Below are 72,089 nucleotides of genomic sequence, written 5' to 3'. Positions count from 1 at the left end.
CCAGGGATTGGACTTGGGTCCTTGCACTTGCAAGGCAAGCCACAAAACCACTGAACTAAATCCCCTGCCTCCAAGTTTTAGCTACTACAAACTGTGTTGCTATAAACATGGTTGTGCATATATCATTGTGGTATAATTCTTATAATTGTGTGGGAATATACCCAGCAGAGGAATAGCTGGATCTCGAAATCCTAGTTGTTTCAGGTATTTCCAAATTGATTTCCACAGTGGTTGCCGCAGACTCCACACCCACCAATTGAGAAGGGTTTCTTTCTACCCATAACCCTGCCAGCATTTCTTATTTATTGATTTCTTGATAAAAGCCATTATTTCTGGGGTGAGGTTGAACTCAGTATTGTTTTCATCTGCATGTCATCCATGACAAGTGATGTTGAAAATTTTTCCATATATTTATTTGCAGTTTTTGCTTCTTTTTCTGAGAAACATCTATTCATTTCAGATGCCAATTTCTGAATTGGCTGTTCATATTTGAGGATTCTGATATTTGAGTTCTTTATAATTCTAGATAGTGGAATTATGTGTGGAGAAAAGCTGGTAATTTTTTCCCCACATTATGGGTTGTTTCATAGCTCTGCTGGTGATTTCCTTTGCAGTGAAGAAGATTTTTAAAAAGATGAGATCCCAGTAGCTGATTCTTTGTGCTAGTTCCTGTGCTACTCAGGATTTGTTCATAAAGTTTTTTCCTGTGCCAATATCTTGAAGAGGTCTTCCTTACTTATCTTCCAGCAAGTTTAGTGTGTCTGTTTTAATATTTATGTCCTTAAAACACTTGGGTTTTAGATTATTGCCTGGTGAAAGATACAGGTCTAGTTTTAATATTTGGCAAGTGGAAATCCAGTTTTTCCAACACGATTTATTATAGAAGCTATTTTTCCTCCAGTGAGGATGGTTGGCTCCTTTGTAAAAGGTGAGGTAGCTGAACATGCCTAGAGTAGTTTATGTATCTTCTAATTTAGGCCAATGATCCTCAGGTCTGTTTCTTTGCCAGTACCATGCTATTATTACAGTGGCTTTCTAGTTTTAAATTAGGGATTGTGATGCCCCCCTCCATGTCTCTGTTGCCTAGAATTGCTTTTGCTATTCTAGGCATCTTCTGATTACAAATGAACTACTGTCTCTACTGGGTTTTTTTCTTTTTTTCAGCTTTAATTGAGTTTACTAGTGCATTTTAGGGATACAATACAGTTACATTCATTGTTGGGATCTTGTACCTCTACATGACAAGTCTTGATTCTCATTTTTTCCACTTACCTCTGCCCTCCCTTCACCCCCTCCTCCCCTCCCCATCTAAAAAAACTTTATTTTCATCTTTTCCTTATCTCACATTTTTTTCTTTTCCCTTTTTACACTTCCCCTACCCGTCCCACCTTCCCTACACCTTTAGCTCCTTTCATCCCATTTCTAAATGTCAGTAATCTTATAAGGATCTTATGTATTATTGCAGATTATTCACACCAGGGAAACTATTTGGTATTTACACATGTGGGACTTATTTATTTCACTTAGAAGTATATCTTCAATATGTATCCATTTTCCTATGAATGAATCTATTTTCTCATTCTTTATGGCTGAGTAATATTCCATTTTATAGAAAAACCACATCTTCCTTATCCAGTTTCCAACGGATGGGCAAATGGGCTGTTTCCAAGATTTAGCTATTACAAACTGCGTTGCTATAAACATGGGTGCACTTCTCTGTGATATGATTCTTTTAGTTCTCTTGGAAAGATACCCAGCAGAGGGATGGCTGGGTCAAATGGAACTTCCAGTCCAAGCTCTTTGAGGTGTCTCCATATTGATTTCCATAGTGGTTGCACCAGTCTGCACTCCCACCAACAATGGAGAAGGGTTCCTTTCTCCCCCACAAACCCGCCAACATTTGTTATTGTGTGATTTCTTGATAGCAGCCATTCTTTGTGGGGTGAGGTGGAATCTCAGTGTTGTTTTCATCTATGTCTCTCTAATGACCAGTGATGTGGAACATTTTTTCAAATATTTTCTTGCTGCTTTTACTTCTCTGTCTGAGAAATGTCTGTTCATTTCAGATGCCCATTTTTGAATCGGGTCTTTATATTTGGGGGGACTGACTGTTTTGAGTTCTTTATATATCCTTGATAATAGTCCTTTGTCTGAGGAACAGCTGGTAAAAATTTTTTCCCACATTGTAGATTGTCTCTTAGTTCTGCTGATGTTTTCTTTTGAAGTACAGAAGCTTTTTAGTAAGATGAGATCCCAGTTGTTGATTCTATCTGCTAGTTCCCGTGCTACTGAGGATTTGTTCATAAAGTCTTTTCCTATACCAATGTCTTCCAGAGTTCTGCCTAACTTACCTTCCAGCAAGTTTAATGTTTCTGTTTTAATATTTAGATCTTTAATCCATTTGGATTTTAATTTAGTGCATGGTGAAAGATAAGGGTCTAATTTTAATCTGTGGCAGGTTGACATCCAGTTTTTCCAGCACCATTTATAAAAGAGGCTATCTTTCCTCCACTGAGGATGGTCAGCTCCTTTGTCAAAGATGAGGTAGCTGAGTACATCTGCATTTGTTTTTGTGTCTTCCAGTCTGTTCCACTGATCCTCAGGCCTATTTCTTTGCCAGTACCATGCTGTTTTTCTCACAGTGGCTTTGTAGTATAGTTTCAAATTGGGAATTGTTACACCTGGTGCCATGTGTCTGTTGCCTAAAATGGCTTTTGCTATTCTAGGTCTCTTATGGTTCCAGATGAATTTTTGGATTCTTTTTTCTAGTTCTGTGAAATATAGTGTTGGAATTTGAATTGGCATCGCATTGAATGTATATAGCAGTTTTGGTAGTATGGCCATTTTCACTATGTTGATTCTTCCTACCCAGGAGCAGGGGATATCTTTCCATTTTTTTTATATCCTCTTCAAATTCTTTTTTCAGAGTGCTGTAGTTTTCAGTGTAGAGATCTTTTGCTTCTTTTGTTAGATTGATTCCTAGATACTCCATTTTTTTGGATGCTATTCTAAAAGGAATTTTTTCTCTTATTTCTCTCTCCGTGTGTCTGTTATTTGTGTACAAGAAGGGTATTGATTTTTGGGTATTCACCTTGTATCCAGATACTCTACTGAATCTGTCAATTAAGTCTAGAAGTTTTTTGGTGGAGTTTTTTGTATCTTCAATGTAGAGTATCATATCATCAGCAAATAATGACAGTTTAACTTCTTCCTTTCCTATCTTTATTGCTTTAATTTCTTTCTCTTGTCTAATTGCTGTAGCTAATGTTTCCAGAACTACATTGAAGAGAAGTGGTGGTCGTGGGTATCCTTGTCTTGCTCCTGATTTTAACATGAAGGTTTTCAGTTTTTGGCCATTCAATATGATGTTGGCTGATGGCTTTTCATAGATAGCGTTTATTGAATTGAAGTATAGACCATCTATTCCATTTTTTGCAGGGTTTTTATCATGAATCGGTGTTGAATTTTATCAAATGCTTTTTTGCATCTATTGAGAGGATCATATTGTTTTTGTCCTTGACTTTGTTAATATAATGTATTACATTTATTGACTTTCATATGTTGAACCACCCTTGCATCTCTGGAATAAATCCGACTTGGTCAGGATGGATGATCTTCTTAATAATCCTCTGTATTCTGTTTGCTAGTTTCTTGTTAAGGATTTTTCCATCTATATTCATTAAGGAGATTGGTCTGTAGTTCTCCTTTTTAGTTGTATCTTTCCCTGGTTTGGGAATCAAAGTGATACTTGCTTCCAGGAATGAATTTGGAAGTATAGCTTCCCTTTCAATTTCATTGAAAAGTTTGAAGAGTAATGGTAGTAGTTCTTCTCTAAATGTCCTGTAAAATTCAGCAGTGAATCCATCAGGGCCTGGGCTTTTCTTTGTTGGTAAGTTTTTAATTACATTTTCAATTTCACTGATTGTGATTGGGGTGTTTAAAATGTTTTTATCTTCTTCGTTCAACTTTGGCAATTCATAAGTATCTAGAAATCTGTCCATTTCTTCTGTGTTTTCCATTTTATTAGAGTACAGGTTCTCAAAGTAGGTGTTCATGATCCTCTGGATTTCTTTTGGATCTGTTGTGACTTTGCCTTTTTCATTCCTGATTGCATGGATCTGAGCCTTTTCTTTCCTTTTTTTGATAAGATTAGCTAAGGGTTTGTCAATTTTATTTATTCTTTCAAAAAACCAGCTCTTTGTTTCATTTATTTTTTGTATCGTTTTCTTAATTTCAATTGCATTGATTTCTGCTCGGATCTTTATAATTTCCTCTCTTGTTCGAGCTTTGGGTTTTTCTTGCTCTTGTTTTTCTAGGAGTCTAAGTTTCATCGTTAAGTTGTTTATTTGAGCCCGCTCTGTTTTCCTAGTGTGGGCATTCAATGTTATGAATTTTCCACGTAGAACTGCTTTCATTGTGTCCCAAAGATTCCTGTATGTTGTATTGGCATTCTCATTTATTTGTAAAAACTGTCTAATTTCTTCTTTAATTTCCTCTGTAATCCATTGATTGTTTAGGAGAGTGTTGTTCAGTTTCCATGTGCTTGTGAAGTTTCTATAGTTTCTTGTGCTATTGATGTCTAGTTTGATTGCACTATGATCTGATAATAAACAGGGGATGACTTCAATTTTTTTGCATTTATTTAGACCTGTTTTGTGAGCCAGTATGTGGTCTATTTTGGAGAATGATCCATGTGCAGCCGAAAAGAATGTATATTCTGGTTTTTGGGGGTGGAATACTCTATAAACATCTATTAAGTCCATGTGTTCCAAAGCTTGGTTCAGTTCTATTATTTCATTGTTGATTTTCTGCCTAGTAGATCTGTCAATTTGTGATAGTGGGGTATTTAAATCCCCCACTACAATTGTATTAGTGCTTATTTGGTTTTTCATGTTACTTAATATTTGTTTTATATAGTTGGGGGCATTTATATTTGGTGCATATATGTTTATGATTGTCAGCTCTTCCTCTTGAATTGTTCCCTTTACAAGGATGTAGTGTCCTTCTTTGTCTCTCTTAATGAGTTTTGGTTTGAAATTTACTTTATCTGAGAATAAGATTGCTACCCCTGCTTTTTTCTGGACTCCTGACGCATGGAGAATTGTTTTCCATCCTTTCACTTTCAGTCTATGGACTTCCTTTTGCACTAGGTGTGTTTCTTGTATACAACATATTGTTGGATTTTGCTTCTTAATCCATTCTGCCAATCTGTTTCTCTTGATTGGTGAATTGAGGCCATTAACATTGATGGTTATAACTGATATATTCTGACTTATTCTTGTCTTGTTATTGTCCTTTTGTTGATTCTTTTTACTTTTTCTCCCATTTCCTTTTAGTTTCTTGCCTTGCCTATTTGATTTGGTCTGTTGGGCCTCATGTTATTGTGAACTTCATTGTCCTTTTCTAGCATATTGTTTAGAATTCCTTGCAGCGCTGGTTTGGTGTTCATGAAATTTCTCAGGTGCTCTTCATCGTGGAAGTATCTTATTTCCCCATCTATTTTGAAAGAGAGTTTTGCAGGATACATCAGTCTAGGTTGGAGATTCTTTTCTTTTAGTACTTGGAATACCTCACTCCAGGCTCTCCTTGACCTAAGGGTTTGTGTTGAAAAGCCTGCTGTGATTCTAATGGGCTTTCCTTTGCATGTGATTTGTTTCTTTTCTCTTACTGCTTGTAGTATTTTGTTTTTCTGTTGGATTTCTGGGATCTTGATTATTATATGTCTAGGTGTAGATTTTTTTTGATCGTGGCTAGTTGGAGTTCTATATGCCTCATTTATCTGTATGTCTAATTCTTCCCTTCTGTTTGGGAAGTTTTCTGTCATTAATTCTGTGAACAGCTTTTTTATGTCATTTGCGTTTTCTCCTGTTTTTTCATGAATTCCTATCAGTCTTATGTTATTTTTCTTTGTATCGTCTAGGAGTTGTTGGATTGATTTCTCATGATCCCTTACTGTTTTTAATAGACCTCTTTTTTCACGGTCACTGACTGCTATCCTATCTTCTATATCTGAAATTCTATCTTCGCAATCTTTTATTCTGTTTCGTACACTTTCAATAGAGTTTTTAATCTCCTGGATATCTGTTTGAATCTGTTTTATGGATTCCATTTCTTTCCTCTGTTGGGCATTCATTGTTTCCATGTCTTTCTTATGCTGAGTCTTCATGGCTTCTATCACAGTCTTGAGCTCATCTATTTTTTTCTCAGTTTCTGCTCTAGAGTCTCGAATCATGACTTCTATTTTGCTCATCATCTCTCTGGCTAGCTGGGAAATTATTTCTGATTTGAATTTTTCTAGAGCCTGATTGATCAATTTTGTTACCTCCTGTGCTATGGGTCCAGGGAGTCCTGTTGGTTCACTATCAGACTTTTCATCCTCATTTGTCCTACTATTTGCTATTGGTGAACTGGAAATCTGTTTTTGTGTCTTGCTTAAGTGTTTTCTCATTTTTATTTTTATTGTTGGGTTGTCCTTCTTTAATTTCTGGGTATTACTTAAATCTTCCTAATATAGTTGCATTTTAGCTTTTGAGTTTCTAATGACTCATAGACATCCTCATTTTCATAATATCAGAGAAAACAACTCTTTAAATCAATCACAACCCTTTATCCCAATTGATACATTCAGCAGCCCAATAGGATCAGGCACAGCTTGCCAACTGACCACTTATGGTAGTCATTAATGTATCACCTTTAACTCATATGAATTAAATTAATTTCAAGGAGCAGCCCATAGTATGTTTGCAGTGAATATGCTTTTCAATATAGCATCTTTACCATTTAGGATGGGGGGTTAGACTTAGAATGAGAGGATTAGATAAGTGAAAGATTTAGAGCAGGTTTGAAGTGAATCCAGAGGTTGTAGAATTACCTTACTATCTTTACAAAGTTATTAGCTTCAGGGAGAGAGAGAGAGTGCAGGAATAAGGACAAGAATATATCCCCTTAACAACAGGCGCTTGCCTTCCCTTGAAGGTACAGAGCCATGAGTGAGGTAAAATGAGTGTAGAAAAGAACATAAAGGGAAACCCCTCCTAAAAACAACAATAATAAATTAGAGCAGGTTTGAAGTGAATCCAGAGGTTGTAGAATTACCTTACTATCTTTACAAAGTTATTAGCTTCAGGGAGATAGAGAGAGTGCAGGAATAAGGACAAGAATATATCCCCTTAACAACAGGCGCTTGCCTTCCCTTGAAGGTACAGAGCCATGAGTGAGGTAAAATGAGTGTAGAAAAGAACATAAAGGGAAACCCCTCCTAAAAACAAAAAAATAATAAAAGAAGAAGTCTGAGTTAGGGCAGGAGCCAGAATAAAAAGGAAGATGAGGGACAATATGGTGGAGCAAGAGACTGAGTTGGAGAGAGAGGACAGAAAAAAGAAACAAATTTTAGGGTGGAATGAGGAAAAGAAAAAAGAGAGACAGAGAGATAGAGAAAAAGAATTTGAAGGGCCTTTTTTAGACTGTCTCTGATTTCATATTATACCACATGTACAGCCATATGCAGAACCGAATCCCCTGGTCTCAGCTAGCCAGTGGCATTTTGCCACAACTGAGACTGAACACAGTCTACAAGGCCTAACTTGAGTTTCACTACCCTCAGGGTGGAACTCCACTCAGTTCTATTACAGGTTTCCCCTGCCCTTTCTTTAAAGATGTTCAAAGTTGGGAGCTCAGAAAACTACCCTTCATGAGAACCTATGCCTCTGCAGAGTTGGTCTAAGGACTGGCCCAATCAGGAGGTTTGAGAACGGGGGTGGGGAGAAGGTCGTGGGGGTGTTTCAAGGGTACCCGAGCGGCTACCTTCCTTACTGGGTCTGTTGTTGTGCAGTCCGGGAGGTCGTGCACCTGCCGGGTGATCTCAGGCAGGCAGGCAGCTGAAGAGACCCCCTCCGGGGTCTTTGGGTCCTTGCTGGGTCTGTGTCGCACAGTCCGGGAGGTCGCGCACCCTCCCACCAGTCAAATTTTAAAATGTAACAATCTGAGAACAGAGAAAAGGATACTTTAAGATTTTAACAACTGAAATAGAATGTTAGTAGTATATGAGACAGAAGAAAACATTAGGAAACCTATGGGTAAAAGAGATATACTTTTGATATGAAAGGATTTTGTATCTTTGTCTTGTTAGAAAGAGATAAAGAAAGATATACAAGACCAGAAGGCCTATGTAGAGAAGGTGTGTGGAAATGATTTAACAAGAAAATATGTATGTTTGCTTATTGGTTTCAAGTTTATTATGAAAGGTTTACATTTACATTCATAAAGAGCTTTCATTCCTTTTATTCTAATTCTACAAGAGATCTCTGTTAATTGCTCTGCAAAAGTTTTGACTAGTCTTAACTACTAGAGATTTTAGGGATGGGTATTCAGCTTAGTGCTTCTTCCACCTGCCTTGCAAGTTCAAGAACCTGAGTTTGATACCCAGTACCAAAAACAAAATAAAACAAAACAAAAACACAAAAAATAAAAGGGATTTTATAATTCAATAAGCCAAATACATTTGAGTGCATTATAGTTTCATAAATTATCTTATACATTTGTCTGTGTCTGTCAAATTCTTAGAAAAGTGTTTTTCAATTGTATTTTTGATTGAAATGATGTCAAGGATACAATAATATTTTAATATCTACAACCTAGTTTTATAAGTTAAAGTTTTGTCCTGACAATTAAATATAAACTCTTAGGTCTGGATAGACTCCTGTTAATGGTAAAAAGGCCAGCTGCTCAAAAAAAAATCATTCTGCTCTATATTCATGAATGGGAGACGCAAGAGTTTTCATAGCCTTCTGAGAAGATATACCTCCAATAAACATCATGAAATATGTTGTTATAAAATGTTTACATTGGTTATCATCAAAGGGTTGGATTCTCATTATGTTATTGTGATATGTTTATAATCATCATTTTCAAAATATGATGCTTTCTGTAGAAAAGGTGTTATTAAGATGTTTCATTAGAAAAATGCTTTTGATACCAAAGTAGATTAAAGGACATAAAGTTTCATACACAAAATTATGATTATTATTGTTAATTTTCTGATGTACTGAATAAAAGCTCCACAGAGTATTAAGAAACTATTAATGCTGCTTCAAGAAGCAGGATATAAAGTTTCATACAAAAGGCTCAAATATGTGTATAGCAAGGCAGATATCTAGGATTCAAATTTCCAAATATGCTGTTTGGGAGATAAAAGGAATTGAAAGCAGATGAGAATTTTTTGGGGTGACAAGTTTTTGCAGGATCTAGATTCCAGGGTTTGCAGACATAGCCAAACCTCTATATGAAGCTTTAAAGGGCCCACAAAGACAGTAATCATTACAGGGCAAAGTATAGGAGTCACCATTTAAACAGTCAAAACTAACTCTCTCTGCTGCCCTCTGTATTGGGGATTCTAAATGTGACCCAGTCTTTTACTCTGTACATGCCTGAAAGAAATCATACTGCCTTAGAGGTGCTCACTCAAAAAGTAGACCCATGGAATCAGCCAGTAGCATATTTATCTTAGAGATTGGACCCAGCTGCAAAGGGATAGCCCCCTTGTTTGTGAGCTCTGGCAGCTGCACTTATGCTAATTAAGCAAGCTGACAAGGTAACATTAGGAAAAAATGGATTGTTCAGCTTCCCCATGCCTTTTAGAACTATTGAATAACAGAGCATTAATGGCTCTCAAATAATAGAGTCACATAATATCAGGCCCTCATCTGTGAGAATCCCTGCCTATATTTTGTTCCAGTTAAAGCCTTAAACCCTGCTAGTTTTTGCCCTCAGAACCTGGCCCCCTGACCACGACTGCCTCAGGGTTACCAATGAGTTGTTCTCAAGTCATCCAGATTTGCAAAAATACCTGCTGCCTGACACTGATTTTGTCCTGTTCAAGGATGAGAACAGCTTCATTGAAAATGGGGTACACTATGTTGGCTATGCAGAGATGACACAAGATAAAGTGGTCCAAGTGGGACCCCTCCCCTCTGAATGGTCAGCTCAGTGAACAGAGCTATGGGTACTCATACAGGCTCTGCAATGGGCAAAAGAAAAGAGGGTAAGTGTTTATACAGATACCTGTTTGCTACTTTGCATATCTATGGTACAGTCTATAAAAGTGTGGTCTTCTCACAGTAGAGGGCAAACTTATTAAAAATAAACAGGATATATTATAGTTGTTTGAGGCATATGAAAATGTAGCAAGTAGCAATAATACATTGCTCAGAACACCAGAAAGGAAAAGATGCAATAGCAAAAGGTAATGCTAAGGTAGACATATAAGTCAAAAAGACAACTAAACAGAAAGTTTAGATGGTCACACCTACCCCATGTGAAGTTTATAAATATGCGTTGGTATGGGTTTGTACTTATTCTGGATGGCCTGAGGCCTTCCCTATGAAAACAGGGAAGGATTCAGAGGTATATAAGATTTTATTTAAAAATTCCTAGGTTTGGTCTTCCTCTCTCCAAAGGCAGTGACAACAGGCCAGAATTTGTAGCAGAGGTTGAACAAGATCTAGCTAAACTGTTATACTACTCATTGGCCTTAGAGTTATGGTAAGGTTAAAAAAAATGATGAATCATACCATTAAGGGAGTATTAACAAAATCTTGTCAGATAACACTGGGGTTATGGGTCTATCTGCTCCTTTTTTGCCCTACTTAAAATAACAGATACCTCAAGTCATACTGGGTTCTCCCCACATGAGGTCTTGTTTGGAAGCCTACCCTGTATCTTGAGAGACTTTATAGGAAATTTATCTCAATTGGGCTCATCCAGTATGGAATTACAGCTCTTAGAATTGGGCAAAGTGTTTCAAAATATTGAAGGGTGAATTAGCTATGAAGAAATCAACAAATAACAAATGTTGGTGGGGCTGTGGGGAGAAAGGAATGCTTCTCCATTGTTGGTGGGAGTGCAAACTGGTTCAACCACTATGGAAATCAATATGGAGATGCCTCAAAGAGCTGGGATCAGACATTTCATTTGACCCAGTGATCCCTCTACTGGGTATCTTTCCAAAAGAATTAAAAGATTCATATCACAGTGATATAGGCACACCTATGTTTATAGTGGCACAGTTTGTAATAGCTAAAGCTTGGAAACAGCCCATTTGCTCATCAGTTGGAGACTGGATAAAGAAGATGTGGTTTTTCTATAAAATGGAATACTACTCAGCCATAAAGAAAGGGAAATTAGAGTCATTCATAGGAAAATTGATACATATTGAGGATATACTCCTAAGTGAAATAAATAAGTCACACATATAGAAGTACGAAATAGTTTCTTTGGTGTGAAAAAGTATAATGGTCCTAATGAGATAACTGAAAATGTGAAATAGGAAGAAAAGGGCTAAAGGTATAGGGGAATTGGGAAGGGTAGGGGAAAGGTAATAAGGGAAAAGAAAATAAAACATAAGAATATGAAAAAATGGAAATAAAGTATTTGTATAGGGTAGGGAGGAGGGGGTGAAGTGAGGGCAGGGATAAGAGGAAAAAATGGGAACCAAGGCCTGTCATATAAAGGTACAAGAACCCATTGATGAATGTAGCTGTACTATATACCTAAAGTGTACCAATAAACTCAATGAGAAAAATAAATAAATAAATAAATAAATAATATACGATGGTGACCAGAAAAAAATAGAAGTAAAATAAGGGAGAGATGATATTTAAAAAAAGATATTTTGGAGAGGGTAAAGAGGCTCAGCACAAGGGGCAGGGGTAGAGTCATGGAGGAAAAGGGTTTGAAAGATAATGATCATATAGTATACATTTGTACCAATTGTTCATAATGAAAGTAACTGGTATGTATTATAAAAAGCTGTTTCCAAGCCACCACCCAGAGTACACAGTAAATTCATTATCAAATCTGCTTAGGGAACATCAAATCAGATCTCCTCCTTGTAAACTATTAGTATAAAGTCACTTTTAAGTATGACTGGTTATTTTGTTATTTTTTTCTTTTACAGAGCTGCAGAGGTTGATAAATGCTCTCAAGATTAATTATGGTATGAACATCGAGAAATATTTTTTATGACTCCTGCTACAAATCTGCATATGGAACTGCTTGGTAAAAAAATTAGGTGAAAGCTTTGCATGTGAAGGCACTCTGATTAACCCTTCATCAGCCTCGTACATAACACTGGGCTTAACTTATATGAGCTCCATAGATTTGAACAAAAGCTTACTGAGTGCAACAGACATAGAAATGCCTCCACTGACTTTCAGTCCTTTCAAAAACATGAAAAGTTTTTGATGAAAAACCCTATAGTTGTAAGCAATGTGGAAAATCCTACTGTGATTACACTGAAGGAAGTAATGCTAAAGAAAAATTCTTTCTTTATAAGCAAGATATGACAGACTTCAGTACATCTACACATGTTCAAATCCAGGAAAGAGATCTGAGTAGGAAGAAGGCCTATATATGTATACAGTGTGGAAAAGGTTTAAATTCTCAATATGATATTCAGAAACATGAAAGAGTTCTCAGAGGGACAGAAACCTGTGTATATAAGCAATGTTGGAAATCCTTAAATAATAGCATTTCATCTAGAAATCATAAAAGAACTCACATTGGGGGAAAACCCTACATATGTAAACAGTGTAGGAAAGCTTTGACAGAGTGGTTGTCAAAGGCATGAACAGACTCACATTGTGGAGAAATCCTTTGTATGCCAGCAATGTGAAAATGCTGTCAGCAAACAGAGATATTATCAATGCCATGATCAAACTTACCCTGCTGAGAAGCCCTGTCAATGTAATCGGTTTGGGAAAGCTTTCAGGACAAACAGCAATTGTCAAATACAAGAACAAACTCACACTGGAGAGAAACCCTGCATATGTAAGCAGAATGGGAAAGCTTTCAGCAAACACAATTATTATCAAATACATGAAAGGACTCACACTGGTGTGAAACCCTATATATGTAAGCACTATAGCAAAGCTTTCAAGACACAGAGTAATTGTGAAAAACATGAAAGGAATCACACTGGGGAGAAACCCTATATATGTAAGCAATGTGGGAAAGCTTTCATCACATACAGTTACTGTCAAAGATATGAATGAACTAACTTTGGGAAGAAACCCTATGTATGTAACCAATGTGGGAAAATTTCAGGACACAGTTTAGTTGTAAGGAACATGAAAAGATTCACACTGGGGAGAAACCTTATGCAAGTAAGCAATGTGAAAAAGCTTTCAGGACACAGAGGCATCATAAAATACATGAAAGAACTCATAGTGGTGAAAAACCCTATGTATGTAAGCATTGTGGGAAAGCTTTCATAGCACAGAGGCAGGATTTAAAAATATGAAAAAAAAATCTCACACTGGAGAGAAACCTTATGTATGTAACCAATGTGGGAAAGCTTTGAGTTGGCACTATATATATAAAATACATGAAAAAACTCACACTGGGGAGAAATCCTATTTACTGTAAGCAATGTGGGAAAGCTTTTATCAAACAGTCATTATTAAAGAAATGAAAGGACTCACACTAGGGAGAAACCTTATGTGTGTAGCCACTGTGAGAAAGATTTCAACAGGCACAGTTCTTGTCATATACATGAACAAAATCACACTGGGGAGAAACCCTATATATGTAAACAATGTGGTAAAGCTTTCAGCACACACAGATATTTTTAAAAACATGAAAAAAGTGGCCACCTCCCACCAGTATTTTTGTGAATTACTAGAGGAAGTACAAGGTGGTCAGAAAGCACATGGCAATATTCAATTCACAACCAAGCTACTTGAAACCAAGCCTTTAATACATGGCCTTTAGAAGACATTTTATATTCAGATGTATGTAGGATAATATAACTCCTGCCTGTTTCATGTCAAATGCACCAAGTTTGTGGGCTCACAACATTGAGGAATGAAGTTCAAACCAAAGGCAGAAGTTAGAGGTGTTTCATTGGAAATAAGGAGAGAATAGTGCCGGGACTTTCAGTCCCCTATGAGGTGGCCATAGAGTCCCATTGTCAGGGGTAATTTACACTGCAAAATCATAGTGTGGGTGCAGTGTGGATCGAACTACAATCAACTTGTAGGATTTTAGCAGTTTAGCTAATATTGATCAAACAGGGAAACAAGTCATGTAGCAATGGTGCATGGAAAGAACACAGGTATTTCACAGAAGGAATGGATCTAGTTGCTCTGGTCACCCACCAGATCTCCTAATTTCTTCATTTGCTCAATATTTGCATTCCTTTTGGGGCCATACATTGATTTTATTGGCTGAAAATGAATACATGGAGAGAGGTAGTGTAAAAATCTTGACAATGAAGTGTGGTACCTCATTCCCAAATAATGATTTCTGCAAAAGCCTGCTCTCCCTCTATTTCATTGTGGCCTGGCCTGACCTGGCCTGAGGATGTTTTCTGACATCAGGGATTGATTCTACCCTAGCACACTGGCCCTCAAATCTTCTAAATACATTCAACAAGAGTCCACTGAGCTTTTTTTTCTTTTTTTTTTTTTTTTGTACCGAGATCGAACTCAGGACTTTGCGAGACAGGCACGGTGCCACTGAGTTACATCCCCGGCCCATTCACTGAGCCTTTTAAGAAAACAGGAAGAGCACTGAAAAGTGTGGGGTAGAGCCCATAAATGTACCTATCCTTCAGGCGAGGTACGGTCAACCTAGCAGAAGACAGTCTAGGCCAGAAGTGTCTATGTTGCACTCTTTCATCTCAGACCCGCTCTTGCAGGCAGGGGTTTGTTTTCTCTTTACTTTTAGCACAGAGGGCGGGCAAGAGAGCAGAAGCCAATCAGAGATAAAGGGCGGGCTGTATGAACTGTCCAATCAGGTGGGCCAGGGTAGGAGGGTTCTTCCGGTGTCATGGCGCCAAAGTACCTTCCTTAGCACTGTTCCACGTGTGGAGTGCTGCTCCACCTCCTTCTGTGACTTCTACTGGCTGCAGCCTACACAGGAGTGACTCGGGAGACCCAAAAGCCACGCAATGGTAACGTTGTGGGATGGGAGCTCTGAAATTGAGTGGAATTGGGGTGAGATCTGGTTAGAAGTGGTCATAATCAGCTGTGGTTGCCAGAGCCTCTATGCTAAGCTTCAGACACTGAGGTTTTCCTGGACTGGGAACCAGGCATCCTCTGTCCCTCTTGGCCCTTGTTGGGTCAAAGGTAGCTCCGGGTCCCCAGAACCTTTTCCCCACTGGGACACCGCCAGGCCACAATGCCATCTTGGGAAACCCCCTTTGCCCTCGAATCTCCATCAGTCTGGGGAGAGGAAGGGGGTGGAAGACCCTGACTCAGATGTGGGCTGAACCTGGGTGCAGCTGTGGTGAGCTAGGTCCTGGTCTCATTCCTGGCCAGCAGCAGATCTGGCGGATCTGAAGTTTCTAAATGTCTGTGATGCAGGGTCTCACAGCCACAACACCTCTCCTCAGAGTTCCTCTTTTTTATATTTATAGCGATCTCCTACATTTTCAGTATCTCCTCACATTTCCAAACTAGTTGTAGGTATTGACAAAGGTCCTGAGAATTCAAAGAAGTGTGGTGTGCCTCAGTGGTGGAACACTTAGCAAACACCCAGTGAACTCCTTCCTGGCTTCCATAAAGAGCAACACAAAAGAACTTTGTAATCTTACTTATTTGTAATCTGACACCCCTACTCACAATGAGAATGTTTAAGTGAGGAATGCCATAGAGTTTAGGATTCTGAGAAAAATGGAAGGGATATAAAAGCATTAGCAAGGCCAGAGGGAAGTGTAACTGCTGAGGACAATTTCCAGAAGGAGTTGCCTCTTAAACCCATGCTGAGAAATGCCTTGAATTGAGCATTTGCATGGACATATAGATGTGATATGTGCATGAGTGGAAAGGGACAGGGGTGTCATCTCTTAATGGATATAGAGTTTAGCCTGATTGTAGACATTGTTTAAATACTGAAATGCTCTCTGAGGCAGGCTTTAAAGGGAGAACTAGTGCAGAAGCCGCATAGAGAAGTTTTGCAAGGATCTTAATCATTGGGCATAAAGGGTTTTCTGCTTAGGGTGGATCAAAGGAGGTGGAAGAGAATGGCATGAGGAAGGGTGCCAATAGTAGCACCTACACAACTGATCCCTGAAAGTCAGATTGTTCTTAGGGAAAGCATGAAGGAAGAATTGTGTTTGCTTGCCTGGTCTGTGAGTTGGCCAAAAGTCATAGGCTTTTAGAAGGGGAAATTAATAATAGATAAATATGTCTTTTATCACTAAACAGTTCACCTAATCATTTCTGAGGCAAAATGGGAAATTAGGAGACTGTCTGCCCTTGGTGTAGGTTTTTGGTTTTTGTTGTTGTTTGTTTGTTTTGGTACTGGGGATCAAACTTGGGACCTTGTGCTTGCTAGGCAGGTGGTGGAAACACTGAGCTAAATCTCTGGCCCTGGTGTAGGTTTTAAAAGTGTGGGCACCATTACGGAAGTTGAATGAGAGTTTACCTAGGCTACAGAAGATTTCAAGTGTGCCTGATGTTTTTATTGCATGGGAACTGAACTCCAGAAGTTTGCTCTGAGCTACATAATCCCAATTTTTTAATGTTTTAAAAAATTTTTCATATAAAGTCTTACTAAGTTGCCCAGCATGGTGAGATCTTTTGATAGTGTTTGTACCTCATTGACTGTTGGGATGACATGCATGTGCCACTATTCCTGTTTCACATTGGTGTTTTGTTTTTTTGTTTTTTTTAAAGGCAGAGTCTCACTATGTAGTTGAGACTGATGTGGAACTCACTATGTAGTCCAGGATGGATTTGAATTTGGTGATCCTCCTGCCTCAGCCTCCCCTGTGCTGGGATTATAGGTGTGTGTCACCATGCCCAGACAGATTGGTGTTCTTTATTCACCTGATTTACCAAGATTTCAGTGCTTGAGTATAGTAAAAATCAGCAAGGCCTGATGGTTCACCTTTACTCTCAGACACTTGGAAGACTGAGACATTCGTATTACAACACCAAGCCTGGTCTGGACAATTGAGGAAGACCTTCTTTCAGTATGAAATATAAATTCTGTGATTTATTTCCACTGAACACTAACTCATTTAACATGCCTTAGTCCCTGTGATAAACAATAATTGAAGAATAAAAGCAAAAATTATTTGGAAATTGTAGTTTGAGTTTTTTATTTTATTCTTTTTTCATATGTATAATACTTGCTCATGGTGGTGGACAGCAGTAATGAATCACTTTCAGCAACTGGGCACCAAGGGTAAACAAGCAGAGATTTACAGGGCACTGTATTCAATAAGATTCATGAGACAGTATTGTACTGTGGATGGACTTTGTACTGTGGTACATATATTTCTCCAAACACAGATTAAGCAAGTGTGTTGAGCAGGTTTAAAGGATCCAAGGCTTAGTGGTAATGTTTGCTTGGTCAGGCATATTCTGTACATTTTCAACGCATTTTCTTTTCAACTTCCTTTGGGTTGATCATATTTTTCCTCTCTAACTCAAGTAATGTGTCTACTTCAACTCTTCAAAAAATCTCTGAACATGCTACTCATCAGATTGTTTCCTTTTCTGAAAGCTGCATTAATCAGGTTCCCTAGTGCATCTAAAGCAAGAGAAATATGAGCAATATTTGGAAAAGGGGACACTACTCTGGATTTGGGAGTTTTTTTCCTTGTTTATTTTGATTTGGTTGTTTTTATTATTAGTATTATAAAAAGTGTCCTACTGTGATCATATTTCCATAACAAGGGGATAGAATAGAGATTTCAGTGATCAGACACAGGTCTGAGCAGTTTGAATAGAAGCCACTAAGCATATATGCAAGGCTGAAGAGAAAACACTTTCATTCTTAGTTCTAATTTATGTTGATTTTGGAAATCTTTTTTTTTTTTTTTTTTTTTTTTTTTTGAGACAGGGTCTCACTATGTAGTTGAGACTGACCTGGAACTCACTATGTAGCCCAGGCTGGTCTCAAACTCACAGTGATCCTCCTGCCTCAGCCTCTTGAGTGCTGGGATTATAGGCGTGCACCACCACGCCCTGCTGGAAACCTTTCTAACTGCTTCAATTTTGGATAAACATCTGCTGTTCTATGCGGATTTGCAGACTCATGTAATTCCACTTCCATTTCCATTACATTAAAGAGTTTAAGGTGTGTCTGTTCTGGGTGCTTTCCCCTTTGCAGTAATTTGTTATCTCTCTGGGAAAAGAAATGACCTTTGGCCTTTGTTATTTGTTCCATAAATTACAATTGACTGCAATCCCTGAAGCCCCCTAAATTGTTTTGATTTGCCCACATGCAGAGAACTAACCTTCCATGTTGGTATCTTGGAATTGCACAGGGAAATGGTCTGTGACACAGCTGAGATAAAGCACAGAGTTTTGGTTCAAAGTGCCTTTTAGTCTGTATCTCCCTGTGTGTGTCATCTTCCACCATGAAGCAGTGGATCCTGTTCTGGACTTGCACACTAGTGACCCCTGAAATGTAGTGCATGTGATGAGGACAAGGAGAGAATGTACAAGAACAGACAGTACTGTGTGGAGAGCCCACTGAGCTTGGATTTGTGGTGCAGAGCTAGAAATTTGGCAGATCTTGTTGTCTGCCCATTCTCACACCTTGTCATTCAGGAGCTTGTGTGTCCACTGCACCTGCTAAGACAGTGGTTTTCAGAGAATGGTGCATGTCAGAAAACATGTGAGTGTCTCAACTTTGTTGTTATAATTATGACATAACAGCATAAGGAAGACTTAGCAGCACCTGAACAATGTCCCATAACAAACAGGGTACCTCTTACTAGAAGGAAATCTTGACTCAAAATATCCCTAGTGCTTGACAACCCTGATTTTTTTTTTTTGTAAATGTCTACTTTTTTTTTTTTGAGACAGGGTCTCATTATGTAGTTGAGACTGACCTGGAGCTCACTATGTAGCCTAGGCTGATCTTGAACTCATAGCAATCCTCCTGCCTCAGCCTCCTGAGTGCTGGGATTGCAGGCATGTGCCACCACACCTGGCTTGTAAATGTCTACTTTTTAAACATTTAATTTTTGTTTTGTACACAGTGTAATTATATCTGATGCCTATTGTGTGATTATTTTTAAGTACCTTAGAGTCAGTAGCAGAAGGGACCACGCAAGTGGATTGCAACTGAAGCTCATGAGGTTTTTATACAGTAAAATTGCATTATCTAGTATTTTATACAGTAAAATAATTTTACAGATTTCCTCTGTTCAAAGTAAAATCAACTTTGAGCTTTGTAACTTTGGGTTACAAGTACAGTTGCCTAGTTAATATTGATATAATACTTAAAAAGGCATGTGTCAGGATACATCTGTAGGAATCAGCAACTTAAGTTTATCAGTCACTGTTTCTGGAAAAAGAACAAAGGCATTTCTAGAAGGAGTAGGAGTAAGGGTCAGGGTATTCTAGGCACCCATCTGCTTGTTTGTTACGTTGTTTGGGCTTACTTGACCAGATGTTACTAGTTACACTACAGCTTTGAACAGTGATTTATATGGTGAGGCTCTGGGACTAGGTACCACTTCTCCATCTTTTGGCCTGGTTTCTTTCAGCTAAGCCCTCAGCTGCAGACCCAGTTCTCCTCCTCTTGGAAGTGGCTCTGTCTTGGGCCTGATCTCTTTCTAACTCCCTTTCTATCCAATAATTACCTATTTGCAATATAAACATTCATGTATACATTTTTGTGTGGAGTTATGTCTTCATAACTTCTTTATATAACGAAGATAGTGATAATGACCAATATGGAAACAATTATGGTTATACAAGGATTGTTGCATTCAAAACTCATGATAAAATCTAATTCCCAGTGGTATGGATGAATTGGTGAATAGCCAGTGGTACATACTAATAAGTGAAAATATCTGAGTATATATGGACAGTTGGGTTACTTAGGAGGCAGTTAGAAGTAAATAAAGTCTTTTGGGAGTCCCTGTTACTGAATACTAGCATTGAAACAGAGTGAGAGGAGAGCAAGTTGCTGCACTCCTAGACTCTCTCCATGTGATAGCCTGTGTGATTAGGTCATGTTTCTGTCCACAAGAAGCTTATTACCAGATTTGCATTTCCCACTTCATCCCAGAACTGAGAACTGAAAGTAAACCTCTTAATTATTTACTGAACATGACATGTTTTGTTTAGAAACCAAGGACTGAGAAAATACCTGTATTTTTATAAATGCAGAAACTGTCAGGGTGCGGTCCAACATGAGTGCCCATCTTGTATTTTCAATAACTAAGTTCTCTTCACATCCTCAGCAATAGTTTTTCTGTGTGTCTTTGTGACTGTACTGTGCTCTAACAAACATTTGTAGCATGACCAATGACAAGCACGGCTTTAATAGCTACAAATACTTGAATTATTTATTCTAAAGAAGTTTGTTTTTTTGTTCTACTGTTAAGATGAAGAAACAGTCATAAGAGATGACATTGTTTAACTGTGTGTGTGTGTGTTTTTTTTTTTACTTAGAAAGAAAGAGAAAAATGTGCAAAATAACCTGTCATAAAATCTAAAAGGGGTGGAGATAAAAAGCATAGTCTGCTTCAGGGGATTGATTGAAGAAGCCAGTATTCTCTCTAACTGGGAGAAGACATGAATGTAAACAAGAATGAAATCAGGGTCAGTATCAGTGCAGTGACTCTGTGCTGCAAATGTTTTATTCTTAAAGTATGGCAGGAAACAACAGTGTGACCCTGGAGGAGTGGCCTGGTGAGATTGGCCTAACTGGCTCTCGTGGCTCTGTGAGACAAATGATAGTTCTTTTCTTTATATTTACAGAGTTTTAACACCTGTGCTTAGAAAAAGAAACAGGATTGCATCAAGTTTTTGTAAGCAGATGCTTGAATGCAGTGTCTTGTTTCAATATTAAGATGTTTAACATCAAGAAAATTGAGCTGAGTGCTGGTGAAGTAATTACTTTGCAGAGTGCTTGCCTAGCATATGCAAGGATCTGGGTTCAAACACAGTACCACAGCAATTTTGAAAGAAAGAAAGAAAAAATAATGGAGTTGAATTGCAACTGTACTGAAATGAAAATAGCTCCTCAAATAGAAACCTGCATTCCCATGTGCAATGAAGAATTAATCTCAATAGACCTGTGTGAAGAGGCTGGAGATTTAGCTCAGTGGTTCTTCTGCCTGCCTCACAAGTGCAAGGACCTGAGTTCGATCCCAGGTACCTAAAAAAAAAAAATGACACGTGTGAAAACAACATACATCCACTTCAGTGGATCTCTTAGTGAGATTTCATTTGCCATATAAAATAGCTGACACACTTTATGAGGAAAGATTTATTGTGGATTAGTTTTGGAGATTGCAGCCCTTGGCCAACCCATTTCATATGTGGTAGTTTTGTAGCAAGGCATAAACATCATTACAGAGGGGTGTGGTGAGGAACTCTGGTCACTCTCATTTCACTACAAAGGATACAGAGAGAGTAGGGGCTAGGTGAGGAGGAATGGAATGTATCATTCTAGAGCATACTCCCAGGGATCTTGTTCTTCTTAAATATCAAAAAGTTAAGCTCTGCAATGGTGTGGGTTACTAGACTGCAGAAATATGGAAAAGGACACCCTTGTTTTCATAATATTGTGAGTTAACCTAGAGTTTGTTAGGAAAAATACTTAGAAGAGTTTCTCCAGCTCTTTAGAAATTCTGCCTAGTTTAGCTAATTTTTCACTTTTGCTAAGTCTATAAGCTGCTAATGTATTATTGTCTACTCAAAAGATTTTGGTATTCTGTCCATGTTATATAAGTGGATTCTTGAACACTGTTACTAAGTTTGTTGTGTTGACATGGCATTTCCTAATTAATTTGCAAATGTAGGAATCAAAACCTCAGTCCTTTGCTTGGAGGGAGAATATCATTTTTCATGGGTGGCATGCATCTTTAGGTATTCCTCAAGTGACAGACATGTGAAATGGTTCTACCTGGGCATAATCCGCGTATCCTTCTCCCTCCAGTACATCAAGAAAGTTACCTACTGAAAGGATAATAATCCACAATATGAATTTAACCTCAAAACAACCATCCAGCTTGTAGTCAAGACTACATCAGGCATTTAGAGGACATTTTACCTTGAATTCATAACAGTGTTGAAATACCTAGAGATGATGGATATTATTCACACAACAGAATATTATTTAGTCTCAATAGGAAGAATTTCCTGCACTTTTTAACAGGAATTAATTTGGAGTTCATTAAGAAAAATATTCTAAACATAGAAAAGTTACACTGTACTTAGAGTCTAGAATACTCAGCCTAACAGAAGCAGAGAGTTTAATGATATTTGAAATGTGTAGGTATTTAAAAATTGAGAGAAGTTAGTGAAAAGGTGCATTGTTTCTGTGGTATAGTACAACCAGTTTCTAGAGATCTCATAGTCACACAGGAAGTGATATAGTATCTCAAAGAATACTGACATTGCAGAGGGAGTATTTTCTAGCATATTCACCACATTCTCAAAAGGTAAGTGTGTTAGGTGATATGCTAACTAGGTAGGATTTGGGATATAAAGACGTTTGGACATATTGTATACTTTATTATTACTATATTTTTACAATACAGGCAATGAAGCAATCACCTTGTGTAGCAGATACATAAATTAAGTACTTAATTTTATTGGTACACCTAAGGTATACAGTGTAGTGTATTGGAAATTTTCACCTTTGCATAATCCATCTTGGTTTTTATTTTTTTCCTATTCCCCTGTCTGCCCTTCAACCCCTCTGCCTCTCCCTATCTACAAAGACTTTGTTTCCATTTTTTCTTTTTCTCATGTTAATTCCATTCCCCTCTTTCTTTTCCTCTATCTGTCCCATTTCTCCTTTTGCTTTGCACTTTTTCTTCCTATTTCAGAGTATCGATTATACCTTCTAGTCCTTATTTACACTTTGGATGCATGTTAAGGCAATACTTTTAGGTGAAATAAATAGCTTGATTCTTTTTTAATCCCCTTCCCTCACACATTTCTCTATCCTCCTCTAAATCCTTTCCCTATTTTTATTCATGTTGATATTATTAATCTTATTTCATGTTTATGACAGAAAGTTTGCATGCATTGAAGTCATTCAGTCCTTTTACATGGTATATCTTTGTTCTATTTATTTTGTCTTCCTCTCTCCTCTCACTCTTAGTATCCAGGACCCCTTTCCATCTGCAAGAGATCTGTCTTCTTGTCTCCTTCTGTCCACCCTTTGTTGTGCTTTGTATTGTTCTTCGTCAGACTTAAATGAGCAATACTAGGTGGCATTTAATCTTGTGTGTCTGATTTGTTTCACCCAATACTTTATTTTTCAGGGGCATCCATTTTCCTACAAATATCTCAGATTTTTCTTTCTTTATAACTAAATAGTATTCCATAATGCAGGTATACTACATGTTCCTTATAATCATCTGTTGATGGATGCTGCCTCCAGGATTTAGCTGTTATGAGATGTGCTGCTACAAACCTTGGTTTGTGTGTATTTCTGAAGCACACTGTCTTTAGATCTTTGGGAAAGATACCTAAAAGGAGGATAGCTGGGTCATATGGAGTTCCTAATTTCAGTTCTTTGAGACATCTCCATAGTGATTTACATAATGTTTGCAGTAGTTTTACAAACATACTAACAATGTAGGAGAATTTCTTTGCTCAAGCCTCACCAGCATTTTTCTTTTAACTCCGTAATGGGAATCAAACTGGAGACCTTGCACTTTGGAGGAAGCAGGTGGAACCACTGAGCTAAATCCCCAGCCCAAATTATTTTTTTATTTCTTAATAATTGCCATTCTTTATGGAATCTTAGCATTTTTAAAATTTGCATTTCTTTAGTGGCCAGAAATGTTATCCCCAACCCCTCTTTCCGTATTCTGATGTCCCCTCCAATCTCTTTTTTCAGAGTATTGAAGTTTTCCTTTTTTTAATTCTTTAAGTTTTTTGCTACACTTTAAGTATACAATATGACATTAATCATTGGGAATTTGTACCTTTCCATGATAGAGCCTGGGTCTTATTTTTTCCCCATTCCCCTGTCTTCCCTTCAACCCCTGCACTCCTTCCTGTTTTAGAGACTTTGTTTCCATTTTTTTCTCTTCCCATTTTTTTTCCTTTCCCTTCTTTTCCCTTACCCTTTCACTTTCCTTTCTCCTCCTTTGGACCTTTTCTTCCTATTTCACATTAGTATATATTTTGATCTTTATTTACCCTTTCAGTTCTGCACACCAGAGACACTAGTTGGTAATTCCACATGTGTGTCCTATTTATTTCAGTTAAGAGTATGGCCTCAGGCCTCAGTGTGCATCCATTTAGCTGTAAATGCCTCTAGTTTCTCATTCTTTATGGCTGAGTAACACTGCATTAGTATTGTAGTTTGTGTTGTGTGTGATTGTGCTTTGTTCTTTTTTTTCCTTTTGTAGAGGTCTTACTCTGCATTGGTCTGGTAAATTCCTAGGCATTTAGTTTTTATTGATGCTCTCCTGAGTATTGTTCTCATATTTTCCTTCTCATTGAGTCCATTACTGGTGTTCAAAATGTTTGTGTTTGTGTGTGTGTGTGTGTGTGTGTGTGTGTGTTGGTTATTTCTCCTGCTGCATTTCTCAAGATGGTCATTTCAAATGTATTTCAGTGAAATCTTTGGGTCTTCCCTGTAGACTATCATGCCATCTGCAAGTACTGCTACACTGAGGGTTTCTTTTTTTCCTATATGTAGCCCTTTTATTTCTCTTGCCTGATTCCTCTAGCTAATGTTTTGAAAACTATTTTGAATAAAAGTGGTGATAGAGGGAGGGCATCCTTGTCTGGTTACATAGATTTTAGAGTCACTGTTTTTAGTCTTTCCCCATTTAATGTGAAATTGGCTATTGGTTTGTCATAAGTAGCTTTTTATCAAATTCAGGATCCAGAATTTATCTGATTCTTATACCTAATTTTGTCAAGGTTCTTATAATATGTGTTGGATTGTGTTCAGATATTTTTCTGTTTTTTAATATGATCCAGTGGTTTTGATCTTGCTTCTCTTTATGTGATGTATTACATATTTTGATTTGTGTATAATAAGCTCTCCTTAAATCTATGGGATGGAACTTACTTGGTCATGATGGATGATCTTTTTGATTATGTGCTGTCTTGTGTTCACAAATAATCTTCTTGAGCATTTTGGCATCTACATTTAATAAGGGGATTGGCCATAGTTTATGGGTCTTAACTGGTTTTGAATCAGAGTGATGCTTGCTTTTATACATGAATTTAGAAACACTCTACACTTTTAAATTTCTCTGAAGAGCTTGAGTACAGGTGTTTCTTAAATTCTTTATGTAATTCAGCAGTGAATCCATCAGTTCCTGGGCTTTTTTTGGTAGATTGTTGTTGTCTTAATTCCAATGCTTGTTATTGGGTGGTTCAGCATATTTGTAATTTCTTGGGTTAGATTTGGAAATTTGTATAAGTCAAGAAACCTGTCCACTTCTTCACACTTTTCCAGTTTGTTGGAATAAAACTTTTCACAGAAGTTACTGTCTTCTATATTTAATATTGTCTCGTGATTTGGCCTTTTTCATTTCTAATTAAAAAGATGTGAGCATTTTCTTTTTTTCTTTTGGTAAGGACTTATCTGTTTTATTTATTCAACTGAATCTTTGATTCATTGTATTGTTTTTTCCATCTCAATTTTATTGATTTTCATTCTAATCTTCATAATTTTTCTTGTTAAATTCAGTTTGGTCCTGCATTACTGTTGTTTTTGCAGTATTTTTAAATATCTCAAAGGGTTATTTATTTGAGCTTGATCTGTTTTCCTAATGTGGGCGTTGATTGCAAAACACCTCCCTCTTAGGTCTGTTTTCATAATGTCCCAGATGTCCTGGTGAATTGTAAAGGCATTGTCATTAACTTCCAGAAGTTTTTATGATTCTTCCTTGATTTCTTCTGTGACTCATTGTTTAGTAGTGTGTTTTTAATTTTCAAAGTGATTCTACATCTTCTGTGATTTCTTCTTCTGTGTTTGATTTATATTTTCATTTTGCAGTGATCTAAAGGTACACATGAGCTGATTGTGATTTTTTACTTTTACTTATTCAGGCTTTGTGGACTACTAGGAGATCTGTTTTGGAGAAAATGCCATGTGCTGTAGAAAAAAAGAAAAAGTATATTCTGTTTTAGTGAAGTAGAATATTGTGTAGACATCTTTAAGCCCGTATGTTCAAGGTTGTGGTTCAGCTCTGCTATTTTCTTCTTGATATATAGTTTTAGTTGATCTACCCCTTTTGGAAAGTAGGGTGTTAAGATTTTCTACCATGATTGTGTTAGTATTTATTTCATCTTTTTTGTTCAGCATTGTTTCTTTTATGAAGATGTGTGTTCTAATATTTGGTGCATAAATATTTATAAACAGTATCTCTTCTTGTTGGATTGTTTGCCCTATCAAATATATAGTACCTTCTTTGTCATTTGTCATCAGTTTTAACTTGGAGTTTACCATATGTGGCAGTAAAATTGTTACCACTACTTTTTGGAGGTCTTGGTAGATGAAATACTCTTTTCCACCTTTTGATTTTTAGTCTATGAATGTCTCTTTGGTTTAGATGAAATTCTTTCATGCAACAGCCTGTGAAATTCCATTTTTTGATCCATTTAGCTAATCTGTGTCTTTTAATTGGAGGGATAAGGTAATTAACATAGATATTTCTGATGTGTTGATTATTTACTATCATTTTACTAATTTTTGTTGATGGCTCCTTTATTTTCCTGTCTTTTGTTGTTGTTATTGTTCTTATTGTTTATCAAAATTGCTTAGTGTTTTCATTTCATTAGGATATTTAGTTTTACTGGTCTCATTGTTTATTTGTTTTCTGAGACTGAGTCTCACTATGTAGTTGAGATTGACCTGGAACTCACTATGTAGCCCAGGCTGGTCTCATACTCACAGCTATCCTCCTGCCTTAGCCTCCCAAGTACTGGGATTACAGCTGTGCACCACTATGCCCCACTGTTTTGTTTTGTTTTGGCACCAGGATTGGAACTGGATCCTTGCGCTTGTGAGGCAGGTGGCAGAACCACTGAGCTAAAACTGGCAGTCTCATTATTTCTGGGTAGGATTTTCTTATTTTCTTGAGTGCCGGTTGCGTAGTCATAAATGTCTTGCATTGGTCTTTTTCATGAAATGTCCTTATTTCTCCATGTAACTGAAAGAAAGGCATGGGTGGGCATGTTACACTGGGTTGGGAACTATTTGCTCTTTGAGCTTGAAATACTGCACTCCAAGCTCTCTGGTCTATAAGTTCTGAATTGAGAAGTCTTCTGTAATTCTAATTAGTTTATCTTGATTTGTGATTTATTGTTCATCTGTAACTGCTTTGAAAATTATTTTTTGTCTATTTGGCAATTTAGAAAAGACATATCTTGCTGAGCATCTCTTCAGAGTTTACTGTGTTGGAAACCCTGCTTGATTGTATTTCTAATTCTTTTCACATATTTGGGAAAATTTCTGTAAACATATCAGTATTACATCTGTGTTATGTTTTCTCTACTTTCAGTAAGCTTTGGTTGGTCTTTTTACTTTTACCTAGTAAGTGCTGGATTGTGGGTTTTTGTTTTTGTGACTTCCTTGTTTGTGTCGTAATTTATCATTTTGTCTTTTAATGCTGCCTTATGTTGAACAAGATTCAGAAGTCACAGGCTGGAAAAATACTCAGAAATTTAGTTAAAGTAAGACTTCTGTTTATTCCACTCATGTTATGTCTTATGAGGCAAAACCAAAATTATGCCTGGCCTTGTTGTGGGATAAAAAAATTAGTTGAGCAGCATTATCCACCAGTCATGGGAAGAGTATCTCTGAATTCAGGACAATCACCAGGGATTTGTCTCAGTGGTTCCACTGTCTGCCTCTCAAGTGTGAGGGCTGGTGTTCAATTCTGGGTACCAAAAGAACTAAGGTGATTGAATTCCGGACATTTGCTCTAAGCTACATCCATTTTTTCATGTTTTAGTATTATTTAGTTTTGCATTATTTTAAAATTTAATTTATTGGTACATTTTAGGTAGACAATAGAGTTACATTCATTACTGGGGTCTTGTACCTTTACTTACAGTATTATTTAGTTTTAATAGTGAGTCTCTGATGTGTAAGCTGAAGGTTAAACTTGCTGTTGTTGTTGCTGTTGCTGCTGCTGCTGCCTCCATTTATGAGAGTGGTGTGAATACAGGTGTGGAAGACAAAGCCCAGCCATAGTAAGAGGTTTGCAATCATTTCTATTTACAAAATCATAATGGATGGTCAAAATAAACATCATCTGCTATCTGTATTTATGTCCAAAGAATTGTAATTTGTGTCAGTCTTTGTCCATTTTGTTTATTTTCCATTGTGTGTCCAGTCTTGTCCTCTTAATCCTTCAATTCCTCTACCTTTACACAAATTTCTGTAAATTTCATAGTAGTACTTTATAATAATTCTTATTTAAATTATAATTCTCCCTAGTATCTGGAACAAAGAACTGAAAACCATTACAATTTTCTGAACAGTACAAATACATGTCTTTTTGTATAATATAGGACTTCAAGACAATTATTCTTGGGCCAGGGATTTAGCTCAGCAGTTCGATGGCCTGCCTTGCAAGTGCAAGGACCCAAGTTCAATCCCTGGTACCAAAAACAAAACAAACAAAAAAAAAAACAAAAAAACCAAGATAATTATTCTTGGGATCAGATCTGTGTATTAGAACTGGGCTCTGAATTTGATAGAACTATGGTAACTCTGGTTGGTGTGAGTATTGAACTTTTGGCCCAGCTGTTACTGTTGGAGAATTTCTTAGTGTTCAGCAAAAAACACACATTTGAATTTTGAAGTGAAACTTCAAAAAGGCATAGGTCGACCTTCAATGAATGGGTGAGTTGTCACATCTTTTCAGAATTGATCCTGTAGAAAAAAAGAAATTTTACCCTGGGAGGATGGATAAGAAATGCACATGGAAGTTCCCGATTCAAATTTCCTGGGTTTGCATATTTTCATCACCACCCAGAAGTGATACACTCAGTACATGGGGCACAACAAGTGATGTGTAAGCTCTGGAATATGTTTAACATTCTAAATGTGGGTTTTCTTGTGAATTTCTTCCCCATCATTTCTTTTGATGCTTGTCATTTGTACAAAAGAAGAAAAGTTGCCTAAAGGATTTAGAAATTTTGTTCCATGATTTATACTTAAGGATTTTATATTCTTAGAAACTAGAGTTCTACACTTGAAGAGACCAAATTCAGACATAAGCTATTTCCTTTACATTTAATATACATATGTTAAACTTCCTTAGAAACATGATTGTGATGAACAGACCAACTATGTTTATTTCTAATTCATCTCTTTGATTTCCTCTAACTACACCCATAGGTGACCACAAAGTAGATTTTTGGGTGCTGTGGCTTTAACACCACAGCACTAAGCAGAGTTTTACTAGCTTAAAAATCTTTGGAATTTTGAAGGAGTTAATAATTGAGGTTATTATAGTAGTATTTATATGTTAAAAAGATTATTTGTTATTTCTTTGCCACAAGCCATTACCCAGAATATTATAGGGAAGTTTGAATTTCAGCTATTTCACTTACTTATTCCCCTGATTCTGATTTTGCATTGTTTTTAATTGTTGTGTTGTTTTTAGGTGTAGTTGTTGATTTTATTGTCTGAATAGAACCAGCCTTGGCAGGAGTTGGGTCTCCTTTTATCAGCTGTTGTGTCTTTGTTCTAACATGTCAACTGCTGATGCTACAACCTTGGTCTTTTCTGGCCTTCAGGGTGAGGATGTGCCAGCATCCAGGACCTCAGTATCTTATCCCGTCCCAGTGAGGTGACTCTAGCATGGCCAGTGTCCTATCTTAGGTAGCTCAGTACCTGCAGCTATGCTTCTCTGCAGAAAGTGCAGGAATCAAGAGAGTTACAGAAGAACTGACTTGTATGAGTAGGACTAGGAAATGTTGGGTTTCCTGTCATCTTCCTCTCGAGCAGAATGTCTCATGTATTAAAGTTGTTTGGAGGTTGTGGGACACACGCTTATCAGTGGATTCATTGATGAGTTGTTACTGAATGTGGTGTTAGGATCTGTAACCTGGATGGAGGTGGGTCACTGGGAGTGTGACTTGGGAAAGTGTATTCTCTTCTCCATCTTTTGCCATTTCTCTCTGCTTTCTGGCACCTTTTCTTCTATCATGCTTTTTTGGTATCCCATGTCAGCCTTATTCCCAGATCATCATGGACTGAAACTGTGAGGGATAAATTTTCTTTGTATTGTGGGTATGGGATATTTTGGCCCAGTAACAGGAAATTGGGGAAGACACCCATTTGTCCTAAATGTAATGCATTTTTAGAGTACAAGGCCTCAAACCCACAAGTTTGTCTTCCATCCTGGTCTTAAGTGTGATGACAATAAATGCCTATATTTCTAACTACTTTTTTACATTGTAAAAGTCTTTGTGTTGTGTTGATAACTCTCAAGAAAATCTGAAAAAACATTTAATATTGCTGCCAGTGATTTTCAGAGAGTGAGCAATTATCAAACTTGCTAAAGTTCATCATTACATCCACAACATCAAAAGAAATAAGAATACAAGAATGTTTCCATTACTACTTAGAATGTCAAAGGTTTGAAGGAGGAATTACTAATTTGTGAAGGAGAAAATGAAGTGATCTTGCAAGTGATATGTTTCCCAAAGGAGCTGCATGCTAAGTAGTACCATGCTCTGTTTGCAGTGCAATATCCTTGTGTAAATGCCATTTGAATATGAGTGGAAAGAGACATGGGTGCCACTCCTTACACAATCCTTACAGGCTTGGACGGTTTGTAGAAAATTTTAAAATAATGAAATGCTTATTTATGTCATAGTAAATGTCTTATACCAGACCAGAGTCAAATACCAGAGACCTAAAAGAAAGAGAAATTTTAGAATACTATTTCTGTTAGTAAATTATCCAAACATTTATGAGCCAAAGTTGGAACTTAGAAAATTGTGTCTGGCCTTGTTGGTTAAAAATTTAGAGGAATAGCATTGTCTGTCATTGGATGAGTAGTTTGCCTCAAATTCAGGACATTTTTTCTCAGTTACATCCATTTTGCATTGTCATTATTGTTATTAATAGTAGTATTAAGTTTTGAGTGAGGTCTCACTGTGTTGTCCAGGTGAGGGTTTGACTTGTGACCTTGATTCAGCCCGTGAGAGTGGTATGATTTCAGATGGGGATCACCAAGCTCAGCTCTGGTGGGAATTTATAATTCTACTTGCCAAGATCTCGATGCTTGGTTAAATGAGACATCATCAACTATTTATTTGTTTTTATGTCCAGAATCTTGTGATATTTGCCAAGTAAGAATGTGTGATAGACAGTGTGAAAGGAATTCTTCAAGCTGTAGACAAGTGTCTGTAAATTTTACTTTACTTGTACAACTTTTTTTTGAAAAAACATGTATTTTTCACTGATTCTGGAACTGGAACTTTAAAATTATCACAATTTTTTGAATTGTAGAGATGACTCTTTACTACAAGCCTCTCTGATACAGTCATCTTCATTTATGTTAATAGAATAAACCAGTGTGCCATCGCTTGATACCGCTGAATAATGACTCATGATGAAATGCAACACCACAAGCTTAACCTGAAATGTGCTTTCCTACACTATACTAAGATGGATCTCAATTTTTCTGACCTGTGGTTTCTCTGGATATTAAGAGTGCTGAACTTTGGCCCTTTTTGTTCCTTCTGCAGAATTGTGTGGTGCTTAGCAAACAGCACACTTGAATGCAGAAGAGATATTGAGAAAAGGAATAGGTCAGTCTTCAAGTGACAGTGGATGGGTTTGCTCTTGGTTCAGAATTCAGCCTATGGTAATTAAGGCAATTAAGATAATTAAGGTAATTAACCCTGGAAGGATGTACAAGTAGGCTGTGAGGAAGTCCTAGCTTTAAATTTCTTGGCTTCTTATGTTTTGCTTATGCACCACCTAGGAGTGAAGCCTCCAGGGCTGTGTGGTCAGAGTGAGAGATGTGTAAGCTCAATATGTTTAACCCTTGGGGTGCATATTATCTTTTGAACTGCAGTGAAGCAGGCTTTTCCCCGGTCCTGCCTTCCTATTGCTTCTTTTCCAGCAAGTTGTGTATAAAGAATAGAAGTTACTTCAAAGATTTAGAAACTTTTCATCATGATTTAACCACAAGGATTTGATATTCTTGGTAGGAAATTAGTGTGGTACATATGAAGAAGCAAAAAAAGAAATGCAGGCAAAATATTTGCTTTATACTTAACAGAAAATATGAATAAAGATCCATAGCATCATGATGCAGGTAAGCACATCAGTTATGTTTCCTTTCACTGCATCTCTGATTTCCTTTAACTACACCTAATGTGGCCACAGGATGGATTTTTGGGATACACCTTGTAGCTTCACCATCACATTACTAAGCATTGTGTTACTTGCTTAAAAGTCTTCAGAAAGCCAGGTGTGGTGGTGCACACCTGTAATCCCATCACTCGGGAGGCTGAGGCAGGGGGATCATTGTGAGTTCGAGACCATCCTGGGCTACACAGTGAGTTCCAAGTCAGTCTCAGATACATAGTGAGACCCTGTCTCAACCCCCCAAAAGTCTTCAGAAATTTGAATGAATTAATAATTGAGGATAAAATAGTAGTATACTGCTGAAAAGAATATCTTTGGTTTCTCTCTCAGAGCCTATTTTGCAGAAGATCATAGGGCAGTTTGTATTTCAGCCACGTCACTTTTCACACTTTGTAGTGGGATATTTGAATGTCAAGTTGAGTTCTTTTTTAAAATTAATAATATATATTTTGTTTTCAATTTCTTTGAAATTCCTGGAAATAATATGAAGATTCAATTCTGTACATTATGAAATAATTAATAATGTAATCTTTAATTCCATGTCATATTTTTGACATGCCATTTCAAATTTGTGATCTAATCTGTTTTTTAAATTTTTTCTAAGCAACTTTCTGCTATTTGTTTCTAATCTAACCATCTTATTCAAATATGTTTTCAGTGCTTTCTTGACAGTATTTTTCTTTCTTTGGATCAAGGTCTTTACTGTTGCTCTGTTGATTTGTCTTGGTGAGTACTTCTTGTGATTTTTGAGAAGACTTTCTTCTCATTTGTTAGAGGAGATAGATGAACCATTAACTATTATTCAATAAGTATATTTGGTGCTACTCATTGTAAGTTTATGTATTAATTTATTTGGTACTGGGTGTCAAACTCAGGTCCTTGTGCTTGTGAGGCAGACAAAACTGAGCTAAATCCCCAACCCCATTAAAGTTTATTATTATGATTTTTGCCCTGTTGTTCTATTAATTATTGGTAGATATGTTTTTGTTTGTTTGTTTTGTTTTATTTTGGTACTGGAGATCAAACTCAGGTCCTTGTGCTTGCAAGGCAGGCGGCAGAACCACTGAGCTAAATCCCCAGCCCCTGGGTAGATATGTTTTTAATCTTCAGAAACATTCAAGAATCTCTGATTTCCCCTTCAATTTCAATTTTTTCCATGTCATTTGATGCTTTGTTTAGTAAAATATTAAGCCCAATTAATTTTTCTTGAAGAACTGCACTTTATATAATCATTTGTTCATGGTGATCTTTATTTTCTTTCATGTACAGATTAAATACTGTCACACTAGTAAAGATTCAGTTTGTTTTATTGCATCAGTGCTAGGCTCATTTATCTTTTTTTTCAGCTTTAATTGAGTTTATTGGTACATTTTAGGGATACAGCACAGTTACATTCATTGTTGGAATCTTGTACCTCTACATGACAAGTCTTGGTTCTCGTTTTTTCCCCTTGTCCCTGCCCTCCCTTCACCCCCTCCTCCCCTCATCTACAACCACTTTATTTCCATCTTTTCATTATCTCATATTTTTTCTTTTCCCTTTTTACCCTTTCCCTGCCCGTCCCACCTTCCCTACACCTTTAGCTCCTTTCTTCCCATTTCTCAATGTCAGTAATCTTATTAGGATCTTCTGTATTATTGCAGATTCTTCACACCAGAGAAACTATTCGGTATTTACACATGTGTGCCTTATTTATTTCACTTAGGAGTATATCTTCAATATGTATCCATTTTCCTATGAATGAATCTATTTTCTCATTCTTTATGGCTGAGTAATATTCCATTTTATAGAAAAACCACATCTCCTTTATCCAGTTTCCAACTGATGGGCAAATAGGCTGTTTCCAAGTTTTAGCTATTACAAACTGTTCTGCTATAAACATGGGTGTGCATACTTCTCTGTGATATGATTCTTTTAGTTCTTTGGAAACATACCCAACAGAGGGATGGCTGGGTCAAATGGAACCTAGAGTCCAGGATCTTTGAGGTTCATTTATCTTTTTAATAACATTTTATTTAATCTACATTTGCTTTATCTTACATTTGCTACATTTTAGAATATTTCATATTTTCACTTATAAATGGAAATTTCATATATTTATAATTTAAAGCCTGGTGCTTTGAAACATTTATGTGGCAACTGAGTAGATAATTTCTAAATGGTATCACTTTTTGTAAGTATATTTGAAATTTTATAGAGCTTTTTTCTTTCTGTTTTCTATTGCTTTATTTGTTCTGTTTCTACTACTGTATAATCTTTTTGGTTTTTTTCTTCCTCTTTGTTTCCACTGTTGATTTTACATGGTTCTATTTTCTGTTGTCTTTTAAATTCGGTAAGATTGTGTCCCAGTTTTGTCTAATTTTCCAGTGATGGCCATATCTATCTATTTTTTTTTCCTCATTTAGTTTATTGGTACATTTTAGGTATACAGTACAGTTACATTCATTATTGGGATATTGTAACTTCACATGACAGGACTTCCTTCTCATTTTTTCCCTTTGTCCCTACCCTCCCTACACCCCTCCTCCGTCCCCCTTTACAAACACTTCATTTCCATTTTTTCATTTTCTCATATTTTTTTCTTTTCCTTTATTACCTTTCCCTTAACCTTCCCACTTTCCCTACACCTTTAGCCCCTTTCTTCCTATTTCACATTGTCCATTATGTCATTAGGATCTTATGTAGTATTACAGTTTATTTACACCAGAGAAACTATTCAGTATTTACACATGGGTGACTTCTTTATTTCACTTAGGAGTATATCCTCAATATGTATCCATTTTCCTATGAATGAGCCATATCTACTTTAAACTAAACCCACTTTGAAGGTCCTATTTTTTCAGAGACAGTCTTGTCCCTTAGCATATTCACAAGTACTTCTTGTACTATTGTTGTATCTTATAAGGTTAAATTTCACTAACCCCAGATTTGTAAATTGATATAAATAAAGGATGACTGAGACAGATTTGAGAAAAAAATCAGTTTATTAGAAAAGAAGAGAGATACAAGGAGATAGACAGCTACCTTGTTGGAGTAAGTTTTAGAGCCCAGAACCCACACTCTGGGTCTTCCTTCTTAGCCCCTTTTCTTACCCAATGGTTCCTTTAGAAATGGATCACAGTCCAAAGTATTCCAGGACCTTCCTACCTCAAACAAAGAATTGGAGGAGACAAGCCAATATCAGTGCCAGAAAATTTATTTGAAAAGCAGGGCATGAATGGGTATGAAAAAAACAGCTCTTTAGAGTGAATTTGGGCCAAACAAAAGAGAAAGGAGAAAGGCAAAAGTAAGATGACTCGCTCTGTTGGTGAACACGCTGTGGACTACCTGGAAACTCAGGCACATGGCGGCTCTACATGAAGGCTGCTCTCCTTTCATGCCATCCACATCTGGAGTTCTGTGTATGGGATCCTTGCATTGCCCTGAGATCTTGTAATGGACAGGCCCTGCTCACTTCCCAGACAGCTTTCCCACACCTGATCTCCTGTAACACTTTTATTATATGGCAAGAAGACAGCTGTTATGACTTGATTGGCTAGTTTGGGCTTCAAGACTCCAGATGTGGCCACTGACCCTCCCTATTGCCCATATGCAGATTCCTTAATAAGCTCCTTTGGGCCTTCTCTGTTCTGTCAAGATGAGCTTCACATGCAAGCCTGACTTAGCAATTAGTAAAGGGATATGTGCACATTTTAGTGCAGTAACATGGTGAGAGAACAGTGAAGTGCTTATGTGTATATGCATGTGTGCGTGTGCATATCCCAGGATGAGTATGTATACACAGTGGCTAGTGGCAAAATTTTAGCCCCCATGTTTGATCAGTGAGATATTGTGTGTCTAAAGTTTTTGGTGCTGTTTAGGTTAGGTGTCAAAAACCTAGCTGGTTGAAAGTGTCCAGGAACAAGTCTGTATGGCCCTGCTGCCTACATTCTTTCCAGCTGCCCACAACAAACAGAGAAGTTTGGGCAGCTATGATTTAGACACCCTGAAATCTGGGTGATTATTATGCAGGCTGAAGAACACCTCTAGTCCAAGCACTGAAAAGTGGATGCCCCTTATAATAACCTTCTCATTGAAATGTTGCATGCAAAAAGAGCTTAAATTACTACCCCTTCCAGTGCTGCTTTCAGAACAAAAAGAGGTTGGGATGAGGAAGAGGAAGAAGAATAGGAAGAGAAAAAAATATTCTGAACTGCTCCAAGCACCTAATTAAAAACTTGGTTTAAAAAGCATAAGAGTCACATATTAATGGCAATTAAATGATGGATCATGGTATTTGTATGCAGACAGTAAATCAAAGGCTTCACATCCCCAAAGGATTCATAGGAAAGACATTGTATGGGGTGGGATGAACTCATGGATAGATTCCAGCACTGTCAATAAAAGTGGGGAGAACACTTCTTGTATGTTTAAGCCTATATCTGCTGTGAAGGAACTTAAGAACTAACCTGGACTATTAATTAGGCTTGTTCAATGAAGCTTTGAGATTACAAAATTCCTCTCTAGTGGAATTGAACTGAAGCAATTCTCAAGAATGGGTCAGCTGTTCTGATTTCAGCTCCTCCCTCTTCCTTCAGAGGCCACAGTGACTTCTGCCCGTGATCATGGACTCTGTGGTAAGGACCTGTGATCAAACATGCCCAGTAGTAGCTCTGCTAAATCATGAATTCTGCATGTCTATATTTAGAGCTGCAAACACCTAATAAGAGTAGTGTGTAAACACCTCAGCTTGCCATTTAAAATATGTTCTAGTATATTTTCTCACATGTTCATGATTGAAAAAGAAGCAGGCAGTATTTTTCTTATGTCATACATGAGTATTAATTAATGTTAAGGGATATGACCATCATTTTACAGAAAAATGCTTCATAACTTGAGGGAGTTAAATCTTATGTCTGTTACTATTGCTGAAATTTGGCTTTGGCATTCTTGAATTTCATAAGAATTTCTGGCCAGAAGGTTTTTTTACTAGAATACTCTGCCATTTTAATCATCAAAGTTTGTATTCATTTAAAAATCAAATAGGAAGCATTTTTGGCAAGGATATCGAACAGTCACAGTTCTAAGTAGCTGCACATAAAAACAAGCATGGTATATGCTATGCAAAAATGAAAAAAAAAGGATGAGCTCATAAACTAACTCATGGTTTTTTCTAGTGGCAAATGAGTTGTATCTCCTTAACTTGGGACAGAAACAGTGATTATTTACATGTATCCTCAAAAGATATATAAGTAATTCACATCTTTCCCCAAGGGGAAAGGAAAAGAGTAATACTGACCTTTCTAAGTGATAGACCAAAGTCTGCTGTGGAATAAATATTGGAAGACAAGACTTGCAAGCAAACTTTCCCAGGAACACTGCCAGTGTTATCAAAATTCAGTGCCACAGATCTGAAGCCGCCTTGGACATAAGTGTATGTAATATTCAGAGTGTGAAGTTCATTGCATGATGATGTTTTCTTACTGTATCAGTCAAGCGCATATTGTCATGTCAGTTCTTGTCAGGAGTTTCTCAACAAAATTGAATAAATATTGATATGCCCAGCCTGATTTTAAAAAAATAACCAGACATTTTGCCTGTGTTTAGGGAATGTTGATGGTGAAATCTGAATCATTTAGAGCTATTTCTTCACAGTTTTTTTTCTTTTGTTGAATAAATTAGCTTTATTAAATTGACATAGATTTAGTGACTGTGGAGAGTATGAGAAACACTATGAGTTTTTCCAGTTGATCTTGTGTTTAGCAGCATGTTATTTTTCTAAAATATTACATCTTCATCCTTGAATTATTTAAGGATAGTAATTTTGTCTCTTTCACCGCAATGCTCATATCATTAATTTCATCTGGGGATGTCTTTAAATTTTCTAATATCCTTTTCAGTCTTATTTTTCAGAGTGCTATAGTTTTAGAGTAGAGGTCTTTGATTTCTTTTGTTAGGTTGATTCCTATGTATTTCAATTTTTTGGATGTTATTGTGAAAGGAATTGATTGCCCCATTTCTCTCTCAGTGAGTCTGTTTGTCCTGTACAGGAAAGCCATTGATTTTTGTGTGTTGAATATCCAGCTACTTTAGTGGATTTGGTTATTAATTCTAGAAGACTTTTGGTGGAGTTCTTGGGGTCCTCTATACAGAGTATTATGTCATCTGCAAATAATGACAGTTTGACTTCATTTCCTGTCTATTCATTTTATTTCTTTCTCTTGTCTAATCACTGTGGCTAACGTTTGGAAAACTATTTTGAACAGGAGTAGTGATAGTGGACATCCTTGTCTTGTTTCAGATTTTAGTGTGAAGGATTTCAGTGTTTGACCATTTAGTATGCTATTGGCTGTTGTTTTTTTCATAGATGGCTTTTAGCCAGTTGAGTTAGAGACCATCTATTCCAATGTTCTGCAGGGTTTTTATCATGAATGTATGTTGGATTTTGTTGAATGCTTTTTCTGCATCTATTGATTGGTACTTTATTTATTTATTTATTTATTTATTTGCCAGCATATGCCATGATGTTATATACAAGTAAAGACAATCATAAGTTCCATCTAAATCTGTACTTAGTAGTATTTGGTCTTCTGTTTTGTCTATATCCACTGACAGGATTTTATGACTTTTTGTTGTCTTGATTTTATTGTAGTGGATTATGTTAATTATTTTAAAATGCCTTTGATACTTTTAATAATTCTCTATTGTCAATAATCTACATAAAGAGCAATGAAATTTCATATTGTTTAGTGATTTCCAGTTTTATTTTGCTCTTTTTCTAAATTTCTGATATTGTGACCTTTCTTCTTTTTACTTATACAATCCTTAATATTTCATTAAGCCTTGCATATGAAACATATGTCTTTCAAAATGATTTAATGTAACTCTTAGGAGTGTTTTAAATATGTTTCTACTGTTGGTGGTGTCAGATTTCATTTCAATAGGTCTGAGAGCCTTCTTTGCACAATTTTCATTACTTGGAACACTTTAAATTTTTCCTGGTCTTCTTTTTTTTTACTTTTATTGCTGTATGTCTTACTGTACATCATTGATTATATATATTGTAGAGAGTTGGTACATATCCCAACATACTTTAATTACATTGCCCCTAGAAATTAAGTTTTCTATTGTTGCTCTGAACATGCTATATTTGGCAAGTATTTCTTGTGGTTTTGAGAAGAGCTTTGTACTGGGTAGTTATTAAAGCATTATGCAGTATCCATTCAGTCCCCGTAAAACATAATGTTAATTTTAACTGTTCTCTTGCAGATGTTTCTTCTTTCTTCAGCTATCAATTACTGATGGAGTTGTTTTGATGTCTTCAGGCATAGTTCTGTATCAGGGACTGTTTTTAGGGAACTACCTTTATATCATTATCTGAGCACTGTATTCATTATTTTGAGGTACAATTGAATAATGTCAAGTTAAAATAGCTTCTGCAGGTTTTGTTGAATTGTTGATAGACTAGTGTGTCTTTTTGCATAGCTTTCTGTGTATTTTATCCTCATCAGTGTCAATATAACAAGCACTTCTGTCCAGATGGGCACAGCATTGGGCCCGTAACCCAGATGTATAGACATTGATCAGCTGTGATATCTATTCTCTCTTTCTCTGATAGTCTCACTTGTCCTCCTGGTGGGCAGTGCAGAGTTTGACCACTGCTTGCTGGGGGTGTGGGGCTCTCCTATTTGCTCCTGTGCTGCTTTGCTCATTGCTGCCCAGGGGTGAAGGGTGTCTTATCTTTTCATATATGAATGCAGACAGATATAAATTAATGTGTATTTTCTTAATGGTAATTTAGAGTTTAAATATTTTGCAATAAATTTTATTTTCAAAATTATTGAGGAGACAACACTAATAACAGTGTAAATATCCTGAGAATATTCATAAAGTTTCTTCAGTGGACCTTGGGCAATGGACAGCAACATCTAGGTGATTGTTACCCTAGCTGGATTAAGCCTCTCTCTCTTGCCCTTTGGATGATCTCTCTCTCTCTCTCTCTCTCTCTCTCTCTCTCTCTCTGTCTCTCAACTTTTCCTATCTCTGAACCACATACTTTTAGTTTCCTCCCTTGGAATTTTCACTATTATAGAAATTGCAAAAAGAACTATTTTCAGAGGGTTCTTTTCCTCTTGCTATTTTTCACACATGCTGATATGTAATCAAGAGCCAAGTGCTTTCTCATCTATTTCATTGGTTATGTGATTTGGGGTATTTCAAGGTTACTTGAAAAGAATCACATCTGTTTCCAGAAAAACTAGCGCAGTATATTCTGTGGACATTGGAAAGAACTTACTGGTCTGTATGTTTTGGCAATCACTAAAGTAAAGGAAATGACAACTTATTCTCCATTGTTACATAAGTCTACATCCTTATTGTGTTCTTCCACATTTCCATTTTTTTAAGTCATGTTATCAAAAAAAGTTAGATTCTTGTTATTTATTCAGTGTTGTGTTTTTTTTTCCATTAAGTTTATTAGTGCATTGAAAGCAAACAATAACAGTTACATTTATCATTGGGATCTTGTACCTTTACATGCTGTATCTTGTTTCTTGTTTTTTCCCCATACCCCTGTCCTCCCTTAACCCTCTTCACCCTTCCTTATTTACAAAAACTTGTTTCCATTTTGTCTTTTCCCTTATTTCCTTTCCCCTCCCCTTCTCACTTTCCCTTCAGCCATTTTCACATTCCCAATTATACCATTTGAACCTTATTTACACTTGTAGTTTTTCACACCAGAGAAATTATTCAGAATTAACTCAAGTGTGTCCTATTTATTTCACCTAAAAGTGTAGCCTCAATTTGTATACATTTCGTTATATATGTCTCTAATTTCTCAGTCTTTATGGCTGAGTAGTATTCCATTTTATAGAAAAGTCACATCTTCTTTATCCAGTCTGCAGTTGATGGGCTTTTGGGTTGTTTCCAAGTTTTAGCTATTACAAACTGTGTCACTATAAACATGGGTACACATATATCACTGTGGTATGATTCTTTTAATTCTTCTGGAAAAATACCCAGCAGAGGAATAGCTGGGTCAAATGGAACCTCTAATCCTAGTTCTCTGACGCATCTCCAAACTGATTTCCACAGTGGAATGTTTTCTCTTGAGTTAATTATACTGTAATCATTTTTTTAGGTTTGTGTTCATTGATCTTTACAAATCTTTATTCTGCGTACATACCCAATATTTTCTTGTCTTGTTTTTATGCCATGGTTTTCATGTATTTCATCTTCTCCTTGTACTTCTTTCTGATAGTTACTTGATTTTCTTCTGAGGAAAACTTATTTTTCACATTTAAAAAGTTATTTCACTATGAATTCTCAAGGCATTCAAGGTTACCTTTCCCATTTTAATATGTAATTTAATTATTGCATGTAGATTATACAACCCAGGTTTCCATATATATACACCTGCTTCTCCATGAATATAAATGAAACATATTGTGATTTCTTCCAGAGTTGTATAACACGAGCTCTGTCAAGAATCAATATCCCACATACATGTGGGCCCGCTGTAGTCTATCTTCTGTTCCTGAGATCCATTTGTCATTTTCTCTGCTAATAGCACAGTCTCATGAAAGGTGGGATTGGAATGTCTTTCATGTACATTATGGAAGCTTCTCATTTCATGCATAGATGGTATTGAATGGCAGTTTTCCTTTTTTGCAGGATATTTGAGGCAGGATCTCACTTTGTATTTTGGACTGGTCTTGATCTTACTATGCAGCTGAGGCTGGCCTCAAACACAGGGCAATCTTCCTGTTTCAGCCTCCCATGTGCTGGGATTACAAGCATATACCACTACATGTGGTTGAAATTTCCTGTTTCTAAAACAGTTGTATTTATCTTGGTTTTTTGAAACAGGGTCTCACTATGTCATTCAGGGTGGCTTTTAATTCACTGTGTAATCCAGGCTGGCCTTTGCAATCCTCCTGCCACAGCCTCCCGAGTGCTGGTATTACAGATGTGCACCATCATACCTGGCTCTGAAACTTTCCTTCTGTGCCTGATTACTCTGTGATACACTGGTTTTCAGTGTAATATAATTTAATTTATTCAGCTTCCCTTCATACTCCCCTAGAATTTCTTATATCTGAGAGCAAGGTGACCTTGAGCTATAGATAAGATAATTCACCAGCCTTTCCTTGCTTTCCTTATTTTCATAGACTTGTTTCTATAAAACTTTTTCTATTAACATTTTAATTATTCATATACCATATTTGATGTTCACTTATTTTTTTTTTCTGTGAAACCAAATTCAAGTTTTAAAATGCCAGCTGGGGATGCAGCTCAGCAGTGCTGCACCTGCCTGGCAAATGCAAGAAAGATCTTGAGTTTGATTCCTGGTATTGAAAAAAAAAATTATCTCAAAATGCTGCTTGCACATAGTTAAAGAAAGAAGGACTCAATGCCATAAATGAAGAGATATAACCTATGGTCTGTCAAAGCCATTCATTAGATTTTCATCTGCCCTAGTGGGGGGTGATCTTGTATGCTCCCTCTATGAGCTCTGCTTTAGAGACAGTGCACAGATACCTTCCAGTGATCCAGCAAAAGAACCAATGCTCCTGTTCTGCTGTTGCTTTAGCAATGAGTGGCAACTTAGAATCAGAATTGCTGTCTGAAAAAATGTATTTATTCATTGAATTGATGAGCAAGACATGGAATTAATATTTGAAGGATTCAGCCTCCATTCAGCTTTTTGCTTTCTTTTGCTCTATTGATACAAGGTCTAACTATCTAGATCAGGCTGGCGTTGAACTCACGGTGGAGCCCATGCTACTCGTGAACTCATGCCTCCTGAGTGCTGAGATTGTGGACCTGCATCACTACACCTGTCTCACATTTTAACTTTTTGAGAGGAGTCGAGATCTCAGGTTGTGAGTCTCAACCTTAATATGTGTTATCATTTAGGAGGCAGTGAGTTTTGAGGATGTGGCTGTGCACTTCACCATGGAGGAGTGGGCTTCATTGAATCCATCCCAAAAGAAGCTCTACAGAGATGTGACAGCGGAAACCCTTAGGAACCTGGCTGCTGTAGGTAAGGATGACATCACTTTCTCATCTGTACAATCAGAGAATACTGTTTGTTTCTCATCAGTGCTGTTTCATTACAAAGAATATGAAAACATTTTGAAGAACATCTGAGGCCTGGTTATATTATACCATGTATCTGATTGGACTCTATTACTTTTCATCTACTAATATATTGTCTCCTTATATTTCTGTGACTACAATTCAGGAAACACCTTGGATAACCAGGAAGTTGAAGAAGAATACAAAAATTACTGGAGAAACCTAAGGTAATTTACACTCACAAGAAAAATGAATGTTCCACAGAAGTCAGGGTGTGAGCAGAAACAGGACAATCCAGGAAATGAGGCCAAGTTCAATTAATGTCACAGATACTCTCCAAGGGTGTGTACAGCTTCAGTATGCATAATCTGACAATCAAATTATGAAAGTGCATGTAGATGCACTTAGGTATTGTATATAGGTGTATATGCTTATTCAGAAGTTTGAGTTTTGACAGGAAGCCCTCATTAGGATATCTATTTTGGTATCCAGGTGAATAGAAGGCATTCATTGTCTAAAACTTGCTCACCTGGGAGCAGTATTCAAAGTAGAAATGAATACTAATGTTGTAATAGGTATTTTCAAGCCATTCTCTAGAGAAGTGAGTCCATTCATGATTTAAAATTCTTAGATGGCACCCTCCAACAGTACTAGTGGAATATTAAGTACGGCCACTAGGATGATCAGTACACAGATGTCTCAAAAAAGTGTAATCAGGCGTATTTCTAATGGGTATATTCTCAGAAGGGTTAATGTTATACAGATACATGTGTACCCATACTCAAAGCAGCTCAATTTATAACAGCTAAGCCCTGTAATAAGCTTACATATCCATCACTGAATGCACAGATAGAGAAAACTGTTGACAGGCTCAGTGTGATTTGCATTCTTACAAACCCAGCACTCTGGGAAGCAGATTCTGCAGGATGGTAAGTTGAAGCTCAGAAAGAGCAACTTCATTATCTATGAGACTCTCTCAAAATACCAACTAAAAGTACTGGAAATTTTGTGCTAATACCTGTGTTTAATTTCCAACACCAAAAAGATAAAGGAAATGTGCTTTATAATCAGTCAAAAAGATCAATATCATGTCATTTGTCAAAAGAAATAAGTGGGTCTTCATCACATAATGTTAACTGAAATATTCAGCCATAAAATATGAAATGTCACATGATTTTTCTTATATGAAAGACCAAAAAATGTGAATTAAGCATATAATAGAGGAGAGGAGATAGAAAAAGGAAAAGCTGGGTTTTTGGAGATGGGAAAGACAAACAGGGTAAGGAGGGAAGGGGAAGAGGAATGGGGGAAAGGTATGAAAATGATCAGTATGTGTTACATATATTTAAAAATTACCCTAAATGAAACTAAATATTCTGTATTGCAGAATGTACCAACTTCAAAATTCCCAAATGAATACCACCCTTTTGGGAATGGCTGTTTTGAAGGTATCCTCTAAGGCAGTCAGTGAATTCATTTCCAAAATTTCTTAGCAGGCATCAAAGCAAAACTTGCTCTGGTAAATCAATAATACAGAGACCCACTTCACTGTTACTTTTTTCTTTACAGAAACAAAGAGGTAGTGGAATACTATCATTGTAAATCTTGGAATCAACATGAAGAAGTATTCCTTTGTAATCCACGTACTAATTTGGATGTTAAACAAGCTGACTTAACACCAGCTGAAAGCCTTGCTTGTAGGCAGGCTCTGATTGGGCCTTTGTCACTAACAGTGCCTATCATTGCTCACACTGCACTGAAGCCACATAAACACTTGGGATCTGAAGAGAAGGTATATAAAGGTAATCAACATACAAGACACTCCAGTGATTTACAGTCCCTTCAAAAGCATGCAAGATCACAGGATGGAGAGAAACCCTGTGAATGTGATCAGTGTGGGAAATCCTACTCTGATCTTAGTGAAAGAACTCAAGTGAAAGATAAAGGTTCTGTATGTAAGAAAAATTTGAAATCCTCCAGCACAGACAGTGATGTTCAGATCCATGAAAGAAATCACAGTGGGGAAAAACTCTATGTATGTGAGCACTGTGGGAAAGCTTTCAGTACGTGTAGTGCTTGTCAAAGACATGAAAGAATTCACACTGGGGAGAAACCCTATGTATGTAAGCACTGTGGGAAAGCTTTCAGCACACATGATAGTTGCAAAGTACATGAAAGAGTTCACACTGGGGAGAAACCCTATGTATGTAATCAATGTGGGAAAGCTTTCAGGAGACAGGGCGATTGTAAAGTACATGAAAGGCTTCACACTGGCGAGAAACCCTATGTATGTAAGCAATGTGGGAAAGCTTTCAGCAGACATGTTTATTGCCAAAGCCATGAAAGAATTCACACTGGGGAGAAACCCTATGTATGTAAGCACTGTGGGAAAGCTTTCAGGACACAGAGTGATTGTAAAGTACACGAAAGGCTTCACACTGGGGAGAAACCCTATCTATGTAAGCACTGTGGGGTAGCTTTCAGGACACAGAATATTTTTAAAGTACATGAAAGGACTCACACTGGGGAGAAACCCTATGTATGTGAGCACTGTGGGAAAGCTTTCAGCACTCGTAGGAAATGTCAAATCCATGAAAGAATTCACACTGCAGAGAAACCCTGTGTATGTGAGCACTGTGGGAAAGCTTTCAGAACATGGAGGAATTGTAAAAGCCATGAAAGAATTCACACTGGGGAGAAACCATATGTATGTGAGCACTGTGGGAAAGCTTTCAGGACACGGAGTTATTGTAAAATACATGAAAGAATTCACACTGGGGAGAAACCCTATGTGTGTAAACAATGTGGGAAAGCTTTCAGGAGTCAGAGTTATTCTAAAGTACATGAAAGGCTTCACACTGGGGAGAAACCCTATGTATGTAAGCATTGTGGGAAAGCTTTCAGGACAAAGAGTAATTGTAAAGTACATGAAAGGATTCATACTGGGGAAAAACCCTAAATATGTAAGCACTGTGGGAAAGCTTTCAGGACACAGAGTGAATGAAAAGTGCATGTAAAGTGCATGAAAGAATTCACACTGGGGAGAGACTGTACGTATGTAAGCAATGTGGGAAAGCTTTCAGGACACAGTATTTATAAAGTACATGAAAGGACTCACACTGGGCAGAAATCCTACATATGTAGGCAATGTGGGAAAGCTTTCAGCATATGCAATAGTTTCCAAATGCATGAAGGCTTCACAATGGAGAGAAACTGTATGTATATAAGCAATGTGGGAAAACTGAGCACACATAGTGCTTGTCAAAGACATAATAAACTTTACACTGGGGAAAAGTCACAGTGGGGTAAACTGTATAGAAGCTCTGTAGGAAAGCTTTCAGCACACATTGATATTGTAAAATGAATGAAAGTTCACACCGGAGAGAAATCCTATATGTAAGCAAGGCAGAAAAGTTTTCAGCACACATGAAAGATGAAAAAACTCACTGAAGAAACTAAAGGAAAGCTTTCAGCAGGTGTAGTACATGTAAAATATGTGAAAGAGCTCACTGGATATTAATCCTGTGCATGTAAGCAGTGTGTAAAGACAGCACAGATGATTGTCAAGTATATGAAAACTCATGAGTTAGAAATCATGCGCATGAGTAATGTGGGAAAGATGTCAGTCCATACATATTTTTAAATGCATGAAAGCCTCACTGGGGGGAAACCTTTTGTATGTAAGCCAATTTTGAAGATCCTGTGAAAATTTGTCATGTAATGGAGACCTGTTGAAATAATTTATATATTAAGTTTGGTGTCAGCATTTCACACATTTTTTGGAAAAAACAAATCCCAGGTGGAGATGTCCAAATGTACAATCATTGTGTGGTTTTCTGTAAATCATGTATATGTATCTAGATTATGTATAAGGTTTAATGTAAAAATACTGAGTTGACATAATTTTGTATTTGAGTTTGTTTAATCTGTAGTGTCTCAGCATGGTGAATTGAAATATTCTTTTTAGGTACAAAATCCCAATGATGAATGTAACTGTACTGTATACCTAAAATGCACCAATAAACTCAATTAGAGAAAAAAAGAAACTTTTCATTTTCAAGTATGGTTAGTGTCTATGTAGTTATTTTATCTGTAAAATTGGAAGGGATAGGGTACTAAAAACTTAATTTTTTAAATTGGTTTTGTTAACTGCTGGGATTTTGTTGCATCTGTTTTACATTTCTGGTGCATATACTGCATTTTTGTGCAACAAGATGTTTTTTTATTTGATGCCAAAGATTATATTAAAATATATTTTCAGAGACTTGTGAGCATGTGTTTTACAAAGTTAAGTTGTTTTCTCACAACTTGTAGATTAGCAAATGTTACATTTTTTATGTCATGAGAAGATACCTGCTTATTCCAACATCATTATGTTATATCATGTACCTAATTTTGCTTACTTTCATACTGAAGCCAATATTCTCATTTACATAAATATTTTACCATCAAAATTTTTTCATCTTTATATTTCAATGACTTTTAGTTTAGGGTTAATCCTTCCACCACATGTACCAAAATAAATGATACTGCTGTGAGTTTCTGATTGCCACAGGGCAGCAGGACCATGACTTGTCTCCAGGATGATATCACTAATTACAGTAATGTCTCCAGAAAAATGTAAATGGTGGTCTGATTAATCAGTAGCAACACTTTCAAAGGAATTTTTGTCAGCTGTGGAGCTGTTTGGGGAGAGTGGTCGCTATTGAATATTCCAGATAACTGTATTCTGTTCCCTGAAACTGTGGTGCCATTCTGTCTTTGGTAATCATTGTTTTTACCTACCAAGCTGAAGTAAAGACATGAAGGAAGTCTTTACTCATGTGAGGTATCAGTCGGTAAAAAGTGAATTAACTAACTTACTGTAATTCATATTTGTGTTCTGTTTTATCCAGTTTTGAGATAAATTTATACAGTGCATCTCTCAGTGCTCCTAATGACCACTGTCTGATGTTTGCAGTATGTGATGAGTACCTTCAAACACACACCAGGCCAAGATGTGTGCAAGAGTCCCAGTTGGGCTTGACCTGTACTTTTAGTATCTTTTTAACATATGTATGATTTGTAAAATGTTTTACACAGTATCCTCATGCACAGAAGCCAGTCAGTTTCTGGTGAGGTTACACTGTTACAAACTGCTGCCGACCGTAGGGCAGCAAACATGGGATTTCACGAGGAGATACAGGTTCTCTGAAAGGTGGGAGCAGGTTTGGCGATGACAGTCAGACAAAAGCACTCAACACCAAGGTGAAGTTTGCAAATGCTGCTGCAAAATTTATTTTTCAAAGAGCTTCTTTTATACAGATTTCTATTTCCTTATAGCAAGTCAGGGGCAATGAGCTGATCTCTCTAGGCATCTGTTTCCGCTTGCTGAGCTGGCGCCTGCCAAATACATCATTATAGAATACATTGTGAAAAGTTAGCAGGAGTTTAAGCTTTCTTTCCATCTTAGCTGATAATATGCCAGTGGCCATTTTTTCCCCCATGATTCATTGTTTCTCAGATGTTTGACAATATGTGGTAATTCTGATGAAGTATCAGTAACGTCTGTAACATTACATGCTATTTTCCTGAGAACTATTTCCTTAAAAGAAATATTCCCCTCCAATGCACCTTCTGTTCAGTTATTATTTGACTGAGAAGGCTGTGTCCAAACAGTGACATTCTTATCCTCCATATCTTTGGGTACATCTAATCCTTCTCCTTCTTGAAAACCACTAGGCATTTTCAAAAAACACAAACACACAGAGATCAATAGAAAATAAATCAAAATTGTAACAGAACCCATTGTCCCCAAGCTGCAGGCGAAGAAACCAGCGATTCCTTCTTTGGCTGACTTTTAATGTGGTGCATGCCAAGGACCTCCAGGAGGCTTGACCCCGAGGGGACGATACCTCAGATCCGGTTTCTGCCAGGTGGTCGGCATTGTCACGCAGATTCCACTGGAGTAGTTGTGGCTACAAACCTAGGGTATCATGGTAACATGAGTGAGCAATGCATTAAATACCCATAGTGCAGTGAGTATAGCTTGTCCTAGCCTTATTTATGCTTAGACACATAGATTATGGGTTGTGTAATATAACCTAAGGTTATGTCTTTTTATCTGAAATACCTGGTATCATTCATGGGATATACACTGCAGAGTACAGTGTCACTCTACCCTACTATGTGTGGTCATTTCTGCTTCTTGCCATCACCGTATGCAGTGTGTATTGCTACACAGCCAGTGATACAACATTGAAACTACTGAGCACATTTTCTTTCCCATTATTTTACTATGAAAAAAACCTTGCTGGCCCTGCTGACGCATGCTTATAACCCTAGAAACCTAAAAGGTAGAAGTAAGAGGGAAAAATAGTTGAGTCCAGCCTACCCAACAGTGACACCTTGTCTCAAGATAGATGTGAAAGTTCTGCAGATGTAGCCCAGTGCTTTGGTACTCCTAGGTTTACTCCCCAGTATCAAAATTTTACATTTTATACAATTACACATTAACGTTTGTCCTTTTCTCATGACCACTTAGTTTTCCCTGAGCATCAGTTGGGCAGCACAATTTTTTATGTACTGACTATCCTGACCTTGCTCGGGCATGTGTCATTTTAAGTAGTCAATTCTTGCGTTGAATAAATTTGATAAAATTGTCATCTTTATTTCCTCTTTATTCTCATAAAAATTAACTAAAGTATGCAATTTTTGGTCATCTTAAATTTAAACAATCGGGCTGGGATGTGGTTATTTTAGTGTTGAAATTTAAGCCAAATGTGAGTCCTTTAGTCCTAGCATCAGAAGAGGTTGAGACAGGATAGTCATGGTTGAAGCTAACTCTGGGGTACAACTTAACTAGATGCCTCAGCAAGAGATGAAAGATTTCTCTATATATCTGCATTTGAAGTTTAGGGAAAGAAAAAAATTTAAATAAACAGGATAAAGTTAAAAAAACTTGAAAATCATGAATTTGTTAGGAAATACTCTTTTCATGGAAATATTTTTTACAGCAGTCATATATAAGCCTGTGCCAGAGTAAAACATAAACAATGAAACATGAATGAAGCAGGCATTCCATGTTCTGTGGAGAGACAAAATTTGTTTTCTCAGTGATGTTACTGGTGACTGAGAAAATAAGGTAGGATGACCCAACAAACAAAAAGGATTATATAGTTTTAAAACTTCTGCACAGACATCAAAGTGGGGGGGGGAATGAAAAAAAAACACTAGGCAAAAAATTTTGCTTGATACTCCTCAGATAATATCTGAATAGATACAGGCAAGTGAAATGAATACACATTGCTTAGAATAAGTACCAATTGCCAGTAAATACCTGAAAAAATGTTGAGCTTATTTTTTTCCAATAGAGAAATGCATATTGGGACACCATCTCATTCCAAAAAGATCACATCGCCAAGTAGTCAAAAAAAAAATTAATGATGCTGCAGGGGAAAAGAACCATTTAACATCACTGGTGGAATGTAATATTTCCACCACTATGGAGGTCAGTATACAAAGTATTCAAAAAACTAAAAGTAGTGTTTCCATTCAGTGTAGTGTTTCCTTTGTGATTCTCTTCCCAAAAGAGTGAAGATACCATATTTCAGTGATTCATGCATATTCCTGTTTAGAGTAGCAACACTCACTTTGTCTTTTGGGCAGCAGCAGTGAGCCCTGATTTGTCAGCAGCCAGACACCAAGGGTCAGCATGTACCCTTCTGTGTACTTTATGTAATAAATTATATGACAAGGCCCTGAGTTTGATCTCTGGCACCAATATATAAATAAATAAAATGAGATTTTTTTATATATTTCATTATGAGATGGGCTCAATATTAGATTATACTTCCTAAATACTGGTCAATAGAAGCATGATAAGCATGTTAATATAGCAAGGGCATCAATATTATGTTCATTAGATGTAGTATATTAAATGCATATTCATTATATTTCAATTTTTTGGTTTGCTCAGATATTTCCACTTTGTACCTCAAGGAACATCTGTAACCACTTCAACTTTATTGAGGTGGTGAGGCACATAACACCAAGGTCATCACCTTCTCTCCTGGGTTCATTGCTGGTAGTCTGAGTGCTCAGTAAAGCATGTATACACATGTATATGAGTTTCTTTTTGTACTTTTCTCATGAAAGATTTTTTAAATGTCCTCATGTAATCAGAGGCTGAATACTCCTATAATGGGTGCCTAAGAGGTTCAACCTGGGAACCACTGACGGCTCAAAAGAAGCCAGAAGCTTAAGAACAAGATGAAACAGTAAAGGAACCACAGCCCACCTGGCAGGTGTTGAAGCACCACAAGGAAGCTGTGCACTGTAGTCTGATGTTCTGGGATGATGACAGTACCAAACATCACACCTGTTTAAGACAGTTCCAGTATGCAGAAGCTTCACTCCCACCTTTTTTTGTCACAATGCAGTCTCTTAGGTGACACCCATTTTCTTTACGACAGTTATTTTCTATTCAGATCAGTGGCCCATGTATCAATTATATTCTCTAGAAGGACACACTCAGGCACAGGTTTTATGGCATGTCTCCATCAAGCCACTCTGATGACACAATTAACAGTCCAAAATCAAAACATCTTAACAAAACTTTTAATATGTCTGTAGTGTATACTTGTTACACTTGTAAGAAAGTTGCACATGTATACAGCACATCTGAACTCTTTATTTTACCTTCCCATGACTTTTCTCCCCCTCTCAACATTTCTTCATTCTGTTTTCACTTGTAAAATATCTTTCATTTTCCAGACACTGATTTTTTTTCTTAAAAAAGTAGAAGTTAAATGATACCTCTGATAGTTAAGCCAATCATCTATAAATAGCAGCCTCCTGAATATACAAGTGTATAAGGCATTCATTGTCCTTCCTGTGTGTCTAAAGAAAATCCACAGAATTTGATTCCAGTAAAGAGAATCCCAAATGATGCATATGAGGCCACATTGGAACTCTGGAGACAGAGAGCCACAGTGTGCAGCACAAGCATGCGATGATCAAAACATGAGTTCAGTGGATAAAGAGCGAACATCAGATTCACTTTGGTGCAAAAACTTTGGTGCAGAGCTGCCTGGGCTTTGAGGCACAAGCTTTGCTCCTGTAAGTCCAGTAGGTGTGTCCAGGGGTGTGGCATCATAGTCCCACTTTATGTACATGTTAAGCCTGCCAGTTTAGCAGGGCCTAATATTAAAAGTTTTGAAAAATGGCAAGATATAAATCATGCATTTTCACTAGCATTATTAAATCTCATGCCACTAAGATCCATCATTTATCTCAATTTAATTCATCATGTAGGTATTGTATGATGTCATACCATGGCAAGAAGGGTGAATACAATAACGGACAACATTCAGAGAAAGCACTTTCACATGGCACTGACTACATCATGTTTTCTAATAACCATTTCAATATTGAGTAATATGAATCTAATATATCAATTAAAATTTCCATAGGTATATATAAATATGAAATGCTATATGCATTTATGTATGTTCATGTTTTATTACTCTCTATGGTTGGAAACACGTTGGGTATATGGAATCATATCCCCATCTGATAATGGTGCTCTACTCTATTTCTTATTTTAAAGAGGTACACAACTCCTATCTGTTTGGCTTGACACAACAGGAAAAAAAGACTAGAACAGAGTTGTCTGGAAAAGACATATCACTGATTTACTTGACAGATGATAAATAGCATGTACACCACCAAAACAACCACTCTTCCATGCCCATGTCTGAATCACAGACTCTTGAAGACATTTTATCTTTGCACCAGGGCAATACATTGGATTCACATGGGGTGTGGTTGAACCTCAATCTGAGTGATCTAATAAGGAGATGGATTTTGTTTGATGAATCATACTCCTTTGCTAGTCTGGCAATGGCTCAAGAACTTTAGCATTACTGACACACTGTTTTTTAACCATGTTTAATAAGCAGGAGTCAGAAATTGTAATTAGGATATCGAAGAATAGTGGTTCTGAAAACATGGTAGAAATTAGTAGCATTTGCCATTTATGTCTATTTTGATATGTTTATCCACACACAACAGCTGGAATGTAAGTGCATATATAGACTTTTTCTTTTTTGTTTATAAGAAGTTTAAAGTACTCATATTTTAATGATAACAGTGGCAAGTGAATACCCTAAATGAAGTTATCTCTTCTTTTATAACCACTGGGTCTTACCAGACCATATAGTTTTCCTTGCAATCATGGCAGATATTTCTCTCTTTAGTGACCCTCTTTTGAATGCATTGTAAAATGTCTGAATCCTGTCCTCTGGGGTTCAACAGCTCCCTGTTTGGGAGGTTGGGTGACTCACCAGAGTAGTAGGATCCTTTGGAGAGGCCTATCATGTCCTGGGTCCTGGCTGAACTTGGAGTGTAAGGGTCAAAATGTTAGCTGTTCTATTAGCCCAGTTTGGGGTGTTCTAAGCAATATATTTTAGAGAACTTTTATAGTTCAATAACAAATTCACTTATTTAATATGCCAAGAAGTTATCAATAATTAGCATTGCAAGTATATAGAAATCTTTTACACAGATTAAATTAGATTTTACTCTTACATTGAAATTGGTATTTTTAAAACAGGTGTGCATGGTATAACCTCACTGACAACAATATAGAATATCTTAGAAGTTTAAGAAATAGTGTTAGTTACCACAAATAAAATTATTACTCAATATACAAATGTATCTCAGATAATAAGAAAACACTAATTAAATACAATAGAAGTATTTTGTTTTAAATGGCAGGGCCAAATTTAAAGAAATGCTAAGAAATGTGATCATTTTGTATGTCTCATGTCTAGATATAATGTATATTATGTAAACGAGAACTCTTATTACTTACTTTGCATATAAAGTTAACATTAAAGCTTATACCCACAACCTCTTTTTTCCTCAGATGTGTATGTACCTTTAGTCCTAGATATGCAGTATGTAATAAACTAGATAATACTTGTACATTTAACCAGTTATAACTGATCATTAAAAGTATTCTACATCAAGCTGAGGTTTTAGCTCAGGGGCACCACATTTGTCTCTGAAGTGTAATGTCCCTGATACAAAAACAAAAACAAAACCATCAATGATTAAATAATCTTTAACACTTAACCATAATGTTAACTGAAATAAATCACATGCTCAAGTGTAAACATCACATGGTTTCTCATTTATGAGAAGCCCAAAATATAAGTAAAGTGCACAATAAAAGATAAATATTAGGAAATAATGAGACTGATCTTTGGGATACAGAAAGGAAACCAAGAGAAGAAGGGGGAAGGAGGGAGGGTGGGGAAAAAAGATACTAAAGGAATAAAGAGTTATGCACATGTAACAACTTCCCATAATGAATATAAACTTTATAAACTATAAACATGCTCAAAATTTTAAAATGTAAGTGTTAAAATTTAGTATTTTTTGTTATTAAGTACACATTTTATTTAGAGTTGTTTTCCTTTTGTCTTAGTCCATTTCTGTTGCTAATTTCACAGTACCACAGACTGGGTAACTCATAAAGAAGAGAGATTTGTTCAGACTTGTGGTTCTGGTGTGCAGTTGAAAAGCCCCTCGGCGATGGTGGCCCTGCTGACATAGTCTGAGTAGGCGCAGGACCTCACCTGGCGCCAGACTTAGCCAAGCCCTCCAGGTAGCCCCCGTGAGATGACCCATGGCCCACTCGCCACTCAGAAAGGCGGAGTGATGCTGGCCTGTACAGTGCCACTTCTTACATCTCATGATGGGGATGAAACGTCAGCACGCGTTTCAATGGGGATGAGCCATAGCCAACCAGATCACCCCTCGTGTCCCTTTCTGTCCTAGGACCCCATCACCTCATCTCCTTGGGCAGCTCTGCCCTGGGACAGTAGAGGAGAAGGTTACATTGGGACATGGTTTGTAACAGGATCTGCAGTCGTGGTTCCACACACAGAGCCAAGACTAAGAAGGTCAAGACTGCGAACAGTCTTGAGAACAATACAATAACATTCTGGGAACAGTCTGTTTTGAAAAGTATATGAATATCTAGAACCAGATGTTCATAAAATATATTTTCTAATGCTTTGCTAGAGATAATCTCTAAGGAACAAACTGTTTTTTCTTATGGAAGTATTATACATGCACCTAATACAGGTTGCTGAGAGTTGGCTGCTGTTTGCCTGTGAGAGCTTCAGCCCTCTACTCCACAAACTACATTTCTATTTTCTGGCTCTCCTCTGCATCCCCAACAACAGCACATGATGGCACCTCAGACTCCCCTTATCCTCAGTGCCATGATGGGAATCTGGTGTGCCCTTCAGGGGCTATGCACTGTCCCTCACCTGCATCCCCCGAGAGTCTGGCTGGGGTTAGTTATTGTGCAGAAGATCCAGGGAGGCCACACTGCAGAGCCCTGTGGCTGCAGCCCCCCCATTAGGGCCAGGCAGGGCCAGGGGTGAAGGGTCAGGCTTAGACGTGGCCTAAGTCCTCACCGCATACCCTTGCAGAGGCAGAAGACCTGGGCCCTGACTTTTTGCATTGGTATGTTTTTATCCTACATAGCCAACAGAGAAAACTCCAGTTTTCTAGGAATCTGGCCAGAGATTTAGATGCTCATGCTGACACAACCCCACTGCAATGGTATCACATCACGATGCTGTGGGGACGCCTACCTGGTGGCCCTCTCCAGCAGCCAGGGCGTCCACTGAAACGTAGACGTTGGGCCAGCAGGAGCTGGGGAGACCTGGCCAGCCTCTCCCTCCTGCTTGCCACTTGCCCTGCTGCAATCTGAGCTCAGGCCACGGAGGGGAGCACCCAGCACACCCCGCCACTGAGAGAAGCTGGTGCGACACACCGGTGAGCCCCCAAACCCACAGTCTTCATGCTCACCAGAGGACACCTGGGCTTTTCCTCCTACCAAAATGATTATGGACGCCACGCTGGGGTTACACGAGTGACAGGACCTGACAAGGAGAGGGACAAAAACACATGCATGATATGTGATGCATGTGAAACGTGCACTGCATGCGCATATGAAGACCACCCGAGGGCTCCATGGGGCCACCCACAGGGCTGTCTGGACAGAAGACCAGAAGGCCCACCCCACTCCCAAGAATAGCCTCCCAATAGCTAAGCCCTCTTCAGGTGGAGCCTGTGGTGGCCCAGGCCCCTGCGAAGACTCAGGTTGGCCCTCACTGCTCTGCCCCCTTAGTCATTCTCTGCCCTGCTCTTGCACACATGGTGCATTAACCTGTGATTGGTGTGCTGGCTTCAGAGTGGAAAGAACAACACTCTCCTTGGCCCACAACAGCCACCCATGAACGCAAGGCTGGCAGAGCAGGTGAGGCTGGCTGCAGGCTCATGCTCCACATCTAGGTGCCAGGTGCCATGTCAAACACAGGCCACAGATCTGCACACACACCTGTGCCTATGTTTACGGTGCCTACAGCTGTGGGTGGCACATGCCTGTAATTCTGCCTGCCTGGGAGCCTGAGGGAGGAGGACTCCAAGTTCAGCTTAGAGAGACTCTGACTCAAGTTAAAAAAAAAAAAATTAAAAAGGACCAGGAATACAAGCAATACTTGGCAGATTTTTCCTAATGTTTCCCAAGGTGATCATAAACTCACCAATGAAGAACTATCATCCTGAATAAATGCTCCTCCAAAAAATGTTCAGTGCTTTGCATATAGTAGAAAAATCTTTCTGTGAATGGTGGCTTCAAACAGTTCCACATCTGCTCATTGCTCCATGATCCTTCCCATTGATCATCAGGGAAGTGGCCCTTGAAGGGCTTTTGGGCTGGGCACCTGAAAGCAGCCAGTGCTGTCCCCTCTGAGCCAGAACCAGAGCCACCTACACCCTGATATAACACCACAAAGCAGCTTTAAGAGTGGTGGCTGCAGTGTCCCAGGCTCCCAATACAAAAATTTCCTTCACTTTCTCCAAATATTGATAGAACTCTTTCCAGGAAAGTCTACTCCAGGGATGGCAGCAGCATCACAGAGGCTAAGCAGGAGAGCAGAGTGATGCACAGGACTGGGGACATCTACAACCTGAGTGGTCACCAGCTCTTGGGACTCTGTTCACATAGCTGCTCCCTGACGCCATTGTGACAGCACAAAGGCAGAGACAGAATGCAGCACATGAGACATAATGCTGTCACTCTGCCTTAAAAAGGAAGGAAACAGGTGGGGGCCAGACCATAAGGACACTGTGCCATGCACAAATGGCCAAGCACTGCATGGCCCTACTAATCTGAGGGCCTCAGAGTCAGTCACCTAGAGCTAGGAAGGGGACAGTGAGGATGATAGGGAGTTAAACTGCTCCTTCACCTATTCCAACCCTCCAAAAATGTAAATTAGAAAAAAGAGGCCAGCTGGGGAGGCAGCTCACTGGCAGAGCACATGCCTACCATGTGGGGGATGGGGCTGAGGGAGTATTTAAAAGCACAGAAAAAATTTCAAGGAGAAAATTTCCAAAAGGGTTCTGACAGGAAGATGGAAGAGCCCAGCCACTGGCCAAGTCAAGTGCTGCTGGCTCTGCCTCCTTTTGTGCCTCCTCTGCCAGTGCCCTGATGTCCAGCACAGCCTTCCTCCCAGCAGGCATGGTTATACAATCCAGTCCACCCCTAGGCCATCCCTGCATTTCAGGTGGCTGGGACAGCTTGTCTGACACCAATCTGTGCTCCTATCAGGGGACACATCTGCCTCCTGAACCTTCTCACTGGATGGGCAGGGAAGGATGATGCCCTGGCCAATGGGACTGACACCTGGGGATGCGTTGCATTGGCTTTGGGGACTGCAAACCCCAGGTGACAATGTCCCCAACACATGTGTTATCTTGGAAAACTGGGAGTTGATGGCAGTGGCCTGGGCCTGGTGGGACCCAGCACCGAGAGACCCACAGGTTCTACAGCGCTAAGTTCAGGCAGAAAAGCTGCCCTGGTGGAGCCAATCAGGTGACTCTGGGGAGCCCAAGGGAGGAGCTAATGTACCCCCTAGGTGCCCAGTTAAAGGGTCAGGTGTAGTCGACAGCAGAGGTAGGGACAATCAGACCCTGCCAGCCACCAAGGTCAGCATTAAACTGGTTCTGTTCCCAGCCCTGATACTGTTCTGGGCTGCTGCTGTGGACAGGGAATAGTTTTTGCTTTCTTGACTCTGCAGATCTGGAAACTCGCTCCTGCAGCCAGTGTGTGCAGCCGGTACACCACAGGACAGGAGAATATAAAACCCAAACCTGGACACAAACCACCCCCAGGACAGGCAATTAGGGCAATGCAAAGCTGACTGGGGAAATAGGTGTGACCTGTTAAAATAAGATCCCGGACACAAGCACAGAACAATTCCCAAAGTCCTGCATGTGGACTTCCCTTGAGAACTCCAGCAGGTCTTTGATAGGATTGCCTAGACCTGACCTCTGCTTGAGATGTGGAATCTCATTATCCAGATGTAGAAGTTCTCATGGATTTCCTCATGATTTGAGCAGCATAAACAAAAAACAGCTATGAGGAGCTCGTGCTACTATAACTTTTCATGAAAGCCCATACTGTTTCCCAGAGGCAGTGTTCACTTTTATTTTCACTTTTATGCTCTTTTTCTATCTACTTGGCCCAAGCTTGCTCCACAGAGCCAATTTCTCTCCCACTCTTAACTTTTACTTCTTGAATAAAAAATTTTTTGCTCTCATTTTGTTCAATTCTTTGTTCAAGTGATAGGAAAGTGGAATCCAACTCTGGAAGGAAAGGCAAGCAACTCAGAAACTGGTAATGTTTAGTTTTTGAGCCACTTTTTTGGAAACAAGTCACTCAGTGACACCCCTAGAGGACCCTGTACACACCTGTCATCTTTGGGTGTTGACATGCCTGACAGCTGCAACGCATACACAAATGGCCTGACTTATTCTAACCAGCCGCACCTGCGCGGAGGAACAGACGGTCTCCATGGAGACCAGAGTACCTGACCCAGTCCTGCTCCCAGAACAGAGGGCGCTACCATGCAGGAGGTGCCTCTTTGCTGAGCCCTCGGCCCAGCCCACCTGCTCCACGGGCCCCTCCACGGAGCCTTCACCCCACCGCGGCCAGACTTTGGACCACCTCACCCCGGACCTCCCTGGGCTGTACAGCCCAGGCCAAAGGAGCCCTCCCAGTTGTGCACAGTGCAGGCGTCTGTGAAAGGCTGCCCACTCTGAGAAGCCAGGGAAAGCGGGACAGGCCCTGCTGGGGTCACTGGCTCCTGAGAAAGCCCCTGTCGAGAGAGGGCGGGGCCTCAAGCAGCCAGTGCCCCCAGGACAATTCACTGGTGTCTGCCCACTTCCCTGTGGCCAAGGCGCCCATGCTCACACCTGCAGGGCCAGATCCATGTCTAGCTCCTCTTCTAATGTCTATTGCAAAGAGGCTTTTGCACCTTCCCTTGGATCGGCTGCAGCTGCTCTGTGACTGTGGAATCCTCAAAGGGCTCTATCTTTTCTCTTTTTCTTTCTTTCTCTTTCTTTTCTTCTTTCTTTCTTTCCAGAAGCACATCCTAGACTACACATCTAAAAGATTATGTGTAACTCAGTGTCTGCCCCCAAAACATCACCTCTGGGTTATATTTTACCATATCGGCAGCACTCTAATTTTTTAATGTAATGACTACAGTAATCAGTTCATTACACAGATTAACCGTTCTTGAACTTACAAGGTCCAGAGGAGCAATGGAGCCTTTAAAAATACACAAGTATTTCCACTAAATGTATTTTCACCCTTACATCTAAATAGACCTAGGCAGTTAAAAACGTAAGAAAAATAAGAGCTATTAGCTATGTATTAACTGAGAAGCCACATATAAACCAAAGAATATGGAAAGAAAGGAGCTGAAAGGATAAAAGTTGGGGGCAAGAGATGTGAAAGAGTTGGGAACAAAGTGCATCAGACTTTATGTACTAGTAGCTCCAATCCATTTAAATATTGACCAGTTAAACTTAGTCCTTAGGATGCAGCATGTGAGTAGAGTTTAATCTGGCTGGTCCTAACTTTCACCTAAGTTGTAGTGTGAAGACCAAGTTTCCAGGTCACAGTGGGCTCTATGCCCCTTACTGTCGCGAGCCGGCGACGCAGAGCACTGTCCAGCAGTGTCGCAAACCTGAAAGAGCAGCGGGGTGGAGATGGGGCAGAGAGAAAGGAAGGACGCCAAGACAAGAGTCTGATCAAGGCGGCGTTTATTGCCGGCAAGCACCGGCCTTTTAAAGCAAAAAACCACAAACTATTATGGGATGGGTTTACCATAGTAACTGAAAGGTCACACAGGAAAAGAGCAAACAGGTTCACCAAAACAACCCACCGTGAGTAGTAGTAACCCGGACAACCACACATCTAAAGGTCAGAGACAAGAAACTGTTAACTTTCAGGAATTCCACAAAGGAAACACTCTACCTGCTAAACTGGAGAAACAACACATATGGAGTTACTAGAGTTAACGGTACTTACAACCAATACTCATGATCCCCACACCCTACCCAGAATAGAGTAAATGCAAAAGTTCCTTTCTGAAAAATTCCATTCTATGTGGCAGTTTCTCTGTGCTTTGACAATTGCAGTTCCTCTTTTAAGGCATCTCCACCCTGCTTCTGTTCCTCTTTTTAAGATAAGCTTCTTTCTGTAATTCAATTAATATAGGAATTAAGTATAGTTGATATAAAAGCTTATTTTTGGGTGATCTAATCAATATAGGAATTAGTTATAGCTGATATAGGAATTAATTATAGTGGATATAGACAGTCATATATCTCAGTTAGCAAAAGTCAGAAAAGAGGAATTGTCTACTGAAAAGAGGAATTGTTTAAAGGCCTTAGGTAACTTTCCAATACGTACCCTCCCAGCACCCCATAATAAATTTGCAAATGTAAGCATTAGATCATGTTCCAATGTGCCCTTCCGATGCCCCTTGATGATAAGGAAAAACTAAAAATAGTAACAGAAAAATGCTATATAAACTTGGTTCAAAGTTGGATCTGGGCTCTCAGTCTGAAGCCGCTGTGGTGGTGACACCTGAGAGTCCAAGCTCGAGCTTGCAATAAACTCCTCTTGCAATTGCATCAGACATGACTCCTTGGTGGTCTTTGGGGACTTTGCGACTTGGGCACAACAGTAGGTCCTTTGCAATAGAATGAATACAGTAGCAACTTCATATTCTTTACCTTTGTTTTCATAACTGTTTTGAGTTTAAATGCATTTCACTTAAAAACACCTCCTACGGGCCAGTGCTGCTTTTCCACATCCAAGTACACACATGTACCACTACCCCTCACACCTTACTGCTATCCAAATTTAAGTCAATAAGGAAAGCTTTTTAGTCTCACACCTAGGTTATGCCTGAAGAACTGGCTTTTCACACACATAGTTCTCTGCTAGGAGGCGATGTTGGTACAGAAGTGCAGTATTTCTAGGTTGCTGCTTCTGAGTAGGTACAATAGGCAGCACTGCTGTGTCAGGTAAACATGTGAGCAGGGGAAGATGAATTGTGGGCTCACAGAAAGCAGTCCAATGGAAATCAAAAGGGCTTTCTCTTTCAGAGTTCCTCTGTCTTTATTTGTAGAGGTTATCCAATAATTTCTTTAATTACATCTCACACTTCTGAGTCCATTCCCTAGCTATTCTGTTGTACTTTTCTCTGTTGGGTAGATCTGAGCAATCTCAGGCACTAAAGGATCATCTGGATTGGGATCACACAACACAGAAGAGATGGACAAGAGTACTTTTGAAATAGTTATTTCTGGAGACCACTGTGCCCATAGAATAGGAAGACAGATGCTGCCTTTATTGTTAATATTTGCATGATAAATTCTTGTTGTAAATGCAATCTTAAGTGGTTTGAATAGGCAATCTGTTAGGAATAAATTGTTGGGAAAAATACCCCACCCTGCCAGAGGGACTGTCATGTGGCCCCATTATTGTAGCTTGCCAGTGGAACATGTAATCTCCAACAGGACCTGTGAGTCCTGTGCTGATGGGTCCTGCACCAGATCATTCAATTCCTGTGTGTTCTATTCAGAGCCGTGGTGGGAGGAGGACAGTGGCATTTCCCAGGTCGGGACAGGGAAGGGACTGGGGCCTGAGACCACCTCAGCGGACTGGGGTGGGATGGGAAGCTGGAGAGCGCAGGTCCAGCAGGACACTCACCTTGACTCAGTAGTGCAGCCTCTATGTGAAGGTGCCCCAGCCACTGTGCCACCACCGCTGACTCCACTTTAAAGTGGAGGATTGAAACAAAAGTTAATTTTCCCCACACTTCTCTAAATAGTAGTTAAATAAAAGGCATGGCCTCAAACTTATTACAGCAAGGAGGGAAAATAAATGAAAAGCCCATGTTGCAAAGAAGAGCTTTTCCCCTCTCACTCTTAAGGGTGTAACTTTCATGTTAGTGACACAGGACAGACGTAACTCCACCCTGCTATGTGCCAGCCAGACTGTTTCTCTGTTCTCCAAGACTGAAGAATGAATTTTAGGAAGGTAAAGATTAGGAAAATTGATTGGGAAATAGGAATAGCTCCTGAGAGATAGGAGCGGTCCCGAGTGGGTGCCCAAAATTCAGTATTTTTAAAGTAACCAAAAAAGCTGAAATACATGAAACTAACCTAGTAAATTATAAAACATTTTTAACCTAGTTTTTGTAAGTTTAACCAAACCTGTTTAATATATTAAGAAAGCCTTATTGCTTTGGACATAGAACACTTACTGCTTCGTTATTGCTAATGCGTACATATATAAATATGTGTAATATCTAATAAATATTATATGCATAATTTTTGATAATATGCTGGGTGGTTTTCCATTAGACTCTGGTGTAAAATGTGAAAAGCCACTCATCAGTGAAGAAAACTGAAACAAGTTGTTTTAGGCAGCTGTTTATAGCCATTGGTGGGGGAGAGATTTTTCAGTAATTTCTCAGGTCAGTTGCTTCCCCTGAGGGCAAAAATAACTTAATTACTTTATTATAAAATTTAAGGTGAGAAATGTAACTCATCCAAGTTAAGAAAGCAATCTTAAAACATGTTAACTTATAACTACATATGTATTAAACAGAATATATTATCTATAATTCTTTTTTTTTTTTTTTTTGGTACCGGGGATTGAACTCAGGTCCTTGCACTTGCAAGGCAGGCCACCGAACCACTGAGTCTATAATTCTTAAGAAGCCAAGAATACTTGAATTTATATTTAGTAATGGATGATTTAAATGCTGCAATGCACAATATATAAATATTAGACTTTATATGTTTTCTCATTTAAGCAATCATTTGAGATGATTCATGAGAATCAAACTATAGCATGAATGTCATATATATCATGTCATAATTATATGTATAACCTTTAATCCAAGAAAATATATTGTTATTGTCCACTGGAAAAAAATGTGTGTTATATTCACATAAATAATTTTTAAGATAAATACTATCTTGATTGACTACAACCGGGATGGAAAAATAACACCCACTTTAAAGATGTTTTTGCTCATACCAATCAATTTAAATTAGCTCACAGTTAAGCTATGTGATTAAAAATATATTGGGCTCAGAGTCTGGGGATTTAGCTCAGGGGCAGCACTACTTGCCTAGAAAGCAGAAAGTCCTGAGTTTGAACTCCCACACAAAAAGAAAATGGGGTTAATGTAATGAGTGTTCATTTCTGTGAAAGCTGATTTAAGTGGAAAGTTTAGAGGATAATATATACCAGAAAATAAACTCACTGAAATATACATATTAACATTAATCACACGAAACTTTAAGATACCAAATTTTATTATATACTAAACTTATTGGCAAGTATTAGTCATACAGTTTTAAGTGAGTTTGGTTACCCAGTTTTTCCTGGGTTTGTGTGTGTGTGTGTGTGTGTGTGTGTGTGTGTGTGTGTGTGTGTGAAAAGTCCTAACAGAGTCAGAAATTTACAAGGCAGAAAAGGGAAATTAAAAACATATAATAAAGTCAAAAATTTTCTTGAAGGAGCTGTTGAAAGCTACTGAATGGCAGATGGACAAAATATATGGAAAACATAAAACAAGTACATTAAATCAAGATGCACATGTAGATGTATTGGCCATGCTGAATTACCTTTTTTTCCCTACCATAAACACTAGAATGATCAATGCAAAACATTTGTCAAATTAATCAGTAAGGGAAGAAATAAAAAGGATATAATTAGGAAAGAAGGAATTCAATCTATCCTTATTAACAGGTGACATGGTCCCTCATAAACAACTGTGAAAATCACAGAAGTGTACTTTTAGAGCTAATAAACCAATATAGCAAGGGAAAAAATGGAAAAAGTTAACACACATAAATCCATAGTATTTCCATACACAAACCACGAACTTGGAAAGAAATCATTAAAATAATTCCACATAGGCTAGCTTAAAAATATTATATGCCTACATGTTAACATAAGTAAGGAACTAAAAGAAATCTGGAACAAATAGTATAGTAGCCTGAAAAAAGATCGAAGAGGACAGTAGATTGTAAAAATTCATTCCCTGTTCTTTCTTGGGCTGAAAAATATCCATCAAATGGACATTTTATCAAAAATGATATATAGACTTAATGTAATTTCTATCAAAATACCAAAGTAGCAAAAGCCCACAAAACTCAAAAAGCAATCCTAAAATTTATATGTAACCAAGAGAGTTCTAGAATTTCAAAAGCAACCTGGAGCAAAAAGACAAAAGCAGGTTGTATTACAACCCCAGACTTCCAAGTTATACTTCAAGATTCTGATAATAAGAACAGCATGGTTCTGGCACAGAAAGAGACACGATGACCAAGACTACCCCATGCACCTTCACTCATCCGATTGTTATTACAGATGGGCCAACAGCTAATGCTAGAGAAAAGGTAGTCTCTTAACAGATGGTGGTGGGAAAAGTCATTCTCCATTATATTTGAAGAAAAAAATCTAGACCCACAATTCTCACCCTTCACTAAAATGAAATTAAAATGGGTTTTAAAAAATCCTAGATACAGAGATAGAAATGCAGAATCTACAGAAAGGTGAATTTGGCATAAGCAAGGATATTCTGTATAAAACCTCCTATGGTTTATATTTGGATGTCCCCTGAGCCACGTGCTCTCACAGGTCATGCCTTTGGAAGAATATTGGATCATCATGTCACTAGATCAGGCCTGCTAGCAGGAGGTAGAAATTGGTTGAGGATGCAGGACCTTGGGAGAATAACCTGAAAGGGTGCATCTCCCCTCTGTTTCTCTCTCCCTCTCTCCCTCTCTCCTCTCTCCATCTCTCCCTCTCTCTCTCCTCCTTGGGTACCACGATATGAGCACATTTTCTCCACCTCTTCTCTTCCATTATGCTTCTAACCACCTTTCTTTTTTTTTCTTTTTTCTTTTTGTGCTACCAGGGATCAAACACAAGCCCTTGTGCTTTCAAGGCAGGTGTGGCATCACTGAGCCCCTCATTTTTGTTATGAAAATCACAAAACATGGACTGAAATACCTGAACTTGGAGCCAAAATAACACTCTCCTCTTTCAAGTTGTGGGTGTTGGGTATTGTTTTTCAGCAATGAGAAAAATGGCTAAAACAGATTTTGATACAAGCAAACTAATTACCTGATCAGTGTCCCATATCAAGTAGCTTACAACCATCTAGCCGGCATGTCCAAACCTATCCAAACTCATCCTCCTATGAGCTAGTTCCAAAAGCTTCAGAATCACATGGTTAGTTATATTCACAGCAACAAACCTAGTCCACTGGTATCAAAACCTTTCTTTCTCTCTTTGTGCTTTCTGCCCACCATACTCTGGACAGCTTCCCTCTATTTAGGCCCCTGCATCATGCCATTTCTGTGTTTCAGCCTGCTAAACATGGCCTGAAACTTCTGAACTGTGAGTAAAAATAAACCTGTTCTTTTTAAATTTTGGTACTGTGATGCAGTGACCAGGAAAGTAAGTGAGATGGAACTCTAATTGCACAGACAATAATATTAGGCATCAATAAAATTGAGTATCTTAAATTAAAATCTTTGGCAAAGGGAAGAACAATAAGGAGTTTAAAGAGACATCCTACAGATTGAAATTTTCTTTTCATCTATTCCTCAGACAGGTGAGCAACATGTAAAACACATACAGAACTCCAAAAATTGGGCCTCTCCTAAAATAAATGACCCCACCATGACAAGGGTAGGGAAAGGAAGAGATATTTTTCAAAAGAAGAAATACATGGCCAGTAAATAAAGGAAAATGTTCAGCATCTTTGGCCATTAGATAACCAAGTAACTATAATACAGATTCTACCTTGCACCATAAGAAAGAAGGGTTTGGGTTTCCAGGAAATGTAGAGGCAAAATAACTTCTTGTTAATCTCTCTCTCTCTCTCTCTCTCTCTCTCTCTCTCTCTCTCTCTCTTCCTCTCTCTCTATCCCCCCCACTGCAGGGTACAGTGACCAAAGTCTACATTTTGAAATTCTCAAGTTTTTCCTTGGACTGGAAAAAAATACAAAGCAAAATATATATATTTTGTTGTAGTTGCAGAGCAGAATGAAGCCCATCATGGCTACATTATAGTTTAGGGTATGGGGTTTGAGGGGGGAGTAAGTCCTGAGTCAACAAGACTTCAATCTCTAATGCAGGTGCCCCTGAAGTCTCTGTGTAAATAACTTACATAGCCAACGTTGAATCTGGCACTTAGCCACTGTTGCATACTTTACTGTAAATCTAAACTGCTATATGGGGTTGGCAGCTGACGACTGTGGAGAGAATTTTCAGGGGCTGGGAGCTACAAGAGTGGCTGGGCAGATAAGGGGTCAGCTAGGCAGCTGTGGACTGCCACCAGTATGTGGAGCTAAATGGAGAGATGCACCACAGCTGAGCTGCTGAGCTGCTGAGCAGCTGAAGAAAGGACAACTAGGTACTTTGCTCTATGTCACTTTTCCAGGCTGCCTGAATCTCAAGCAAACCTCTTCACCCTGAACTGGTGACAGGACAATTGCTGTCATCAACAGGATACATCACAGCCTCATCCAAGACATAAACTTCAATAAGAAGAGGCAGCTCAGCAAGGAGTTAAAAGAGGAGATGCATGCTGCTCACACATTTTGACCTAAAAGCATGCAAGGTGAAGAGATAATAGAGCTTACCAACATAGGCAGCTTAGGAATGAAGATTCTGAGCTACTCTCATTCTGGAAGGTTCATCTGGTAGTAAAACAGAAAATGACAAGGTGAGCCATGACCCAGGGAGACCATAAGGGTAAAGAAGAACAGCGATGGACAGGACAGGGCAGAGCCCATGGCCTAGGCTTTAGCTGAACATGGAGCCTATGCCAGAGCTGCAAACAAAATGTAAATTCTGGTCTGAATCAGAGCAGGAGGCTGCCCTGCATCATAGCCTAGGCTGGTTGCACTATAAAGGAAGCAGCCCATCATCTGAAAGACCACAGATGAAAGACTGGCTTACGGTATCATCAATGATAGTCTGGAGAGACTCCAGCGAACAGCTAGAGACCATAATCAGGCAGCAGGCATTCGCAAAACTGGTATGAGTTTTTGTGGGAGCGGAACACGGGACAGTCATTGCCTGGGGGCTGCCATGACACCAGTTAGCCACTGAGGGCTGGGAGAAGCTCAACCAGGGCTACTGAGGCAGCTGGAATTTGAAGTGATCTGGAGTCAAAAAGCAAAGATGGAAGTGGGAGCAAACCCAAGGCTGGGCAAAGAAGGCAGCAGTGGTACAGCCATGGAAAGTGCTGAAGGGCAAAGAAATAGAGCAAGGAGTTCAGGCCATAGGAGTCAGAAGCCCAAAAACCTGAGCAAAAGGGGCCAGAAGGAGTGACCTACAACCAAGTCTGGATCGACCTCCTCATGATTGGCATAAACCAAGAGAAAACTGACAGATGGCTGAAGGACATGCTGTAAACACTTTGATGGCAACTGTGCCCTGATCAGCAGTTTCAGCAAATGAAGGCTCGCCAGTGGAAGCAGACTGTCCAGACCTAGGTTATAAATTGCAGGACTCTATTGCATCTGTGAATGAGACCACACAGGCATTTAAATTTTGACTATGGTCAGGGACAAAGTGCCTGAATAGGAGGAAATCTGAAGGACTTGAAGCATAATGTTGCACTCACTAGTCATTGGTCCCACAAAGTGTACATGAAATATTTTCTAGTGGTAACCTGGTCAACTATAGCATGCGACACATTTGAGTTCAAGCTTCAGCCCTGTGGGGCCGTGCATCCAGTAGGCAATCATATCCCATAGCCTGAAGGATGGATTGGAGGAAAAATGAAGCCCAAGATGGCTACAGTGATGCATAATTTCTGGGTGATTTCAGGCCATGGGGGTAATCAGTAGGATGCCATCACAAGTGCATCTCACATTCTCAGTGTAAATAACTTATACAACTAAGAGCAACACTGGAACATGGCCACTACTGTGTACTTCCCTATAAATCTAGACTGCTGCACAGGCTGGGCAGCTGATGACTGCTGTGAGGCTGTGCAGTGACTGGGAGGCACAAGCACAGGAGCCGCTGGACAGAAGAGCTGGCAGCTGACTTCTGCTTAGTGAGTGCAGAGGCTGAGCAGACAAGGAGGCAGCTGGGTGGCTGAGGACTACTGTCAGTGGGTGCAGCTAAACAGAGAGATGCAAAGCAGCTGAGCTCCTGAACCAGATGCTCCCATGACTCTGGGTCTCTTCCTTGGGTTATGTGAATCTCAAATGAGCCTCTCCAGTCTCACCTGACAACAGGACAATGGTTTCCTCAGAGGAGGCCTGTAGTGAATGTATGTACATTTCTGAGCAAAAGTGGATCATCATGTCCATTGTGGAAATTAATCTCAATTGTCAGCATGATTGCTTTGGCATCTTCCTGGTAGATTAGTAAATCACCCCATGCTTATGTCTGAGGGGGTCAAAGAGTCCCACCCATAGGTACTCTTCCACTATGGATGCTGTCCAGTCACCACAAAGAGAGCAGCTTTCATCCACCACTTTTGTCCACTATAAAGTTTCTGCCTTGAAACCAAATAACCATGGGTTGATACCCCTGAAACCATAATCAAAGGTAAATTTCTCATCATTTTGCTTACAGAGGTCAGGAGTGATGTCACAGTGGTGAAAGAGCCCATACACCCACCCACCAAGAAAGTTAACAGAGGAGAAAAAATGTATTGTGTAACAGCAATATGCAAGTATAATACAAGATTGTATACAAGTTGTGCTATCAGAATAACATCCACTATGAATTTGGCTTTTTCAGAAGAGAATATTTTAAGACTAATTTACTCACAGAAGTTTAGGGAAAATATACTCTCTAAAATTGCTTTAATTTTTCTTCAGAAATGCCCATTTTTCCGAATTGCAAATAAAATTCAATTTTAATTTAAGTACTTGAAAGAAGTTATCCTTTCCGTTTGCATTTTCATATACGAGGTCTGTATCATCTATTCTTAAAGCCCCTGAAATTGTTTTTCTCCTTAGTAATTTAAGGCTTTTAGATCATGGCTGAAAATGGTCCTGAGAGATCCAGACATGGTGGCATTTCTCCCTTCTAAAACTAAATATGTCCACTTGGGAGTTCTCACAATTTCTAGCTCCTTAGCATCTCATATCATTTTATATGATGCTATATGTAATCCATCAGTTTTAGTGCACAATTCTTACATACAGGCGTCTAATTTTCACAAACAGTAGAGCTTAATGTGTGTCATACATTGGCCAAAAGACATCCCACTGATTATCCTCATGTACACACATCATTTCCCTCCTAATTATTTCCCTGCTCTTGTGTACTAATATTCCCCATTAACATCCATATCACATTTTGTAGAGTTCACATATTATGGAAACCATGCCATATTTGTCTTTCTAAATGTGATGTGTTAAACTTAACATGATAATCTACACTTCCATTTCTTTCCTGCAAAAGATATAATTCTGTTTTTTTTATGGCTGAATAATAATCCATTGTGTATATATTCCCTATTTTCTTTACTAACTGATCTGTGAATGGGCATTGGCTATCTGTGTTTGTGCTACAATAAGCATGTGTATGTAGGTGTTCCTATAGTCTGTGGATTTAATTCCTTCAGGTTTATGCCAATGAATGCCATAGCAGGATCAAATGGTAGCTCTGTTTAATAACCCACACACTGATATGCACTCTACTAATTTATGTTTCCACCAACAGTGTAGAAGTCATTTTTCCTGCATCCTCAATAGCATTTAATTGTGTTTATATTATTGATGATAACCATTCAGACTGAGGTGAGATGGGGGGTTTAACATTCAAAGCCTGGAGGCAGGGGACAAAGGCTACTGGTCTGGTGATGGTCAGCAGCCACATACTCAGCAATCACACACTGATGATTGAAAGATGCTTATGAGGATCTCTAAGGCATTTTGGACAAGCAAGCAGTAAAACAATTAACTTTGGGTCTCTGTATATGGCACAAATCTTATCTCATTTTCCAGAACTCTTAAGCATTTGCCCATTAACTTGCATTATTCACAGTTGGGGCTAGGAATTTAAGATCACAAAGTTATGCAGTAAAGATTACACAACATTATGCAGTCTTACATTCCCAAGCAAAGGCTCAAACATAGGTGGGGGTGCAACTACAAAGCGGAGTGGTACAGAACCGCCTATGGGGCCATTACTCATCCAACATGGAATCACTTTAGCTCAGTCAGGTCTCACTGTACTCACTCATAGAACATGCTTAAGTGAATGTAGAGAAATTGAAATGAATTAGCCCATGGGTATTATCAGACCATAGTGCAGTGAAATTGGAAATCAGTGGCAAAAGAAACCTGAAGAACTTCCCAAACACAAGGGAACCAAATAAAATCCCCCTGAATGACCAATGGATCACATGAAATTAAAGGAGAAATTAGAGAGTTGGGATTCAGCTCAGTGGTGCCATGCCAGCCTAAGTTCAATCCCCATACCAAAGCAAAAAAAAAAAAAAAAAAAAAAAAAAAAAAAGAAGAAGAAGAAATTAGACAATTTCTACAATTTAACAATGGTGCCAACACAACACATTGCACTTATGGGTTGCTGCGAAAGCAGTCCTATGAGAGAAATTTATAGCAATGAACTCCCACATCAGGAACACAGAGTAAGTTCAAAAACAACCTAATATGGAACCTCAAGCTTCTAGAAAAATAAGAACAATTTAAGCCCAAAGTTCGCATGAAGAAGGAAATTGTAAAGATTACAGCAGAAATTAATGTAACTGAGACTAATAAATTGATACAAAGAATCAATGAATGGAAAAGTTGGTTCTTTGAAACACTAAATAAAATTGATAAACCCTTAGCCAATCTTATAAAAAAAAAGGAGGGCTGGAGATTTGATTCAATGGTTCTGCCACCTGCATTGGAAGCTCAAGGGCCCCAGTTTGATCCCTAGTACAAAAAAAAAAAAAAAAAAAAAAAAAAAAAAAAAAAAAAAAAAAGGAAATACTCAAAACCATGCAGTTAGGAATGAAAATGGTAAAATTTCAACAGATTCTGCAGAAATTATCAATACTCACTTTAAGAACTTTTACTCTAACAAGAGGAAAAACACAGAAGAAATGGACAGATTCCTAGATATATATGAATTACCAAAGCTGATTCAAGAAGATATAAAAATTCTGAATAATGTAATATCAGTCAATTAAATTAAGAATGTAATTAAAAACCTACCAACAAACAGAAGGTACTAACAAATTCACTGCTGAATTCTACAAGAAATTTAGAGAAGAGCTAATATCACTACTCCTTAA

The 72,089-nt window shown here is 38.3% G+C and overlaps 1 protein-coding gene and 1 pseudogene across 1 annotated transcript; one reads left to right on the top strand and one right to left on the bottom strand.

Annotated features, from left to right (window-relative positions):
• The first annotated feature begins 14,831 nt into the window (after positions 1–14,831).
• Positions 14,832–47,076, top strand: LOC104858956 (zinc finger protein 709-like). Its single transcript, XM_010619436.3, is given in 4 exon segments — positions 14,832–14,950; positions 43,195–43,321; positions 43,523–43,583; positions 44,926–47,076. Coding segments are annotated over 4 exon segments (1,626 nt in total). The 5' UTR covers positions 14,832–14,947; the 3' UTR covers positions 46,361–47,076.
• Positions 47,077–61,930: 14,854 nt separating this feature from the next.
• Positions 61,931–62,299, bottom strand: LOC104859219 (annotated as a pseudogene).
• Between the last annotated feature and the right edge of the window lie 9,790 nt (positions 62,300–72,089).

Source organism: Fukomys damarensis, unplaced genomic scaffold (genome assembly GCF_012274545.1).
Source record: "Fukomys damarensis isolate Sample0158 unplaced genomic scaffold, DMR_v1.0_HiC HiC_scaffold_24, whole genome shotgun sequence".
NCBI lineage: Eukaryota > Metazoa > Chordata > Mammalia > Rodentia > Bathyergidae > Fukomys > Fukomys damarensis.
Note: the sequence above shows the minus strand (reverse complement) of the source record. Positions and strands in the feature narration are given on the sequence as shown.